This window comes from Solanum tuberosum, unplaced genomic scaffold, assembly GCF_000226075.1.
Source record: "Solanum tuberosum cultivar DM 1-3 516 R44 unplaced genomic scaffold, SolTub_3.0 scf00004, whole genome shotgun sequence".
NCBI classification, from domain to species: Eukaryota; Viridiplantae; Streptophyta; class Magnoliopsida; order Solanales; family Solanaceae; genus Solanum; species Solanum tuberosum.
Genome location: NW_006238930.1, coordinates 2,108,250 through 2,172,583, shown reverse-complemented (window position 1 = coordinate 2,172,583; position 64,334 = coordinate 2,108,250). Strand labels below are relative to the sequence as shown.

At 32.9% G+C, this 64,334-nt stretch overlaps 8 protein-coding genes, 1 long non-coding RNA gene and 1 other non-coding gene across 13 annotated transcripts; 5 read left to right on the top strand and 5 right to left on the bottom strand.

Annotated features, from left to right (window-relative positions):
- Window positions 1-6,811: 6,811 nt before the first annotated feature.
- LOC102587959 (ABC transporter B family member 19) lies at window positions 6,812-14,621 on the bottom strand. The gene is made up of 10 exons (XM_006338400.2): window positions 14,073-14,621; window positions 13,937-13,991; window positions 13,458-13,633; window positions 12,800-13,000; window positions 11,900-12,159; window positions 11,485-11,801; window positions 11,175-11,398; window positions 10,245-11,064; window positions 9,915-10,156; window positions 6,812-8,361 (listed from the first exon to the last, which is right to left on the bottom strand). The coding sequence occupies exons 1-10, from the start codon at window positions 14,316-14,318 to the stop codon at window positions 7,153-7,155; spliced, it is 3,750 nt and encodes a 1,249-aa protein (XP_006338462.1). The 5' UTR covers window positions 14,319-14,621; the 3' UTR covers window positions 6,812-7,152.
- Window positions 14,622-22,343: 7,722 nt separating this feature from the next.
- Window positions 22,344-24,226, top strand: LOC102587420 (tubulin alpha chain-like). Its single transcript, XM_006338398.2, has 4 exons — window positions 22,344-22,545; window positions 22,633-22,867; window positions 22,964-23,334; window positions 23,424-24,226. The coding sequence occupies exons 1-4, from the start codon at window positions 22,453-22,455 to the stop codon at window positions 24,075-24,077; spliced, it is 1,353 nt and encodes a 450-aa protein (XP_006338460.1). The 5' UTR covers window positions 22,344-22,452; the 3' UTR covers window positions 24,078-24,226.
- Window positions 24,227-24,337: 111 nt separating this feature from the next.
- Window positions 24,338-25,370, bottom strand: LOC102587091 (uncharacterized). The gene is made up of 2 exons (XR_366569.2): window positions 24,914-25,370; window positions 24,338-24,590 (listed from the first exon to the last, which is right to left on the bottom strand). It is a non-coding gene; the product is annotated as an uncharacterized lncRNA (long non-coding RNA).
- A 4,584-nt stretch (window positions 25,371-29,954) lies between these two features.
- On the top strand, window positions 29,955-34,158 carry LOC102586525 (cullin-3A-like). 2 transcript variants are annotated; one of them, XM_006338396.2, is made up of 3 exons: window positions 29,955-30,065; window positions 30,205-30,488; window positions 31,964-34,158. In XM_006338396.2, the coding sequence occupies exons 2-3, from the start codon at window positions 30,328-30,330 to the stop codon at window positions 34,002-34,004; spliced, it is 2,202 nt and encodes a 733-aa protein (XP_006338458.1). In that variant the 5' UTR covers window positions 29,955-30,065; window positions 30,205-30,327; the 3' UTR covers window positions 34,005-34,158. The 2 variants fall into 2 exon arrangements, with proteins under 2 accessions (XP_006338458.1, XP_015162505.1); XM_015307019.1 differs by lacking the exon at window positions 29,955-30,065 and adding an exon at window positions 30,976-31,163 and having other exon boundaries at window positions 30,403-30,488.
- Window positions 34,159-35,848: 1,690 nt separating this feature from the next.
- Window positions 35,849-36,421, top strand: LOC102586194 (non-specific lipid-transfer protein A-like). The gene is made up of 2 exons (XM_006338395.2): window positions 35,849-36,176; window positions 36,267-36,421. The coding sequence occupies exons 1-2, from the start codon at window positions 35,851-35,853 to the stop codon at window positions 36,274-36,276; spliced, it is 336 nt and encodes a 111-aa protein (XP_006338457.1). The 5' UTR covers window positions 35,849-35,850; the 3' UTR covers window positions 36,277-36,421.
- A 3,879-nt stretch (window positions 36,422-40,300) lies between these two features.
- On the top strand, window positions 40,301-42,367 carry LOC102585859 (putative NAC domain-containing protein 94). Its single transcript, XM_006338394.2, has 3 exons — window positions 40,301-40,959; window positions 41,230-41,534; window positions 41,631-42,367. The coding sequence occupies exons 1-3, from the start codon at window positions 40,779-40,781 to the stop codon at window positions 42,333-42,335; spliced, it is 1,191 nt and encodes a 396-aa protein (XP_006338456.1). The 5' UTR covers window positions 40,301-40,778; the 3' UTR covers window positions 42,336-42,367.
- A 681-nt stretch (window positions 42,368-43,048) lies between these two features.
- On the bottom strand, window positions 43,049-43,132 carry TRNAL-CAA (transfer RNA leucine (anticodon CAA)). The gene has a single exon. It is a non-coding gene; the product is annotated as a tRNA-Leu (tRNA).
- Window positions 43,133-43,911: 779 nt separating this feature from the next.
- On the bottom strand, window positions 43,912-46,641 carry LOC102585523 (60S ribosomal protein L34-like). The gene is made up of 4 exons (XM_006338393.2): window positions 46,495-46,641; window positions 46,106-46,185; window positions 44,346-44,455; window positions 43,912-44,240 (listed from the first exon to the last, which is right to left on the bottom strand). The coding sequence occupies exons 1-4, from the start codon at window positions 46,571-46,573 to the stop codon at window positions 44,147-44,149; spliced, it is 363 nt and encodes a 120-aa protein (XP_006338455.1). The 5' UTR covers window positions 46,574-46,641; the 3' UTR covers window positions 43,912-44,146.
- Window positions 46,642-48,466: 1,825 nt separating this feature from the next.
- Window positions 48,467-52,227, top strand: LOC102584984 (coiled-coil domain-containing protein 115). 2 transcript variants are annotated; one of them, XM_006338392.2, is made up of 7 exons: window positions 48,467-48,642; window positions 48,955-49,072; window positions 49,508-49,669; window positions 50,091-50,152; window positions 51,149-51,236; window positions 51,472-51,572; window positions 51,763-52,227. In XM_006338392.2, exons 1-6 carry the CDS (start codon window positions 48,514-48,516, stop codon window positions 51,564-51,566), a joined length of 654 nt encoding a protein of 217 aa, XP_006338454.1. In that variant the 5' UTR covers window positions 48,467-48,513; the 3' UTR covers window positions 51,567-51,572; window positions 51,763-52,227. The 2 variants fall into 2 exon arrangements, with proteins under 2 accessions (XP_006338454.1, XP_006338453.1); XM_006338391.2 differs by having other exon boundaries at window positions 50,088-50,152.
- Window positions 52,228-52,973: 746 nt separating this feature from the next.
- Window positions 52,974-56,789, bottom strand: LOC102584441 (uncharacterized). 2 transcript variants are annotated; one of them, XM_006338390.2, is made up of 6 exons: window positions 56,236-56,789; window positions 54,979-56,162; window positions 54,124-54,186; window positions 53,764-54,033; window positions 53,448-53,683; window positions 52,974-53,277 (listed from the first exon to the last, which is right to left on the bottom strand). In XM_006338390.2, the coding sequence occupies exons 1-6, from the start codon at window positions 56,352-56,354 to the stop codon at window positions 53,023-53,025; spliced, it is 2,127 nt and encodes a 708-aa protein (XP_006338452.1). In that variant the 5' UTR covers window positions 56,355-56,789; the 3' UTR covers window positions 52,974-53,022. The 2 variants fall into 2 exon arrangements, with proteins under 2 accessions (XP_006338452.1, XP_006338451.1); XM_006338389.2 differs by having other exon boundaries at window positions 53,764-54,186.
- Window positions 56,790-64,334: the final 7,545 nt, after the last annotated feature.

The following is a 64,334-nucleotide window of genomic DNA, read 5'->3' as shown; positions in this document are numbered from 1 at the left end:
ATGAATGAATCGTGTATAAATTAAGACAAATGTGAAAACACAATTCATAACATTTGTATATAAAAATCATACCACGATTAAATACAATTCATAACATTTGTATATAAAATTCATATCATGATTAAATACAATGTCCAAACATTTAATATTAAAGTCATAGTAATAGATTTCATACACGTGTCAACTAATGAGTAATCATATAGAAACACACTCATACACTGTTCATTCAGTAATCATATAGAATGCATATTGATACAAATTTATTGTTAGATGTAGTATTTATTATTTATACACTATTCATTCATTAATGACACAGCTTGCATATCGTTAATGATAAAATTTGTTCCATATTAAAGATATTGTATATATTAGTGACTAATTTAAGTTGTTGTCGGACATATATAAATCATATTTAATTCAAACGAAAATAAGACAAAATACAACTATAAAAATTATACCATGACTAAATACAAATATCCAACATTTAATATTGAAGTCATAGACATATGCATATAAAATGTATTTCATACACGTTTCACCCATTCGTTATACAAATTAAAAACACAGTGCTACTTTAAAAAATAGTGTATCAGAACTGTATGAAGTCTGTATAATGTTTTTGTCCTGAACTTATAATATCCAAACATAATAGGTTAGTGCATGTCAGTCACCATGTGTACAATTAACAACACAGTGTTACAATTTTTAGAACATTCAAAAGAGAATCAAAAGGTGCAATCAACTATTTTGATAACATATTGTAGTATATATCATCAAATACTTAAACAAAAAAGAATTATCCAAAAGTTAAACAGAAAAAAATTATCCAAAAGTTTTAAAAAATAATATGTAATTCTTAACCAGTGAAATTTGTCACTAATATTGACAGGAATAATTACATCGTCAACAGTGTCCCATGGAATGTTGGCAAGCAATTTGAAGCCTCTAATGCATTGTCCAACATTGTGGTTGGGGGAGATGGATCTCATGCCGCAATTTGACTCTCTCCACTGTTTCTCAATGTTATTGACCCACGACATAAACCAACAATCAGTAGTGTTGTATGATAATGGACTTGAAGAGTAATTAGCCTTCTTTCGCAGATAATACATAATGCTATTGACATGCTGTTACCAACAAAATTCGAATTTGAGTCGGAATCAGACTTTGAAGGAGTTTCAACAAGTTTTTTCCCCTTCCTCTGAGGATTGCTCAAGGGATCCCAGTCTGTTGTAGTCCGAGGATTTGATGAAAGATGAGCCTTTTCACTGGAATAGGCTTGTTGAGATACTAGTTCAACATCTTCTTTAATCTGTAAGAGAACATGAGAAATTAGAAATCCATCATGAATTTGAAAGTAAATTCCTTCCAACATATAATGTCATTTAACATTAGACTTGCCCCAGCAGACTGGGTAATCAATTTTGATGTTGGACTAGATGAGAAAAGAATGGAGAAAGTTTGATAGTGGGTTGTGGGTTGAGTCGTGTGGGAGTGAAGAAACGTGTGGGATGGTGGTGTGATCAATGATTGGGGATGGTAACGATAAACAAGGAAAGGAAATCCCTAAAATTAGGTAACTGAAAATTTTAGTTTTTTAAAAAAGGAAGTAAAATAAAATTAATGATCTATTATTAATTAATAATAAAAAACTATACATAGATTAATAATTTATTAAATAAATATAATTTAATTTAAAATTAAATTAAATTTAACTGATATGTCATAGCCCGTAAATAATCTGTTATAAGCAAGAAATTTTTAAAAGTAGGTTTAAAATCCGTAGTATTTACTCTTAAATGTGTATATGGGGTGATTTTTCCTATAGTATTTATTATAATCTAAATGTTTGCTATTTTACATAAAAAAATAAAATAATTCATTTTTGTATTGTTTCAAATTGCTAGACGTACTACATAACTCTTAGAAGCCCGATTCATGAAGTAACTCGGTAAAGCCCAATAACAAGCACTAATTAACCTGATCCAGTAGTAACTCTTACAAAGCCCAGTAAAGAAGGTGGGCCATTGGCCCATAACTTTATGTAAGTCAACAAAGAGGAATTGACACAAAGGTACAATCCGCATATAGTATTGGCACTAAGTAGTCAAAAAATAATTAGCAACCAAAAGGCCTCAATTAATTGGTACTACTTAGCCACTAATAAAAAGATGCGTCTCTTTTTAAGTAAAGAAATATTTTTGTCAAACAACATTAATTAATTAATCAATTGAAAAGAATGCGGTTATTTTATAGAATGAAAATATTTTTATCCCTTTATTAACGTGTATTGAATAGTCATATATTTTTTCCATAAAAAAATTGTTTTGTTCATATTTCTTTCTCTTACAATACAACACAAAATTGACATCACTTTGTTAATCTCATTGAAATGTAAAAGAAAAAAAAGTAGATAATAATATGAAACATATTCATATGTACACACTGTTAATTTGAAATTTGTACAATTCTGATATGTATACATCATTACATTATATTTGTACAATTCTGACATGTATACATCATTAAATTATATTTGTATAATTCTGATATGTATACATCTTTAAGTTATATTTGTGTAGTTCTAATAGATATATACATCATTACTTTGTATTTGTACAGTTCAAAAATGTATACACTTCTGGTATGTATACGCCACTAAATTGTAATTTATATAGTTCAGATATGTATACACTCATGTATGTATACACCATTAAACTATATTCTGAAATGTATACACTTTTGATATATATAGTCTATCAAATTAAAAGTTAATATGTATACACATCTTATATATGTCTCAATAATACATTGAAATAGGGTATACATTTTCTTCCACTTTCTTCTTCGTGGTACTTCCACTTTTTTATTTGAAGTTTGAAATACGTGGAGAAAGAGGAAATTAAGAAATAGAATAGAAATTTTTAGGAGTGAAGTAAAGGGAAACTATCGTAAGAAAGAATTTTAGATAGAAAAAAAAGAGACAAAAAAGAGAGAATTTTGCTTTAAAATAGTTGACAAATAATAAGAAGAGAGAAAATAGGAACAATAAAATAATGAACTTTTTATTTTCAAAATATATATGATAGATTAAATATAGTCAAGAACAATGAAAAAAATGATTTAGCATATCATCATACACAGGTTGAATGTAGATGCAGAGGAGAAAAATTAGGCAATTTTTTTTTTAAAGAGATAAACAAAAAAGTTTTTTTAAAAAAAAGTTGGAAGAGTTGTTATTACCAAAGAACTGTTTAAAATAAGAAGAGAGATGAAGAAAGGATAAAAAATAATTTTACTTTTTCAATAAATAAAGGAATGAAAGAAAAAACGTTTCTTAAAAAGGCTTAGAAAAAAAGAAGTTTTCAAAGAAAAAAATAACGAGTAAAAGAGAACATGGCTAATAAATGACAAATAGATTTTAAAAAATCTTTGTTTTGCTAAAAAATTATAAGTGACTATTTATTGCCAATTTTAACTATAACATGTCATGCTGTGCCATTTTTTCGTCAAAATTGCTGATGAAAAAATGATGAATTGGAACTTAATATTTTTGGGCTATAAATGTAAGGACCCATAGGCATGATCTCCTAACCAAAACCCAGTCCAGCCCAAATATATTCTTTTGAAAATGAAGAGGGACGCAAGATTTAAACTAGTGCACTAATCAGTTTCAATGTTCTTTGTCCTGCCTATTGAAATATATCTCATATCTCAAGTTATATATACACGTATATACATTATTTTTTCCAAAGTTAATATGTGCACCCTCATACATACACATGGGTTTGCCTCTGCTTATAGCATAACTTGTTTAATTGAATTTGTGTCTTGTGATTTATTATTTTCATTGTCGAGAGCATTTTCAGCATTTCTGTTAAATTGACGAACAACAAAAATTAAAGATCACAAATTTGAATGAGAAATTAAAAACTACCCAAAATAGAAGTAATCCATGCAAAAACTTGTAATATATTGTAGTAGGACTAGAACACACAATCTCAAAAAATTTGCAACGCCTTAACTACTAGACTAAATCTCCAATTTTTGTCAAGAGGTGTCAATGCTTGTATATATAGTTATTATCCAAAAATTTAACCTCTATATACAATATAATTTTCATGGGAGGGGCCTTGGTTAAGGGTGGGTCCATCCCTGCCCAAAATCCTTTTAAATTTCTGAAATTTTATCTAATATCTAAGCTCATCCATAATTAACATTAAGTAAACAACCTAGTACATGAAGAAAACTACAGGTTAGCTACCATGTTGGGAAAAATGTACGACTATAATAAATCCTAGATTGTCCATTTCATTAGATATTATTTGCGCTTCTCTTTTTATTAATATTCTAAATGTTGTATTGACTTGGCTACTAAATTATTTTACTAATTGTATAATTTATTTACAAAAAAACAACTGATTTAACAAAATTTATTCACTTACCTATACATAGTTAAGTAATTACTAAAATTTATGTAGAGGTAAATATATTTTGTTGAAAATGATGAATTAATGAAGCTATGTAGTAGTCTCTAGTGTGTATGTTAGGTAGGTGTTAAGCAGAAGAAGAGAACAAAAGAATACGGACGTCGAAAAGGAGTGGAGAAGCCATTGGGCCCTTTTTTTTCTGATTCTGAACGAAAGTGATGCAACCTTTCTTATAGACCAACAGTCAAATATTGCAGAGGCTATTTAACTCTATCTCCGATCTCCATATTCTACCAAGACCCATAATAGTAATAGTGTAGAGTCTTTCAAAATTTGTACCCCACTCTCACTTCATTATTTATGCTTCATACTACCATCCATCGATTCACCACTCTTCTTAGAGAAACCTCTCAAATTTTACTATCTCGTACATGTTTTTTTTTTAACTAGAGCCGTCAAAATGAATTTGTCCAACTTAACGATTTTTCAGCCGAGCCCAAGTCAGCTTCTGGCCTCATGGTCACGGGACTAGATACATCGGGCTGGTCCATCAACTAATTCAACAAAAAGAAAAAATAAAACAGAGGAACTCTTAAATTAACTAAAGGAAGTAAGGAACACAAAATACTTTCTTCACTTGGACTTCTCAAAATTGGTTGCTTCTTCTTCTAAAACAAAAAACTAAAGGAAATAAGAAGAAAAAAAATATCATAATATTTGTAATTGGTGATTGTGAACCCATGCTCCCCTCCTCAAACCATATATAGTAGTGTTATATTTTTTTTAAAAATATTTAAACATAGATGTGTAAATACACACTTGAAGTATCAGCATATAATGTCGTGCAATAATGATTAGGTGTACCTTTTTAAGTGAGGCTATAAATTTGAATCTTTTGTATTCCTTTCTAAAATTGGGTAACGCCTTTCTAAGTAGTTTGGATAGATAAAAATAATTTCGGACCTATAATTTTTAATTTTTAATGGTTTTCAGTGATAAGAACCTAAATGATTAAATTTATATCTTAGATCCGTATTTTCGTTATAGTGGACCCATCTTCTCAAAATCCTGGATACTCCTATGTTATTTTTTGTACTTCAATCATATAATTCTGCAACTGTTTCTTGTTTTTTCCTTACTTCTTTTATCTTGATTGTTTTGGTTATATTGTTCTCCCCAGATTGGTATACTCTACTACTCTAATGTAATTTTGGAGATTACAAGTTAAAGTTTGTAAATGATGGAGGTGAATAGACATTATTAAGTTAGGAATTATGCGGAAAATGATGTTAGAAAAGAAGGTGAAGTGTGCAAATTACTTCAGTCGATGTATTTAATAATCCATGGACCATGTTGGATGGGTCCAAATAATTTAAACCTCTACTCTCATTACTGCTCTGCCATCCATCAAACCCCATAAGTCGTATGCTTTCTTCTTTTGAAATATCTAGTATGTATAGTAACATTTTGCAGAGTAATCAGAAATTGAAGCCATTCACTGATTGAAAAGCCTTTTTAAGTTAACGCATATGGGTTGTCCTTGCAAAGTTATGCAATTATCACTTTCATGCCGACCGTATCCCACTGATCTTTTTTTCTTTTCTTTTCTTTTCAAACTTTAGCCACTCTGTAGGCAGAGTCCTTATTGCAGACACTGTTGATCTAAACATGGTAGGGTCACAATGTGAGAAACAGACTTCTTCTATACAATTTCATTAATATTTGATTGATGTACTCGTGCTTTTTAAACAATAATTCAGTCCATCAACTCCAAATGAATATGTCTCAACTTCATACCTAAAAAGAATGTTAGTTATTACTAGTAAGTATCTCAAAACATTTTGAGATCAATATTTTAAGATATTCTGTTTAACACCACAAGATTCAAAAGTTTCTTTTTGACTTTTTAAAATTATGGTCAAATCAAAACTAGAAAAACTTGAAATGCAGAAAGTATTTTTTTTCACCCATTCAATTGGTGAGTAAAGAGAAGGGGTTAGGTTCACACACTAGAAATGGCTTGAAAAGCAAATGTGGTAGATTTGTCCTCAATATTTTCCTGGTTTTACTCCAAAAAGGTCCAAGTGTGGGTTTTACTTATCAAATTCTGTTGTTCCTATTCCGGGTGAAATATCCTTAAGAACAATGTTCCTAAACACGATTGAGCTTCAAGGTTTATTGTGAATTATTATGATTATCCAGTGTGTATCTAGAGGCCCCAATTGTTTTTCTTGATCTTATTATAACAAAAGGTGCAAATATAACACCAGAGCAAACACATGCTGGAGAAAAAGTACTGGAAAGCAATATTTTAGGTGAGCTGGAAAAGGTGTGTGTCTTTTGCTTTTTCCAGAGTTTGAAAAACTTACAAAAGATGAAAGAAAGGGAAACCAAGCTGTATAATGAAATAATTCAAAGCATATACAGAAAAGTTGAATGCTCCATGGATGATAGGAGTAATATTTTAACATATACTTCTTCTTCTCCATAGGGAATAGAGTTGTAAACTTTCCCAATGATATAATATTTGATCGTGACAATCAATCCCATATCTACAACTATCAGCATCATAATCAATAAAGCATATGAAAGCAACAGTTACTAGGACCCAAACATTGTTACTCCCCCCCAACCATCCCAAAGGCCAAAAACACTAGGCCATGTTGCTTACTTCCATAAAAATTAAAAGTTAAAAAGTAAAAAAAGATTCTTGTAATTTTCATCATATGCGGTGGTGTTGTAGTTGCAGTAGTCTAGAATATGCACCTTCTGGCCTGCTGATTAACTCAGAATGGCTTCCTTGTTCAACGATTCGTCCGTCTTGCACAACTCCAATAGTATCCACATTTCGAATTGTTGATAATCGGTGAGCCACCAAAACGGTGGTTCGACCTCTCATCAACCTCTCGAGTGCTTCTTGTAACACACATTCGGATTCAGCATCCAGTGCACTTGTAGCCTCATCAAGTAGTAGAATCGATGGATCTTTAAGAACGGCCCTTGCTATTGCAATCCTTTGTTTTTGTCCTCCAGAGAGTTGAACACCTCTCTCACCAACAGGGGTTTTGTAACCTTCAGGCAAACCACTTACGAAAGTGTGTACATTTGCTGCGCGAGCTGCTTCAATGACTTCGGCTTCTGTTGCACCCTCTTTACCATAGGCAATATTTTCAAAAATGCTAGCTGCAAACAGAGCTGGCTCTTGTTGCACCAAACCAATTTTAAGCCTTAGAGACTTCAAGTTTAATCTCCTTATGTCTTTCCCATCGATCATAACTTTTCCACCGGTTGGGTCATAGAACCTTTCGATTAAGGCTATAACGGAGCTCTTTCCCGACCCACTTGCCCCAACAAGAGCTTGGCTTTGGCCAGCGCGAATCCTTAGATTGAGGTCCTTGAACACAGAGACATCCGGTCGTGAAGGGTATGCAAAATCAACATGACGGAGTTCAATATCCCCTCTAATTGATTCAACTGGATCGGCTTCAGGGTCATCAGGATCGACCCTGGTAGAGCGATCAAGAATAGAAAATACTGAACCAACAGCTTCACCACCCCTAATAATCTCGGGTGCTAGGCTGACGGTTTCAGCGACTGAATTAGCTGTGATCACAAGGACTACAAAGACCTTAATCACCTTAGAGAAAGTCGAGACCCCGTTGTTAACAAGGTGTGCACCATACCAAAGAATCAAAGCTTCAGAACCATAAAGAGCAAGCTGTGATATACCAAATAAGAGTCCTGACATTTGGCTTCGTCGAAGACTCTGCATTTGTGGAACTCGAAGCTCTTGGGAGAACAAAGAGATAATCTTCTCTTGGGCATTGAAGGCTGCTACAGTTCTAATATTGCTTACTCCTTCTCCAGCAATCATGCTAGTCTTCGCATGCGCCTTGGCCGTGTCTCCAGCAAATCCTTTCAGTGAGAGTTGCTGTATCATGCATGCAAATTAAATTTATGAGTTCTAGATTTTACGATACGGTCTCAAGTGCTAGTAATTTGGTTAAAAATTTAACTTTTGTATATATATATATAGTGATTTTTTAAATATAAATACAGAATTTAGACCAAAGTTACTGGATTATGCTGAACCGACATATTATATGCTACCTCCGCTCCCAGAGGTAAATCACTATTTTCTCTAATTAGGGAATAATTAAAAACCAAAAAGGAATAAGCACCATGTATAAGGACAAAAATAATTGTTGATCTCTTCTACATGTTGCTCACTATTTAAGTTATTGAGCTGTATTAGATCTGTGATATTCAAGCACTCTGCTAGGCACATGACTGGCATTTCTGACAATTCTCCCATCAATAACTTACTCACATAATACAGTAAAAAGATAAAAAAAAAAATTGAACAGAAAAAAGTTAAGTCCAGTTTGTCATATACACAAGATGATCACGGGTAAAGAATCTCTGCTACTTCTGAGACTCTGGCATGAATATCTAGGAGCTAAAAAAGAGACTAACAAAGTCAAAAAAACAATCTAACCCTCTGCACCTCCTATTCAACCCCATTTCCTCTTGTCCTTTTCACTGTCTTTGGATGTGTTTTTATCTTACACCCCACAAATGGAGTCTGGAGAAGGTAGAATATACATAGATATTACCCCCTACCTTTATGGGTAAAGAGGTTTTTCCGGTAAACCATTAGCTCAAAAGAAGTGTGATAAAAAAGCAATGGTTAAAGTTATCCAGAACTTATATAGGTGGAAGATAGTAGGTATCTAGTGGAATAGTCCCGCACATCACCATTAAAAAAGGGAAAAAAGCGGAATAGTAATTTGAGAAGTGGACAACCTTAGGAAATACTACTTCTTTTGTTTCAATTTGTTTGTTAGTTTTAACTTGACACAAAATTTAAAGATAAGTAGAATATATCAAAATGTAGTTTATTCTAGTAGTCTTAAGCATGACATGTGAAAAGTTAGGATTAAAAAATTTGACATTATTTATTTTGAAACGGAGGGGAGGGAGTAATAAGAAAGAAAAAGGGAAAGGGCTGCTGCTCAGTAACATTAGTACTGATGGGTGATGGGAAGTAATAGAATCTTTACAGTTTTTACTGTCATGGCTAGTAAAATAGGTATGCTTGAATATGAATATTTTTTTTTAAAAAGTTGGTCAGATGTGAGTATCGAAGAACTAAAGCAGCTGAATTGGAGGAAACACATGCAAGGCACCAGTATGGTACCACTTTCTACTTACTCTCTTGTCCTATGCTTTTAAAGGCACCAGATTCCAAGCAAACCATTTCAAATTTTTTAATAGAGTATTTTAAACAATTTATCATCAATTCAATTTCAAAAGCTCACAGCTCAATGTTTAATTATTTTATGTTCCTTCTTCCCGTTTTCGTGTTTTCTTTATATTTAAAATGTTAAATAAAGAATGAAACCTGACATGCTTGTTTTAGTGGAGTACTACTTCACTTCTAATTGAGTGGAATGCATGGGTTCTGCAAAAAAAAAAAATTACCTGAGCGAAATTGGCCAAGACGAGAAGCGGAAATGTGGCGAGGATGAGCAGTGAGACCCGCCATTCGACTATAAATGCAACTATGAATGAAGTGAGAAGAGATGTCATATTCTGCAGTATAACGGAGATCCTCTCCGCTATAGCAGATTTAACATCTGCAGCATCTGTAGCTAAACGAGCTGCTAGTAGACTTGAATTGTTCTCCTCCTCGTCGAACCAACCGACTTCATTCCTTAAAATTGCTGAACAAGTTAAAACAAACAATTAGCTCAACATAAGAACTAATTACAAGATCTTAGTAATACTAAATGATTTGGCACGGGAAAATACCTGACAACATCATCCTCCGAACCCTGGTAGTGAGGTTTTCTCCCATAATACTGAAGAAGTAATGCTGTATTAAATATGCTACAACGGCATAAAGACCCGCTCCAATGTAGATGAAGACATATTCCTTCGTCTTTCTTTCCATGGTTGCGGGATTTGTATAGTAGAATACCTCAATCATGTTGCTCATCACAATAGCAAAAGTTGGACCAATGAAACCGGAGAGGACAGACCCTACGGCCCCCATGATTGAATAAGGCCACTCAGGCGCATTCAGTTTGAGAAGCCGGCAGAAATAATTCTGTGGAGCAGGATTTTTCCTATCTGTTTCAGCATTAGAGATCATTTCTATACGCCCATCTGCACCGGTACTGTATGAATAGCTCAAATTCCTTAAACTTCCAGAGCGAAGGCTTAGAGACTTTGTTGATAATGAATGACTTAACCGAGTTGAACGAGTACGGCGAGTAGATGGATTTGAAAAGTCTCTGTTCCCAACCATTTCCTGGAATCTGATTAAAGAAGCATAAGCCCCAGCTTTGGAAATCAGTTCTTCATGTGTTCCAGTCTCAACCACCTGCCCTTGCTGTATAACTGCAATTGAATCGACATTTCTAATTGTGGAGAGACGGTGAGCTACAACCACAGTAGTACGGCCAACCATGAGACGGTCTAGAGCTTCCTGGACAATGCTTTCGGAACCAGCATCAAGAGCACTGGTGGCCTCATCAAGCAGGAGGATCTTCGGGTTCTTTAACATAGCTCTTGCAATTGCAATTCTCTGTTTCTGTCCACCAGAGAGTTGTACACCACGCTCTCCCACCTGGATATAGAATCAGTATTAACTTCTCAGGAAGTGCAAATCATCTTAGTCGACCCAATCAAGTTCAATGCTCTAGGAAATTGAATGATAAGGCTTAAACAAACTATAACCTGGGTGTTGTATCCGTTAGGAAGCAAGGTAATAAAGCTATGTGCATTGGAAGCGCAGGTAGCCGCCTCAACTTCAGCCATGGTTGCATCAGGCTTTCCGTACAGAATGTTCTCGAGTATGGTAGTAGCAAATAACGCAGGCTCTTGATTTACAAGGCCAATCTGATCACGCAACCATCTAAGTTGTAACGTCTTTATGTCCACATTGTCAAGCAAAACTTGACCTGCATGATCAACCATATTTTTAAATGGGATAATTGGTAATTAACATTATAAAACTCAAACATAAGTCGCGGAAGTGTTAAATTACCATCATTAGGATCATAAAATCTTTCTATCAATGAGACGACTGTGCTTTTTCCTGAGCCACTGCCACCAACCACGGCAACTGTTTTTCCAGCAGGGAAGAAAATGTTGAAATCTCTGAAGATAATCACATCAGGTCTTGACGGATAGCTGAAGGTCACATTTTTGAATTCAATGTTCCCGCTGACCTCAGACAGGCATTTCCCATCTAGAGTATCTTGCACAATGGTCGGTTTCTGCCTAATAATTTCCATTAACTTGTATCCAGCTGCTTTTCCTTTGCTGAATGCCCCAAGATTGGAAAATGACTGACCTAAACTCCTGCAAAACCAAGGTTTCAACAACCAATAACAGGTTACATGCACAGACTTAACAAGATAAAGGAAGTGATCATAAATAATGTACTTCCAAGGTCTTACATGCCACCAACAATGGCTGAGAAAATAGCAGTAAATGCCTTTCCACCATCACTCTGTCCATTCCTAATGAAAACCCCAGCATACCAAAAAACAAGGGCCCATGACATGCATGCTATTCCGTAGGTACATCCCAAACCCAATCCTTTAGCCATGCCAGCCTTGTATCCGAGCTTCAATGTGTTCTGAATTGCATCGGAATATGAATTAAGGGCTTTAGTCTCGCCCACATATGAGTAAACTGTTCTGACTTGTGCAATTGCCTGCATTGACAATGTAAACATCATAAACCAGAAGAACTGGAAATCTGAAGAGAACGGCCATTACATTTTGTGCAACTTATAGAACAAATAATCAAAGCAAAGGCCCAATAAAAAAGCTCTCACTTCTGAAAATTTTATACATCAAAAACTTTCAAGATAGTGATATAGATAAGGAATTCCTGTTTTGTGTAACATGCGACAATACTCAGTAAATCTTGTATATTATTCCTAAAACAACTTCGACATCATTTTTAAAATTTTGATAAACCAGTTCAAATCAATTGTTAGCTTCTTTATGCAAAGAATCCAGGAAAAAAAAACACAAATATCAGACTTGTAATTTTACAAAAACATTTTGATTAGTCAAAGTATAAAGATAACTTTCATAATTAGATCATATCAGAAAGATAACTTTCATAAAGTCACATTTAGGAAGATTTAACTTTGATAACTGGAACAGCATGCTAAAAAGGGATAATTAGAGGCTAAAGTACTCAAAAACCGATAAAGGAACAGTGAAATTTTATCATGGCTGCACATGTAGAAGGATCATTTCATCCGGACTAATTCATATTGTTTTAAAGTACTTCATAAGTAACCAAAAGGAAATTAGCTGACAGACAGGATGATCGTGAATTACCTGCTCAGCAATAATTCCAGCATTGGCATAGGATTCTCTGCTTTTTGAGGTGAGACCGGTGAGAGTATAAGCATAAAGACCCCCAGCAAAAGCAATTCCAGGAATAACCGCCACACTTAGGAGAGCTAACCGCCACGCTGACACGAAACCAACCACCAAACCCGCCAAGAACGTCGAAAGGTAGTGAATGAAATTGCCCACCTGAAGTTTTTACGTCAAAAAGTCGTTTCATCAATTAAAGTAGATTTAAAAAAATAAAAGGATACAGTTTAACTAGTTTGGCTTTATCACCGGAAAATAAGGAAAAAGATGAAAACAAGACAAGCATTCCAAACAAAACAAGCCAAGAAATGGCGTGTGATAGCAAGCAATCTTTTGCTAACATGTGCCATTCTGGGACCAGGGGGGCGTAACTAGAGAGTATTATTAGTCGAAAAATTACACTATATATCTTCATTCCGCCACTGTATGGGACCCGCTCTGAATGAAGACTGAACACACATCATTATTCAAAAGTATGTGTAACGTATTTCCTTGTTTATCCTTACAGTTATGAATGCTACTAGATTTCACCGTTGGCCTTGTGAATATTTTGACTTAAATGGATTGCAACAGTGTTGGCAATAAATTCGAAATAATTAATGAAGAGAGGGCGGACCTTCTCACTTATGGCGTCTTGGACCAGTAGAGTATCCGTTGAAACACTGAAAACAATATCCCCTGTTCTTGCATCTGTATCAAAAAACCCAACGTCCTGTTTCAACACTGCCTCTAAATATTTCTTCCTTAGTGTACTTACTTGCCTTTCTCCAGTATACATCCAACAACCAATCTCTGTAAAACAAAATTTTATATTACAGATCCATGATAGGGACGTGTGATTGGGATAATATTGTATAACAATTATTAAGTGTATAAAATAGAGCTAAAAGACAGGAAGACGGTCCACGGACCACGTGCAACCATGAGACCTAATCTTGATCCAGTGTGAACTGGCTAACTAGCATAAATACAAACATTTTTTTAATATCGATACTATTTGCATCGAAACAAAATGTCTCTACTCGAGGCAAGGTTTGTTTCAAGATACCCATAAAAGTTTTTAAAAAAGAAAAGCAAGTAGATCACTGAGCTCACCTGCATAGGATGATGCACAAACTATCAACCCAAGGTACACGAAATACAGAGCATACTGCAAATTTTGTAATCAAGAAAAAAAATCAGATCCGTGTAAAAGAAATTTATAAATATATTCAAAAGAAAGAAAATTAACCTTTGATACTTCATGGGTCATTTTGTGTAAATCCATTTGATTTTTTCCGAAACCATTTACCATTTCACCAAAAAGTAGAAAGAAAACAGGCATAGAAGAGCCATGTAAAATAGCTCCAATACTTCCACAAGTCATAAGAAGATAATCATACTTATCAGCAAAAGAGAAAAGCTGATAAAAAGGAAGACTTTGTTCTTTCTTTTTCTCTGCCTCTGGCATTGATTTCCCTTCAGTAGTCTCCGCCATTGAACTTCAAGAACCCCCAAGAAACAAAAAGAAAAAACAAATTTTGTTGACAACCCAGTTCAAGAATATTAATTGGGGTCAAGAAAGTTCATTTCTTGAAAGAAACAAGAAACATCATTGAATGATGGGATCAGAGAGATCTGTTGAAGAAAACAGTGTATTTTTTTGATTGAGCTTAAGAGAAAATGGAGAAAGAGAAGAGAGAAAGGTGGGGGAAGTAATAAGACCAGTAGTCAAAGGAATGAGAGAAAAATAAACGTAAAAGTGTGTGCAAGTGAGAGTGAGACATCGTTCACTTCACTAAACTATACTTATATATAGATTCAGAGAGGGACTTTATTTGGGGGTATGGGGGGGTGTCTTGTTGGTAAATTGATTTTCTTTTTTCTGTTACTCAGTTCTTTCTTTTTTATTCTTGTCCACGGTACTGTTTTAAGATGTCTAATAATATTTATAAAATTTATTCATTCATGTTATGTCTATTTTATTCATTCATTTCATTATTTAGATGATTTATATTTAATAAGAATAATTTGGTAAAATTATCCCTATCATTTACTATTTGAAGTGAACGATAGTACTTCTTGTATCCAAATTTATGTGACTTACTTTTCTTTTTATTCAGTCCAAAAAAAATAACACATTTCTATATTAAGTAACAATTTAACTATAAAATGTCTATTTTACCATTAATGAAATGATTTACAGCAACACAAATTTTTTGGACCACATGTTTTAAAAGTCTTTCTTACTTTCTTAAATTCCATGTCGAGATAAACTACCTCACATAAAATGGAACGGAGGGAGTATTTAATAGTAAGTAGTCCACTTCCTAATTCTTGTGTCAAGTTAACAGTAAATAACTATTATTGGACAGAGAATATGTTTGTATCCGTCTCTTCTTTTTTAATAGTAAAATGAAATGAATTTGACTGTTTAACTTATCATTATTTCCTTTTCAAGAGTCAATAAAATATAAATTTTGACTGACATTTTGAAATGTATTTTCTTATTATATAAAGTTGCAACTTATAATATTTTCATATAGTTTAAAAATTTTATTTTAAAATATTAGTAATTTCATTTAATTATTAATGTTGGTTAAATTCGGAAAACGTAACAAATAAAAAAGAAAGTATATAAAATAGAAAAATAGGTACGGTTTTTAAAATTTATTTGTTTGTTTAAACTTGGTTTCATATTTTTTACTGAGTTCAACGGAATCTAGTGATCTTTTTCCCTCTGCTCTGCAACTTCGACTTCTGTGCTTTCCTTATGGCAAAACTGTGACACTGAGCCATTAATTTCTCATGTTTATTTCCATATATATTTTAAATAAATACCTTACAAGTTTCACTCTCTTATAAATAAAATAAAATAAAATAAAGAGGAAAAGTATTAAGTTGTTGAAAAAAGTATTACGTCTCTTTGGATAAATCATAAATGAGCATGATTATGACTTGTGTTAATTAAAGTCAAACAATTTTATTTTCTAATAAAATAAATCGTAGAATGTTCATTCTACTATTGTGACAGTCTTTCTAATGACTAATAATGAGGACTATTCTTTATTCTATATTTTAATTCTTTATTTGATTTTAATTTAGTAAATACAAACTCAATTAGAAAAGGATTTATTGGACGGTATAAAATTCATTTTATGAACTAATGGTTATTATTATTATTAATTTACCATATAATCTTGTGATAATTTTTGTCCAATTTATTTACTTTTTAGTGGTTCAGATGGTAAACATCGTTTACTTTACAAAAATTTAGTTACTCCCGTGTTCATCATATAGTAAGCAATTGTGACAGATTTATTTTCGAATTGTAAAGATAACACAATCTGAATGAACATAAAAGTTTCCTTTATAATATGCCGTAGAAATGTATTCTATCACAATAAGTATTGTATATGGTTGGAACCTCAAATATTGTATTTTAAGGTGTAAATAAGAGTGTTGGGGGCACGTTGGTCGTAGTTGTTGTTTTCCATACTTGTGACTTGAAATTGACACGCAAATGTTAATTTAAAATAAGGAAAAATTACACAAATCCCACTTTTTAGTTTACTTATTACTATTATCCCTTATAAGTTTTATAAATCTCTCATTTTCGCGCATCAGATTAGTGTATCTCGCGCATCAGATTAATGTATCATGTATAAAATGTAATGTATTTTACTTAACAATTAATGTATCTCGCGCATCACATTAATGTATCAGCGTTTATATTATTGTATCGGTTTGAGGGATTTCTGTAATTATAAACTTTTAAGTGATAGATTGTAATTTTGCCTTAAAAGTATGTGATTTCTGTAATTTATAATTCTAATAGCTCAATTAATTGACTATCCGGAGACTCTTCATCCAAGAGGTTAAATTATATATTTTTTTCCTATAATTATATTGTGCAAGTACCATATAATAACACATGGTCCTAACTTAAGCGAAAGATTTTATAAATCAACGATAACCTTCTGTTTTTACCCTTTTATTTCTAAGAGAAAGGCAATGGTCTTCTCATAATTCAGGAAATATATTTTGAAATTCGTATATATTTGGAAGGTATACGAGGAATTCAAACCAGGGATCATTAGGTAGTTGATTAAAGTTATGCGGATATTAGTAATGTATGAATTAATTATGAGAAAATTTATGTATTATTTTATGCAACTTTTAGTTATTCAAGTATTGTATATTTGTATTAGGTATTCTGTCTTCTATCATGCATAAAATAATACTACATAAATTCATCATAACCTATACAATATTAGTTATGTGGATTGTTTTAAAATTGCAAATCAAATAATAATACTACATTGTTTTGTACCTGAATAATATGACATAACTTATATAAAATTTAATACATGCATAACTCACTTTCAGATCAGCTACCAAGCGACTCAATGTTTGATGCGGAGAAGTAAGAAAAAACTTGCTAATAAAGTCAAGAGAGACATGCTACAAAATTGATGATACAACTTTGCCATGCTTGGAATAGGTGAGGGGCCATTTTCAATCAAACAAACCAGTTTCGTTATACATGTGACTTGATACTATATATTATTTATAATTTGATTTTATATATTTCGTTCAATTATTAATATTTCTACAATATCCTCCCAAAAAATATCACATACATCAATGAATTTGTACTAGTTCTTTTATTTTTAATGTCTAAAGTTTTGGAGTCCATTAAAAACTAAATATTAATATGAATTGTTTCACCGTTCCTATCTGATTAGAATGCTAATTTGAATTTGTGCTATATATAACCTATTAAAAATAAAACTCTTTATTAAGATTAAAACCCAAAATTTAGATAATATTTATTTTAATTTCTCATGTCAAATCAATTCAAAGGTTATCTGGTTATTTCCTGATTCACTCAATTCCAATCATAAGATTTAACAAATGCATGTGCTTACAAAGACATTCCACTAAAGCTTTGTCACATCCAAGTGTAGATGAAAAAATGAGGTTATTTCCATTTTTGCCCCTATTTTTTTCTTATCTTAATTTTTTCCCCTTGGTAACAAACAGTCATTTTGGAGGGCATAAGTTTATATTCCTATTTCATAATATTTCACGAGTTATATTACTGAAATTATACTTCTTTAGGCATAAGTTTCAGTTTCTAAATAGCTTATGCTTCTTTAGGCATAAGTTTGACTACTAAAGAATAAAAATTAAAGACCAACTATTTAAAGGGTAAAAATCAAAGACCAAATGATTTGAAGGACAAAACGTATAATTTTATGGAAAATGAAGGATATCAATAATATCTTTCTTTTGCACTGTTTTGCTGTGCCAGAAATTTCTCTTTCTGGGCTACTGTTGAGATAAAAAAGCACTCCAGCCTGCTAAGATCCAGCCCAAATTAAATAGCCCAATTGGTTATGTTGATAAACAATATAGATTCCTTTTCCAACAAAATAAAACTTACATTGAATTACTAATAATTTGATGGATTGACCCTAAAAGTGTTGTCTCCAAGAAACAAAGCATAAAAATTACAAGCATTGAATAACTTACACAGAACAGATTGATGGTACTTTTTGGAATTGCTAGGCTAATTAGAAAATGAACGATCAAATGTAGTAGTGATGTCTTGATAAAACGAATCTATGAGAGGAACTTTTGGAATTAGATTAGACAAATTTAAAATGGAATTGAACTTAGAATTTAAAGTTTTTTTTAGCAAAATCCTACAATAATCTTAAGTTACCACTCTTATAATAGCTAGATTTATAATCAGATATTCTATTTCTTAATATATATATAAAAGTTATCGAGTTTCCAACAAAGTAACTAGATTGAAGGATCACAATTGAAATGAATGAAAACTTAATAGATTTATTAGGTAAATATAACCTCATGATCTTTCAACTCTCCCAAGAGGGAATAAAATGCACCTTTAATTAAAGTTTTCTTAAGTAGTATGAAAGATCAATAATGATCAAGTAATATATAACAAAGGGAGTATGACTAGAAAAAATTGTGTCAGACATTGCTACACATACAATTCTAAAATGTAAAAATTATATTTTGAGCTTGGTGGTCTTAAAAAAAGAATCTTTGATTCCATTCCCCACATGAACAACCCCAAAAGGTTCTATTTTTAGATATTAAAGATTAGATAATCTTGAAAACACACTAGTATTATTTATATATCCATCACACGTTTCAAAAGTTCATTGATGTCTCAAACCAACCTCCGCCAGGCCACTTAAAAAAAAAAGAGGTGACCTTTTGCTCTGTTATTCTTGAATAATGATTACAATTTCTCCAAAAAAAAAAAAAACATTACCCCATAACCCAATTAGAAGAAAGAATGAGGGTGTCCACCATCTAGCCCTTGCTTCACTGTTGAATGTTGATAGACCATTTAGGTCATTTGTATCACCTTTACAAACTTCAAACGCACAAATCCTGGCTTTAAAGATCTGGCTGTTGCTTTACCAAAAAGTCCCATCTTTCTATAATACTGAATGGTCATATTTTTTAGAACAGTGGTGTCTAAGTCCCATTTATATATTAGTCAATTATTCTACTATGTTATCTTTCACTAGCATAGGCATTGAATAATTTTATCCAACAAAGTTTACTTATACAGACCATCATTGATAACCATGTCACATTCTTAGTTGCCTTGATTCTCATTCTTAAAGGAATCAATAACTCTAGTACAAAAGGGTTAATATATTATAATGTTTTTATAGTATAAACTATGAGTTAAACTATCAAATCATGAGAAATATGATCTGTTCTTCATCACAGTAATACATTAAACTATATAGTAGCTAGTGTGAAAAGAAAAGTAGGGCGCCAACAAATGGTGGCTGTTGTTCAAGTAATTTTTTATAATTAAATGTTTGTTCAATAATAAAATTTAACAACATGAAATTAATTAACAGATGAAAGAGAGAAATGGTATGCTAATTTATAATCCTAAATGTAGTTGGGTGCTCTAGAAAAGATGTGATTATTGACTATAAGGGTCAAGATTAGAATGATAGTAAATAAAGATATATTATTATAAGGAACAAAAAACCATTTTGTATTTGAGTAAAAGGATTTATTAATCAAATGAAGTGGCTTTTGTTGTGTTGTAGTCACTTTTGGAGACATAAGATCCGTTTCGGTGAAATAATTTATACTAATTTAAGCTTCTTCTAATTAGCTAGCATGCCCACCAGAGTACTACCCATGTGCTATTTTTGTGGATATTATCCTCCTTTCTCCATGCAAAGATTTCCACTTATCCCTCATCTCTTCAAAATTCTCATCCTAATGTTTTTGTTTTTGTTTCTAGAGAACACTAGAGGTACCTGATATTTGTTGTTGGTGGGAGGGGTGAGATGACTGATATTCCTTGAAATAAGTTGAGGTATGTGAAAGATGGCCCGAACACCATGATCATATAAAAAGAATTTAAAAAATAATAGGTATATAGCTCATTTATGCTAATAACATTTTTGCTTCGTCAGTTAGAGATTAATTAATAAATACTAATTTAAGTTCTTTGTAATATTTGATCAAGAACAATCAAATTTCAATTACTTAAAATATGCACTTTTGATTCACTTTCTTGTGAATAATCAAAAATTTCCTAGAGATTTATGGTACGTTGCACCATTTAATTATTGAGTGTATGTTAAGTTTATATTGTCACTCCATGTTTGAAGATAGTAATTTATTTCTAAAAAATAGTCTAAACAGAACATAAGGGACCAAAAACACAGATTTTTGATTAAATAAATTTGAATCATACATCATAATAAGAATCAAAATTAGAATTTATTCATATTTGAGGAACCAAAAGTGCTATAGCATCTCTTTTGTGTTTCAAATTAAAAAGAAGTTTTTGCCAATATTAGAACAACAAGTTGTATTTTGTCAAAGTTCAAAAAGATCTTATAGGAAAAAGCTATTTTATTTAGCATCTTCTTTTACTATATATGTATTCCAAGTATTTATTTTTTCCTAAAAAATCTTCCTAAGACACCTTAACACTCTAAACCTATATTTATTTTTTAATTAAAACAAATCCTTTTTAAATTTCAAAAAACTTTACCAAACAGGATATATGTCACTTCTTAATTTTTGCATGCAATCTTATGAAGTGATTTGGTTGATGAGGTTAATTACATTAATAATGATTCGGTTGATCATTCAATTCATTCCCTTTACTCCCTGCTGAAATCTAGGCTAATAATTAAGCTAGGAAAAACTATACAACAAAAAAAAACAAATGAAATTAAAAGGGACTTTGATAGTAATCATATAAATGATTATAAGAGCAATGAAAATAAGAAGGTGAGAGTAATAATGAAGAACAATGATGTATAAAAGTATGAGTTTGCAATGGGATTATTAGAGACAGACATAAAGACATTTGGACCACAAACATAGATAGTGAAGCTAAATTCATTTTGTGTTGGACCACAACTGCCTTTTCTTCTAATGAGGCCTATATGGATACATTAAATTAATTCTGGTAAACTTTCCAACCTAATCCACATATAATGAACATGATGGATACTGGATTTTGAAATCCCTCAATAAAACATCTCAAAGTTAACATGGAACAATCATGTCAAAATAGTTTTAGGCCTTATTTGTTGATGAATGGTCACTGAATTACGAGAAATTGTGTTGTATTTTATTAGTATAGTCCATAGGGCTAAATTTACTAGTAAACCAAAACTACATTTAACTTCATTAGGACAAATTTAGTCTTTTCACTGGAGCTCAACAACAATATCATATGCAGAGAAATTCTACAAGTGAGGTTTGAGGAGAATCAAACCTAGACCTTATCCTTATTTTGTGGGGTAGAAAAACTATTTCCGACATGCCTTACCACGGCATATCCTTGTTCCAAACCTATTTTTTTGCCGTTTATAGTTGTTATTCATTTAGATTAAGCTTCTCATATAAGGTGAAACAATTAAAATTTGAACAAATCATTTAAATTGAATGATAAGAGATGATGAGACAATGACACATCAATTGTATCATAATTTTAAGCATGTTAAATGCACAATCTTATGTCTCTTCACTTTTTGCTCACCAATAATAATTAATAAGTAAAGAGAGAAATACATTGTCTAATCTCTTTTTTTTTACCCTCCCTCCCTACGAGCGCCCACCCCTTTTTGCTCCCTTGGTGACTCGAACTCGCAACCTTCGGGTTGAAAGTGAGGGGGTCTAATCACTAATGTGTGTGAGAGAGAAAAAGATAGCTCTCCAGTTATTGGTTTAGGCCTATATAGAAGGTTTGGGCTGAGATCTCTGGCTAAATCCACAAGATTTGGCCCAATAGAGAAAACTAACGAGCCCATTTCTTATAGTTTGATGAGCTCGGTCCAGTATCGTAAGGCCCAACGAAACCAAAAATTCAAATTTTCCAGAAAACGTAAAGGAGCGGCAACGGTCACAAACAGCTGGAAAGAAAGCATTTCAAATTTCAAATTCCACCGGCTATAGTTCCTCTTTCCCTCTCCTATATAAACAACCCATTTCTTACAAACCCTAGCTCCTTATTCAATTCACTCTTGTCATTAATTTTCATCCATCTTCACTACTTTTCTAGTTCGATTTTCTGCAATTTCTTACATAATAAAATGAGAGAGTGCATCTCCATCCACATTGGTCAGGCCGGAATCCAGGTCGGAAACGCCTGTTGGGAGCTTTACTGCCTCGAACACGGTATCAAGGTTTGTCCCCTTATCTCCCTACTTCAATAGATGTAGTTCTATTTGGAATTTTTGTATTGACCGACTTGTGTTTGATAATTTGTCTAGCCTGATGGACAAATGCCCGGAGACGTCACTGTTGGAGGAGGAGATGATGCTTTCAACACTTTTTTCAGTGAAACGGGTGCTGGAAAGCATGTACCTCGTGCTGTCTTTGTAGATCTGGAACCTACTGTTATTGATGAGGTGAGGACCGGAACTTACCGTCAATTGTTCCACCCTGAACAGCTCATCAGCGGCAAAGAAGATGCTGCTAACAACTTTGCCAGAGGACATTATACAAGTAAGACTCGAAACCCTAACTTTCATGAAGAGGAAGTTTCATTTGTTCATTTCGTTTTTGTTTTATATGTTGTTTATTGGTTAATTTTGGTGACAGTTGGAAAGGAGATTGTGGATCTGTGTCTTGATAGAATAAGGAAGTTAGCTGACAACTGCACTGGGCTTCAGGGATTTTTGGTGTTCCATGCTGTTGGTGGAGGGACTGGTTCAGGGCTTGGTTCTCTACTTCTTGAGAGGCTTTCTGTTGACTACGGAAAGAAATCCAAGCTTGGATTCACCATTTACCCTTCACCTCAGGTCTCTACTGCTGTAGTTGAGCCTTACAACTCTGTGCTCTCAACACACTCGCTTCTTGAGCACACTGATGTTGCTATCCTTTTGGATAATGAAGCCATTTATGACATTTGCCGTAAATCTCTCGACATTGAAAGACCTACTTACACCAATCTTAACAGGCTTATTTCTCAGGTATTGTATTTTTAGCATCTCACTGTTTCCTATTTTGAAATGTTTTGTTTGATTTAAGAGATGGGCTAATCAATTGTTCGATTCTGTAGGTTATCTCATCGCTGACAGCTTCTCTGCGTTTCGATGGTGCTTTGAATGTGGATGTAAATGAGTTCCAAACTAACTTGGTTCCATACCCAAGGATTCATTTCATGCTTTCTTCATATGCGCCTGTGATCTCTGCTGAGAAGGCCTACCATGAACAACTTTCTGTTGCTGAAATTACTAACACTGCTTTTGAGCCATCGTCTATGATGGTCAAGTGTGACCCACGCCATGGGAAATACATGGCCTGCTGTTTGATGTACAGAGGTGATGTTGTGCCCAAGGATGTGAACGCTGCTGTAGCCACAATTAAGACTAAGAGGACCATTCAGTTTGTGGACTGGTGCCCAACTGGGTTCAAATGTGGTATCAATTACCAGCCACCAACTGTTGTCCCTGGTGGAGACTTAGCCAAGGTGCAGAGAGCTGTTTGTATGATTTCAAATTCCACTAGTGTTGCTGAGGTCTTCTCAAGAATTGACCACAAGTTCGATTTGATGTACGCAAAGAGGGCTTTTGTTCACTGGTATGTGGGTGAAGGTATGGAGGAAGGAGAGTTCTCTGAGGCTAGAGAAGATTTGGCTGCGCTTGAGAAGGACTATGAGGAAGTTGGATGTGAGTCTGGTGATGGTGAAGATGATGAAAATGAAGAGTATTAGGTTTATTTCTCCATGTTTTGCTTGGATGATTATGTAGCCAATGGTCTCATTGGTACCTAAAATTAGAAGTGGTTCATATTCAGTATTTGATTTAACTTTCTTCTGAATATGTAGTTTTCTATTTTCAACTTCTTAATCTCTCTGTCTTATCAACTATCTCGACTAATTTATGGACAAGTCATCAATTCTTTCCAAACTCATTGATGTTGATATATTCGATTGATACGTTGAAATTATCATTTCACAATCCCACATACGTGTTCATTAACTTTTTTTTCATTCACCATACTATTCTCAAGACTTTGCTTCTCAACTACGTTTTTGGTATTTCAATATTTTAATATACATAGTGGAGTTGGAGATTTCGTCTATTTTCTTCCTACGTATTATACTGTACATCAAAATATACATAACGGAAGTGTTGAGAATTGAACTTCATCTCCATCTCTATTCCCTTTTCCTGTATCCCCAGCGTAGAGAAAATCTTCCTGTTCCAATCAAGCAGAATTATACCTGTTAATTTACAAGATTTATCAGTCTACAAAGCGAAGAAACATTCTACAGTAAAAAATTATACTACTACTAATCCTTCTTTTGATATATCAAGAAGTGGTATATTTCTTTTTCTCCTAAAGGATCCAATACCAGTGCAATATGAAAGAGCCTTACCAGCTCCGAAGGGAATTCAATTGAATTTCAAAACAAGAGAAAAAAAGTCCATTAAAACCCCGTCGGACGCTATGTTAGAAGTTCAAAAACCACGTCATCACAGATTTAATTTCAAATTTTGAATCTGTGACCAGAGAAAAAATGGAAAATAAACAAGTCAAACGCACCTAATTGGTGGGCGTTTTCCCACCAAGTGGTGAAGCAGGCAACATAGGCTTAGACAACATAAAAACAGAAGCAACATCCTGATCAACAACTCTCTGCCTAAGCTTCTTAGCTATATCTTCCCCAAGCTGTGAATCCTCTGCTCTAATTCTCATAATTTGGCTATGAATATATGCATTCATTTTCCTAGCACGACAATACTCAATCTCTCTTTCTTGATTACTCTCCATCTCTAAGTGTTGATATATCATTATGGATCCAAATATATATTGAGGAAAAAAGGATAGATGAATATTTGAGGCAAGCAAGTGATGATAAAGAAAACAAAAGTATGCCGCTTTGGTTTGTCATGGTTATATTGGTAGTATTTATAGTAGTTATACATGTGTCCTCTCTTAATTACAAATGATAAATCATAAAATTTGTGCTGCATCGGTGGGCCGGTGGGAAGCTGACTTACCTGCTCAGTTACGCATTTTAGGTGGAGCTAAAATTAAGCCTTTTTTTAACTCGTTGACACATGTATAGCCCCTTGCCTAATTTTTTTAATTTACACATATACTTCATTTGTTGACTAGTCATATATGCTATTGGTAGAGTTCATTATTAACATTTAATCGGTTCGTCTCATTTTAATTTTGATTTGATAAATTTTTTAAATAAGTAAGATTTTTTAAATTAAAAAGATATTAAAATATTCTTTAATCTTATGATCGCAAAATTAATTTATTTCAAACTCATTTTATAAACTAACAAAAGCATTATTTAATCTATTCATGTTTCAATGAATATATTTGACCAATGACAATAACAATCTATTTATTGAAAGGTTATATGTATTACTCTTCATAAGGACTAAGGTTAAAGCAGATATTGATTGAATTGAACAGAGAGTATCTTGATTTCACATATACATACTCTTTTTTAATTAATGGAACGTCTATTCATGAAGTTAGTCGATACAATTGAGTATTAAAAAACATGTGAGGATCTTGAATATAGCCTAAGTGGGCTAAAAATATTGGATGGGAGGTCTCTATCAAATCTGCACAGTCCCAACAGAGTTGCCAAACAATCAAGAAACTGATGAAAGACAAATATTTTTACAATAATTCAACTACTAGTGGTGTCCAAATGGCAGGGGAATTGCAATTATGGGTGGGTCAATGGTCATACAGGGATTTCTACGTGAGAGGAAATTGGAAACAAGTGGCATCTTTTTTAGCTATTAAATCAAAGATTATAATATGATAGATATTTCAGAATTAGGCTTTAAATTTTGACAGTCGCTATCGATAATATATCAACATATTTGGATTACCAGACACGTGGAATTGTTGAAAGGTTTAAAAAAGTTCTGTTCTTAGGCAATTGCGTATTAACCTAATATTGGTGAATCAAGCCATTTGTTACCGTTTGATGTTTCTTATACTTCGATTATGGTATATTTTGTTATAGTTATTGTTCACTGTTTGATAAATTTTTGTGATGACTTCACTTCTGTATGTTCTTTTTCTTGACTGTTTTAATTGTTTTGACTTAGAAATAAGGCCTGTATATATTCTATCTCAAAACTCCATTTCACAAAATTATACTCAATATGATATTATTGTTATTGTAAAGCACATGAAGACGGGCCAAACCCAATAGATAGATAAAATGATTTTGTGTCAAACTCAAAAATGTTCTGTACTCTTCATCCTCTTTCTCAATGTTCATTGAAATGACAAGCAGCAGCCACCTTACAAGTAGACTTTAGGATTCTATTGGTTGATGACTTATTCAATAATACATCTAAAAAGAGACTCATCTTTTGATGAATATGAATATATTTATTTATTGTACCTAGTAAATCAAAGTTATGTAGTAGACAAATGTTGCAGCTACTGAAGTCACTTACCAAAATATTATATATTTTATATATGGATCGCATGTTTATGTCTCTTTCAATGTATCGTAGGAAATTAAGTTAGCAGAGCAAGAGATAAACGGTCATGAGATTGCCACATAATATACCTGCAAGTATGGGATATTAGGCACTTTACCAGCACAAATTAATTAAGGCTGAAAATCCATTTATTTGCTTTACTGAATGTTGGGTTACCGTGTTATATTCATCATGCTTTAAAAATATCGAATTAGTGGGGGTGCATATGCACCCGTTAAATTCGGAAAATATCATGTGTATATATGTATATCTATATTTAGAAACTGGAAGAAACTAGAATATAATTAACAATGCACCCCATGAGGATCATAGGCGTGTTCTTGTACTGTTAGTATAAGGCAAAAGAACCACCTATGAGACTAGGATCCGAATCTAGGTAGACACTATTTATTATTTTTATTTAAAATTTAGCTTGGAGATCATATTTGGTGCACCCGAAGTCTTTAAATCCTGAGTTGCGCTGAGATATTGAGTTTGTATAATTCAGAATTTGTATAACTTTTGTATAATGTAATTTTATATAATATAATAATTGTTTAAAGTTCAAGTGTTTGTTTTTGTATAAATTCGTTATTTCGAGTTTATACAAAAATAGTTCAATAAGACAAACTCACCCGCAAATTATACGAGGCAGCTTAAACTGTAACTACAACCTGTAAATATGCAAACTATAGCTATGAATCATAATTAAATTTAGGGGAAATTGTATGAAATAGCAAACTATTAATTCAAATCAAATGCTATAGCCATAGCTTATTTTATTTGTAATTTGCAGCAAACATCCCATTTTTTTGCCATTTGGTTTGGTATACAATTAGTCATTCGGTAAACAAATATATAAAATGCGTTTGTATTTGCACAAAGCGAGAGAAAAGTGTATACACAAATACAAATACATTATTTTCATCTTATACACTTATAATTATACAAATACATATCTTATTATACAAATTACAATGTATAAATAAATTTATACAAAATTGAACAATTTGTATAAAATTGGATGTATCTAGCGAATTATACAAATCAAAAGCTCCATAGCAAACATAAAATTTGCTATGGAGCCAATTATACAAAATATAACTATAACATACAAATATGATTTTTATATTTGTTATGTGTAAGTTACTCATACGTGTATTTCAATAATTTATCCTAAATTTATTATATTGACTATTTGCGAAAATCCTCCCATTGTAAAATGGAATAGCAAAAGTCCATTATCCACATGATATTGTACCTGCCCAATAATTGGTGTGGGCCTACGACAGGATAATTGGATTATGATCCACAACATTTCAGTGGGAGGGAAAAATAACCCATCTGTCTTCTGTTCTTTCTTGTTACCCATATACATTTCTAGTTTTTATCTATTTGTTTTGATCAAATCTTAATTCTCCTTATGTTTTATAATCTTAATTAGTAAATTTTAATTAAAATTTCACTGAGAATGAAATTATATTCTGTAATTTTTTAGGCAATTTTCATTCACTTCACCGTCATTTTCATTTCAATTTATGTTCTTTCTTAAATCTCTTGTCGGTATTCCTCTATTAGCACAAAATATTCTAAATATTGTGTAAATCCTTCGAGATTGAAATAAATTTATTGCGTTTGATTCTTTGTTATCAATATCTTATATATGATAAAGAAATTGTATATCATAATCACCCTGTGTAATCTTTTGATCAACGTTCATTCACTTCATAGCCTCTCCCGTTACAATCTAGGTTCTTCCTAAAATTTTTGTTTCAATATTTTCCTGCTAGAACCAAATATCTCAAATAAAGTGTACATCATTTGAGATTGAAAAAAATTTATTGCGTTTCATTTCCTATATCAAATATCTCAGATATGAGAAAGAAATTGTATATCATAATCACCCTCTGTAATTTTTTGATCAACTTTCATTCACTTCATAGTCTCTCCCATTGCAATCTAGGTTCTTCCTTGAATTTTTGTGTCAATATTTTCTTATTAGCACAAAATATCTCAAATAAATTGTAAATCTTTTGAGATTGAAAATAATTTTATTGTGTTTGATTTTCTGTAGCAATATCTCATATATGAGAAAGAAAATGTATATCGTAATCACCTTGTGTAATATTTTGATCAACTTTCATGCACTTCAAAGCCTCCCCAATTGGAATCTAGGGTTTTCCTTGATTTTTTGTGTTAATATTTCCCTATCTGCACCAACTATCTCGAATGAAGTGTAACTCCTTCAAAATTGGAAATAAAATTGTTGTGTTTGATTCCCTATAAATATCTAACATATGAGAATTAAATTGTATATCGTATCATTATTTGTATTTTTCAGATAACTTTGTCAGTGTGTTTGATTCTCTGCATATATCTCATAGATAATTAAAAAAATTTGTATATCGTATCACCCTCTGTATTCTTTCAGGCAATTTCCGTTCACTTCATCGATTCATCCATTGCAATCTTTGTTCTTCCTTAAATCTCTACGTCGATTTTCCCCTGTTAGCGTCAAATATTTGGAATGCATTGTAATTCCGTGGAAATAAATTTGTTTCCCTTGATTCCCTGTATAAATATCTCACATATGAGAAGGAGATTGTATTTTGTATCACCCTCTGTATTTTCTCACGCAACTTTCATCAACTTCATTGCCTTTTCCATTGCAATTGACACTCCTGTTAGCGCAAAATATTTCGAATGAACTATAACTCCTTCGAAATTGAAAATAAACTTATTGCATTTGATTTCTTGTATCAATATTTCACATAGAAGAAATAAATCATATAACATATCACTCTATGTAATCTTTCTGACAATATTTAATGAAAGATTTTGATTTATGTGAAAGTAACAGATTACGTATCATCGCATTTGAGTAAAATCGTGTAATTAGATCACTGTCGATATATATGCACCAAGTTTAGCATAACAATGTAAAAAATCTCCAATTAGACTGTACAAAAATTGAAATTCTCAAGGAAGTTGATGATGCTCTTGCACTTCTCGTGGGCCATTTAGCCGGGCTTTAAAGTCCCAAATATCGACTCAAAAACCCAAAGAATAGAGGCTCCAAAACAGGAAAAACGAGACTCGAGGGGCTGGTAAGTGGTAAAGGAACAACTTAGAAATTAAAAAATGATTAAAATAAATAATAAAGACAGATAGGAAGGAAGCATAGAAGAAAACGCTCAAAGTTTCAACCGACCGAAAATGGCTGTCTGGTTAGCCATCTTTACTTGTTAATTCATCAAGTTTCTTTTATAACCCATCAATCCTCTTCGTCTGTTAATTTCAAAGTTCAATTCCATTTCTACTTTCTTAATCGCTAAGGTATCTTTCCCCAATTTTTTTTATTTGCAGAGAAACCCTAAATCCCTAATTATTAGATCGGTGATTTAAAACCTGATCGGTCGAAGTCGGATTGTATTCGGGTTTAGGAAGTTGGAATATTCAGGCGGCGTGTGACTTCGGGAATTGAGAAAAATGAGTGCACCGAAGAAAAAAAATTTCCAGATAGAGGCATTTAAGCATCGGGTTGTTGTGGATCCGAAGTATGCTGAAAAAACTTGGAAGATCCTTGAACATGCGATTCATGAGATTTACAATCATAACGCCAGTGGTCTAAGTTTTGAAGAGCTCTATAGGTTTGCTTCTTCTTTTTTTTTGTTTAAGATTTTCTTTTGGCGATGTTGCTACTTGTTATAAGTTGTTTGATTAGCGCAGAAGTAATTGATTGTATTCTGCTGTTTGAGGAAGAATTAATAGCTGTTAAATTACTCAACACATAGGCACCCCAGGATGCGGTATAGTGGTCAATGTAGTAAGTCGAGAATCGTGAGTTCTCAGGTTCAAAACCCAGCAGAAGTGAAAACACTAGGTGATTTCTTTCCATCTGTCCTAGTTTTGTGGACAGAGTAACTTGGTACTTGTTGCTGGTGCAAGGTTAATTTTGTTCTAATAACTGTATTAGAGACTTGAAACTATAGGATAAATACTAGTATATGGATTTTAACTAGTTAATTGGTATTAGTCCATTTAGTCTATTTGTAGGCTGGTATATTAGAGAACCCTAAATAATTGTTTTTTTGAATGTGCTTTTCTATTTAATACCTCTTTGTTCCACCCGATCAGGCTCCTTTCCATGCTGATGGTTGCAAGAGGAGGATTTGTGGTCACAATTTTGACCATAATTTATTACAATGTGAGTCAAGGTTAGGTTGACTTTGATGCAACATAAAAAGCTGATTACTTCACGCTGGTTTGTCAAATGTAGATGTTCTTATTTTATCAAGAGGAAAAAGTTACCTCATTCCACCTAAGTAAGTTTAATCGTTGCAGTTAATTTTGCGCGAATATTTTCATTTGAGGGGAAGGAAATGCAATTTGATATAGAGATACTATTCTGTCGTTTAGGGGGACACATACACAGTGTTTGTAGATTCACACAAAAAATCCCGCACATAACGTTTCTTGTTGAAGATTGAGCTGAGAGGTTTTACTTCTAATAAGTGGAGTATATATCTCTGTAAAAGGTCTCTCTTCCTGTTAGACTTCTAAATAGCAATGTGATAATTTATATGGAAGTGTGCTCCTCCTTTAAGTACACACTGTTAGCTGTGTCTATGTCTTTTAAGTGCAAAGTGCAAGTTTATCCTTGCCCTTTTAAGTCCAAACTATTCCTGCTTATTCTGTTAGGTATAATGTAGGTGGTTTAGCACTTATTGTCAAAAGAAAAATAATATGCCAGTAGTTTAGTAACAGATGTAGTAGATATCTATTGAAAACTTGATGTAGTTTGATTGCATCATTATAGATATTGACTGAAATCCTAGAACTTGTTAACTTTTTTGCCAAATGTTTTGGTGCATAAACCATACAGCTTCCCAGTTGACATGAACAGATAGTTTCAATATATCACTTCACATACCATTTATTGGGGAGTGGGGGTTTAGATATTTATAAAATTACTTGCTTTAATCTTTTTCTTCTGTAATTGAGCTTAGTGACAAGTTCTATTTCTTGTATTTAAGGAGGCGATCTGCCACCTTTATTTTGATAATTTTTTCTTCTTGAATAGCCGTCTTGTTACTTTGATGTTCTTATTATCTGACATCTGCAGAAATGCATATAACATGGTACTACACAAATTTGGGGAGAAGCTCTATTCAGGACTTGTGTCAACTATGACAGCACATTTGAAGGAAATTGCAAAACATATTGAATCTACTCAGGGAGGGCTGTTTCTTGAAGAACTGAATCGGATATGGGCAGAGCATAACAAGGCACTGCAAATGATTCGAGATATATTGATGTATATGGATAGAACTTTCATTCCCAGTACACATAAAACACCTGTTCATGAGCTTGGTTTGAATTTATGGAGAGACAACATCATCCACTCTAGCAAAATACACAAAAGGCTTCAGGACACACTTCTTGAACTAGTTCAGCATGAGAGGACCGGTGAAGTGATAAACAGGGGTTTGATGAGGAATGTAATACAAATGCTAATGGATTTAGGTTCTTCAGTATACCAAGAAGACTTTGAAAAGCCGTTTCTTGATGTCTCGGCTGATTTCTATCGGCTTGAGTCTCAGCAATACATTGAGTGCTGTGATTGTGGGGATTATCTGAAGAAAGCTGAGAAACGTCTTATCGAAGAGATTGAAAGAGTGTCCCACTATCTAGATACAAAAAGTGAACCCAAACTTACTAATGTCGTGGAGAAAGAGATGATTGAAAGCCATATGCACAGGCTGGTTCATATGGAGAACTCGGGATTAGTGAATATGATCGTAAATGACAAGTACGAAGATTTAGGAAGGATGTACAACTTGTTCCGAAGAGTGTCAACTGGGCTCGCACTGATTAGAGATGTCATGACTTCTCATATTAGAGAAATTGGTAAGCAGCTTGTCACTGATCCAGAAAAGTTGAAGGATCCTGTAGACTTTGTGCAGAGGCTTTTGGATGAGAAGGATAAGCATGATAAGATCATTAGTTCAGCATTTAACAATGACAAAACATTCCAGAATGCTCTCAATTCCTCATTTGAGTTCTTCATTAATCTGAATCCACGATCACCAGAGTTCATCTCTTTGTTTGTGGATGACAAACTTCGGAAAGGGCTGAAAGGGGTTACTGAGGAGGATGTAGAGATCATATTAGACAAAGTGATGATGCTCTTCCGCTACCTTCAGGAGAAAGATGTGTTTGAGAAGTACTACAAGCAGCACTTGGCAAAGAGGCTACTCTCAGGGAAGACGGTATCTGATGACGCAGAGAGAAGTTTGATAGTTAAGCTTAAAACAGAATGCGGGTACCAGTTCACCTCAAAACTGGAAGGCATGTTTACTGATATGAAGACCTCACAGGATACAATGCAGGGTTTTCATGCTGCTGCGGGTGCTGATCTTGCAGAGGGTCCTTCACTTACTGTCCAGGTTCTTACTACTGGGTCCTGGCCAACACAATCTGTTAATACTTGCAATCTTCCTTCGGAAATCTTAGGGGTCTGTGATAGGTTCAAGACATACTATCTGGGGACCCATACGGGTAGGAGGTTGTCATGGCAGACAAATATGGGGACTGCTGATCTGAAAGCTACATTTGGAAAGGGACAGAAGCATGAGCTTAATGTTTCCACTTATCAGATGTGCATCCTTATGTTGTTTAACAAAGCGGATCGAATGAGTTACAAAGAAATTGAACAGGCTACAGAAATACCAGCTTCAGACTTAAAGAGGTGCTTACAATCTCTCGCTTGTGTCAAGGGGAAGAATGTTTTGAGGAAGGAGCCAATGAGCAAGGATATTGCTGAAGATGATGCCTTTTACTTCAATGATAAATTTTCGAGCAAGTTCTACAAGGTGAAGATAGGTACTGTTGTTGCACAAAAGGAGTCAGAGCCTGAGAAACAGGAGACTAGGCAGAGAGTGGAGGAGGACCGAAAACCTCAGATTGAGGCAGCAATTGTCAGAATCATGAAATCTCGGAGGGTGCTAGATCACAACAATATAGTTGCCGAAGTAACAAAGCAGCTACAGTCTCGATTCCTGCCAAACCCTGTTGTCATAAAGAAACGAATTGAGTCTTTGATTGAGCGTGAATTCTTGGAGAGGGATAAAACCGATAGGAAGTTGTATCGTTATCTGGCTTGAAGAAGCCACAGGCACTGAACCTGTGATTTTTTCGGGATTTGTTGGGCCCTGAACTTGTCGCTATGTAAGTTTGAATGTTTATCAAGTCACTTGGTGCCCAGGCGGGTTTTAATGACAGTTGTTTGTTGGTACAACGCATCCATTTTATTTTTAATTTTTCCTTCTGAACTAGATAAGCTTATAAGTCTCAAAGAGAATACAGGGCAACTTGAACTGGAAAATGGGTTCAATATTACTATATTAAGTAGCCAACTGTAGAATGGTAATTCCAGATTTGTTTTGACAAACTTAAAGGTTCCACCAGAAATGATTTTAAATTTATTTATGGACTCGGACTGAGTGATTTGGATGTCCACAATTTTTCAACTCCTTATTATGCAGCAATTTTTGTAATAATCATGTAGTTCTGGTGAAGGCCAATTAAGGGCGATGACGATATCCCATCATCGAAAGTAAACTTGGCATGGGCCTCAATCTCTCAATTTATGTAGCTGGCAAATTTTAATCTTTTAACGAACTATAACAATGTAGAAATGCGTTATTAAGTCAGGGATCTATTGGAAACGGTCTTTCTATTTCTATGAGGTAGGGTGAAGTATGTATACACTATACCTTTTTCAGACTCTACTTATGAATATACATTAGGTATATTACTTTTGTGACAGAACTATAAGAATATGATAGAGATAGTGTTGAGTAGTGGAGAACATGTAAATAATCTTATCAAACGTCTTCTCTCGAAAGCAAAGAACATGAATAATATATTGAGGTATATATTAATATTAGAGAACACAAATATATGAAGATGTGGTTGATAAATTTAATACGATGTGAGAAAAGAACTATACGTGTAATGGAACTAGTGTACGCACGAGCAAAGTGTTTAGAAAAAAAAAATTTGATTTGGTGTATTTGGGATAACGCATAATGTTTTTCTTTGAAAAATTATTTTCGAGGTAGGTTTTCTTTTTGTGTTTGATTGGATGTTCAGGTAATTAATTTAACTTATATATAAGGTGGAAATTGTAAATAATCCAAAAGAAACATGACTTATGCCTATTAGTGACGGAAATCAGTTTTCTTCATTTTTGATGCAATAATTTTACATAATCAAGTAATAGAAAATAATTTAATCAAGCATACCAAACACATTCGAGTAAAACAAATAAAACTTAGATTTTATGAGACTTTAGTAGTACTAGTTACGACGTAATAACATCAACAATATTTTGGCATTGGTCTTCACTATAAAACTCACATATATATATAAGTAATAAACGGTTGAAATTAGTAGTACCATTTTATGTATTGACGATTTAAAATATTCACTTTATATAATTGTCGGTGAATCTATTTAATTAATAGCACCTATTGATAATGTTAAATTACAAAGTAGTACTCCGTATTCACGTGAATAATTCTTCACAAAGAGCTCGACCGGTTCTTTCCCTGAAATCCTTCCTTCAACATGCACGCAACCTACAAAGTTCCAAAATGTGGAAGGAAATGAAAAAGTTATGTCCAATTTGCTAAAATTAGTAACAAAACGACACCCTAAAAAGGAATTAAAAGACCAAATTTCCGCAAGCGTTACTATATCCCCAACACGCTTTTCATGTTCCACCTATAATATAATGGATCTTGTCGCTTGCAAACGCGGATCCAGAATTTAAATTTATGGGCTCAAACTTATTATTTATTGCAATTTTAATGAATTTTTACATATAAATTTAGATTTTGCATCAAAAATACGATAAAGCTATCTGTCCCCGCCGCAACTAGTATAAATACTCTGCTCCATCTCCTCAACATAGACCTACAATTGAATTATAAAACAAATAAAAAAATGAAGGGAGCTGCAGTTTTAGTGAGTTTGTTTATGTTGGTAGTGCAACTAGGAGAAGCGATAAATTGTGGTGAAGTTGGTGGAGCAGTAGCTCCTTGTGTGCCTTATTTGACACAAGGTGGAGATCCATCAGGTTCATGTTGTGATGGTGTGAAAAAAGTTGTACAACTAACGCCAACACAACAAGACAGGCAAGATGCTTGTGAATGTATGAAAGCTGCTGCAGCTCGTTACTCTAATCTTAAACCAGATGCTGCATCTAATCTCCCTTCACGCTGTGGTATTACTACTGCTATACCAATCTCTCCTACTACTAACTGCAAAAGGTAATTCTGAATTTAACTTATATACAATGACAGACGAATTAATTAGTTTCTCTCTTTACTTGGAATTATTTATTTATTTATTTATTGCAGCGTTCCTTGAGATCATGGGTGGACAATAAATAGTATGGAAGGAAGCGTTTGCAAATGCAATATTAACCTAAGTGTAATAACGAGTGCAAAATATATACTTCTAATTGTACTCCCAATTGTGAGTTGTGTGTATGTATTAAATATTAACAATGTTATAAAAGTAAATATGTCTACCTAGCTAGCTCTTTTGTTTATCTCTCTAGTACTCTTATTATCATCATACACATTAATTCACAGAATATGATCTGCCCAATTCGTCCAAACTTAGAGTAAATTAATAATTCACACATTTAATAACTCAAGTCATTTTAATGCGCTCAAATTGGACAAACTCATTCATTTGAGTACTAATTATTTTCCTTCGTCATCATCTAAAATTGCAAGTTCAATTATTTGGTATGTTATGTGTTGTAAAGTTCCATCTTATTTATTCACACAATAAGGAAAAATTAATGAAGTCGTACTATATGTGGATCCACTATGAAGAGCTAACCACACTTATTAAATCCAAATTAATACAAGGGTAAATGAATAAATTCATAAAATCAGAAGGCTCATACTATATACAAACAACAATAACACGTTCAATGTAATTCCATAAGTGAGGCGTACTATAAAGGATAGAACGTTATGTACGAAAACATTATCCCCAGAAAGTGTATAAATCGCAATCCCTTCAACCTTAATGCAAAATACGCTAACAGTTAAACAATCAGATCACTTATGAAATATTTATATACAAACAACTTTCATGCAAACGCCAAAAAGGAAGTTAAATAATCTGTGTGGCGCCTCATGTTGCGGCTAACTATTGGGTGGATGAATGTGAATAGAGGTTATAATCTTGGTGATGCTGTTCAAGTTAACATCAACATATGTTTTTTTTTTCTACAATTATTTGGTGTGTTATATCCTGTTATTTTCACAGATGAAACCATAAATTTAATAAACAATGGATGGGTCCTCTAGTAACTGTAATTTTGTATTATTATGTAACAAAATAGCAGTCATTATTAACTAAACCAAAATTTGATATAATTAAGTCTAAAATGTCTTGTTACTTGAAGATTGATGTTCGATGATGTAACCATAAGACAACGAATACTACACAAGGAATAGAATGACACTGTTTGCAGCGAATTTTACAGTGATGAAAAATTAATTGCAATCACACAAAATATGAAAAAACATATATTTTATTCATGAATATTTGTAAGTATAATAATTATATTCCTTTGAGTCTCTCTCACAATTTTCTCTTTACCTTGAGGGTCGTTAGAAACGTATTTCTCAAGTGGGATAATTTATTGGAGGTTGTATTTGATCGCTTAAAATTAACGTCGGGTTGATCTTGAGGAATGTCCCCTTTTAATTACTTCAAATTTGAGAAAGACAATTATTTGATATTTTGATCTTTTTTATCATGAATACTCAATTTGCGATATTTGAAATGCATTTTCAAGCAAAATACATGTTCTTTTTTGTAGGCGTTAGCTAGCCTCTAAGGAACCCAAACGAACCTTAGAAGTTGAAGATGCATTGAACTCATGCTGTAAAGTTTCGTTTTAAATCCATTAAAAATTCAATCTTTTTGCTCTAAAGATTCAGACATGGTGTCAAAATCACATATGTTGGTTCTATTTTTCTCCAACAAAAATGATCCTGTTAGTGCTGGCAGAGTAGGATTGATCTGTAATATGAAACTTCTAAATTAAGTACAATTATTCTATCTAAAAATAAATAATATATTAAACCAAATATTCTTAATTAAATCTTAACCTTACTATATATATTTATGTAACGTCTCACAACGAGAGTATTAGTTTATTCGTGAAAACCGTCTCTTAACTTTAGAAGCAAATTAAAATAATTTCTCCCCCTCAAGATTCCATCAATATATTTATGTCTAATATTATTTTTTCTTTTGGTGATGTTAATTGATTTGCCAACGATGTATAATGACAAAACCAATCAACTAGTCTTTGTGGGCTATCTCAATCTAGAGTAATGTACAAAATCTTTAAATCAAACAACATTATCACTTTCTAAAATTACAATCCAAAAAGACGTGTTAAGGTTGTGTTTTTTCAGCCGACTCACACATCATCGTCATTCAGTATAATCTCATAAGGTGCATAGAGTCTCGAAATAGTAGAGTGTACAGAGATCTTACCTCTATCTCAAAGGTAGAGTTATTTCCGATAAACATAATATTAATGGTTAAACTCATTAAACTTAAATTCTCGCAAGGCTATACCTTTTTGTTTATTTTACAAAGTAAAACACTATCCCTACGTTCCTGGGCAATAATTACAATTTTACTACTACTCAATCCTCTTAACACATCGTTTATAATAATGTAATTGACACAGAGAAAGAGTGTGGTTAGCTCAGGTTACAAGATGAACTTTGACTTGCTCCTTAAATTGGAAATTGAAATTAACCAACCAAAACCAGAAACGTTAAAAGAGTTGGTATTGAAGAACTTCAATTCCCCCATTAATTATTAATTATGGATTGCTTATTTCTTAATTATATGCTCTTCAGCCAGCAGACATGGGGTTAGCAATCTTATGCAAGGTTTCCACTTAACATTGTCTATATAAGGCTTATGTGTATTGATGATAAATGATTGCAACTATGGGAAAGCTTCAATTCATTTTCAGTACTAATTGGAGTACTATTTTTATGTAATGAAGATCGATATGATGTAATTTAGCTTAAATATTTCCTTTTCAATGTAATTTTGAGTTTTAAAATTCTTTTGTTGTTGGATGACGCCTAGCTAATTAGCTAGTAAATATGTTTTTTTTCCAATAATAGAAATAATGATGAAAAGATTAGAGAAGCAGTCAACGATATAGTATATATCTAGTAGGTGAGCTGCTCGTTGCTTAATGTTTGGTGAACTGCAATAAGTAGTATTTACCTTGGTATATATATAGTTTGCACATGCGCACCACTTAATTAGACACTGGTAATTAAATCTATATCATATGTGGTTAACCTAGTCTTGAAATATACTCAACCCTTGTACAAATTCCAACCTAAAACAATGCACTCATGACGTAAATTTCCAGATCCACCAATCTTCTCATTCAACTTTATTAATTTCCCATTTCTTTAAATAAAATACATTCTCAGACCATTTTTACTCGTACAGTTTAAAATAAAATTGAGAAATCCATTTTTACTTGTTCGTGTTTGATTTGGAACACCCCTAGCTCTAAAACTAATTGTTAAATGGATAAGTTTAATATAATATCCTTTGAATATACTTAATTCAATGTTTCGAGAAATTATTGTAGGTAATAATAAGAGAAAATTAGGAACGAAGTGATAATTTATGTTTGGGTTTTTCAAATTGGACAAGTAAAAAATGAACATTTAATTTTAGTATAGTGGACAAGTAAAAGTGAACGGAGAAAATACTATTCATTTCCTAATGCATTTTTCAAAACAGTGGATTTATTACTAGTATATTCAAAAGATGGTATAGTAAACTTATCATTTTTATTTACTTTTTACAAGGTATGTCATGTCAAACTTGAACAAGTAAAAATAGCCAGAAAATATATTTATTTGTATCATCTTAACCTCTTCTACGTACAGAGCTTCAAAGTAATACAGATACTTCATGGTAAACCAAGTATTGGAGAATTCTAATTTTTATCTTCTGTAACATTATCTCACATATAGAACATGAATTCCATAATTCTATATATGTTTTAGCAACCAAGTTGGAATAAGAAGTAATTAGAATTCGACTGCATAAATGGATTTTTTGAAAAGACAAATGTTACAAGACAAACACTTAAGACAACATTTTATGACGAGTATTGCCTTATCCAACTTTAGCCTTTTATCAGTCCAAACAACCAGGACCAGGTTAAATATACTTATATGTATCAAGTGTTTTTACCATACCAAACAATTTAATTAAAGTGAGATTAAAATAAAACTTAATCATGATTAAATATATGACAAGTAAAAATGGACGGACGAGTAGTAGTATTTTCAAATTTTTTGTTTAATGAATCTCTAGCTATCGAAGATATTAAATGGGGAAGGGTCACGTGGTCGTAGGTGACAGAAAGAATAGAAATTTTTTATATCAGAGAATAGAAACTGCTATTTTTAGATCCAATGACCTAAAAAATCATAATTTAATCAGAGGATGTACACAAAACATTGGCAATGCATGATAAACAAAAAACTATTCAAACTCCCAACATATTATATATAATATTAGCATGCACTAATTTCATTAGAAGATTGACTTGTCATTTTGTTTAGATTTCCAGAACTCAGAAGAATATAAAGGATTAGCCAACAATAAGCACATCATGGAAGGTGTGAAAACATATCTCCATACACACTAACTTTGTAGTCTTTTCGAGATCATAAATTTGGTCCCTTGCTATCATTTTTAAGGGACAATATTGCCTGTCAATTTGCTCTAAACTACAATCACAATCTAATCTTTGCCTTGAGACTTTTACTAGTGAAATTATGGATGACAAAAGTGATGTGGAAAAGCTTGATGAAGTGATGCTGCCTGGTTTTCGATTTCATCCGACTGATGAAGAGCTGGTTGGGTTCTACCTAAAGAGAAAGATTCAGCAGAGATCTCTTCCTATTGAGCTCATCAAGCAAGTCGATATATATAAATATGATCCATGGGACCTTCCAAGTAAGAAACTCTGCATTTCATACACTTTAGGTTCATTTTTCATTTCTAATTTCTTAGTAGCAACTAAATTGTTTTACTTTTCATGTTACTGATTATCTAACTTTTATGGATGTTAAATATAGTGAGCTAGAGTTTGTCCATCAGATTTTGAAAATTTTATCTTCAAATATTTGTTTGGTCATGAAATTTGATTTGATTTTGAGCCAGGTTCATTCGTAACAATTATGAACCATAGTCTAATATTTCCTTGTCATACCATTTTTTGTCCAGAGCTAGCATCTACAGGGGAAAAAGAGTGGTACTTTTACTGTCCAAGGGACCGTAAGTACAGGAATAGTGCCCGTCCTAACCGTGTAACAGGAGCTGGTTTTTGGAAGGCTACTGGAACTGACAGGCCAATTTATTCATCTGATAGCACCAAATGCATTGGTCTTAAGAAGTCCCTAGTCTTCTACAGAGGCAGGGCTGCAAGAGGCATAAAAACTGACTGGATGATGCACGAATTTCGCCTTCCTACGACTAACAGTGAGTCAGGACCACCTAAGAAATTCTTGGATAAGAATTTTCCACCAAATGTAGGTTCACTATGTAATTTAATTAACCCCTTATTATCCATTGAAGACTTTGTATTATCTTAGTTTAAATCGATATATTCTCTTTGGTCCTTGCAGGATTCATGGGCCATCTGCAGAATATTCAAGAAAACCAGCTCAATGGCAAATCGAGCTCTATCTTACACATGGGTAAATCCGTTATCTGAAGTAGCATCTCCAGAGTTGTTCAATCAAAGTGCTAATACTCATTTCATCTCGGAGAATGTCTCTTCTATAACCGAAGCAGGATCAGTTCTCCACCTATCCAATAATAGTGACTTACTACAAGGAGTCTCAAATGTTCCTTCATATAAGGCCCTCAATACTATGGCTTCAAGACAATCTTATCTTTCAAGTCCTAGCACAGACATTTCCTATAACTTCATGTTTTCGTCTCCTGAGGTTTCAGGACAAAACAGCAGGTGTTTACTAGACGCGAATTCCATGTTTTTCAACACATCCCCTGGCTTAATCACTGATATCAGCAAGACTTCCGAGTCCATAGACTTTGACGGTCCAAATCAACAACTGAATAGCTTCTCAATTAGTTCATCACAAGAGATGCAAAGAAGTATAAGCATGGAAGATGGTGAAGAAGGATTAAGGAGTAATCAAACTTCAACAAATGACAACACTGAATGGGAAAACATGAGATCAGTTGGATTTCCTTTTAGTTTGACAGCTAGTTTGGCTGATGAATGGAAGCCTAGTTTGTCATGGGATTCTCCTCCCTGTCCTAGTGAGATATCCACCAGTTTCTCAACAAACAAATGCTACAACTAGTTCTACATTCAAATAGAGAACCTCCTGGCTTTGTGTACATCTAGTTTTTTCCCTTTTCGGCATCCAGTATCTGAAGTAGTCGACTCAATCAACTTCAGATACCGGATGCCTATGGGAAAAAAAAGAATCTAGCCATAGCACTAAAAAAAACAGCTATATTCTGTTAAAAGTTATTGTACAGCTTTATGATTTTCACTGTTTTAGCTTGCTCGAATTTAAACGTAATATGTTTGGATAAAAATTTTATGCTTCTTTCTTAGTATTTAAGTACTATTAAGTATGTTTTATTGCATGTTTACCCTTTCTGAAGTTGGACTTTTCTCTTTCTTTTTCCCCAAAAACCATTAGTATCAGATTAGATGCTGTTTAAAGCCTAACACTAGTTGAGATAATGACTGTCTGTGTACTCTCTAAAACCTAAAATTGCTGGGAGCAAACTTGACCCGTTTTATAACCCTAAAATGGCAGAAACTGAAATTGGATAAATAGCAAGTTAGATCAACTTCAAACTAGAATAAAATTGGATCAAACGGAAATCTGAACATAGACTTACCAAAATGAAAAATAAACTTTGTAGTGCTTTGTTAATTACCAGGGAGCGACACCATGTTTAAGGGCTGGCCTATAGAGATAAGCAATTAGTTGAATTAGAGTGATAAAAAAAATTATTTTTTTAGTAAAAATGGAAAAAACAAACAAAACAAAAAAAATATTGTCAGAAGTGGGATTTGAACCCACGCCCTCTCACGAGGACCAGAACTTGAGTCTGGCGCCTTAGACCACTCGGCCATCCTGACATATGTTCAATAATAAGCAAGTATTTTATATTTACAAAATTAAAGATTCCCATTTTTGACATGCAGCCTCCCATGAAATTGCATTTTGTGCTCTTTTACCATTTGACAATTAACCCATGTATTTTTTTTTTAGATTTAGGCTATGGCCTACTTGTCCTACAGTGTTCTTCACTAGGAGATTTCTCTCCTTGATTTGGCAAAGGTCTTGTTACATCACAGTGTTAATTGTTAAAGCCTTTTAACGTTTTAATAGTAGAAAAAAAAAAAAAAAGGAAAACTTAACACTTGGATCTCCAAAAACGTAATTTGAACCAGCTAATTCTGCCACAAGGTAAGTAGAACCAATCCTGAGTTTGAATGTCTTATGGCACTTATCAGGTAAGTAGAGCCAGGTTTGAATGAACCAACCTGGACAGGCTCCTTTAGAATATAAAACTCATCAAAAACATATTTTCAGCGGTTCTTTGGGTTTGGATCAACACAGTTACTCTTCCTTATGCATGTATGGCTCTTGTTTTTGCTTCAAATTTTACCAATTTCTTTTCTGATACCCTATAAGTTATACCTTCTCCAACGTAATTTTACTATCAACTGATTCAAGGGAAACGTAAAAACAATCCTAAATTTAATCTTCCGCATCATCACATACTGAGGCTTGCAAGGACAACCAACCCTGGCTCCTTCGCATTTCAAGGTAATACTAATTTTCTAATGACCGCAATTACTGTGTATCTCATCCGAAAAAGCTAACATTCTGGATTGAGTATTAATCACAACAGTAAAGTAAACTCGAGTTATCATGCAATAAGGTATCATTTAACTGGAAAGAGGAAACAACCTCCAGTCAGGAGGCAATAGTTCCAAAAAGGAGTTTGCAAAACCATACTAGAGCTTAAATTCTAATCGAATACTAGTAATTGCATTTCAACAAGTTCTTTCACACATATTCATCGTCATCAAAGCTAGTTATCTGAAAACATGATAGAATTGACAGAGACTTCAGGGTCTCTACACTCAGTTCTTTGAAGCTAGTTTTTCCTTTGCCTTCTGAATCTTCAACACCTTTTTCACAATTTTTTGTTCTTCAACCAAGAAAGCTCGGATGATTCTACATAGGTAAATCATGCATAGATTAATATACTTGTGTCGAGAAACTCTGAGTTTACATATATCAAAAGCAAATATGCAATTTTGCTGGACAAAAAAGGCATACCTCTCCCTTACAGCACTTCCAGATAGCACACCTCCATAAGCACGGTTCACAGTCCTGCGGTTTCTTGGCAATCTGGATCTCTTATATTCAGCAGGTCTCAAATGTGGAATCTAAACAAGATAGAGAAACACATCAATATATGCTGTTGCTTGAAGGACCCTTTTAGGACTCTGGGACAGAAAAAGAATAGGGAATAAAATAAGTTAATGTTTGGTGATTTAGAAGAATTCCCACTGTAGTAAAATTAAGAATGCTATAAGCCGACAAACATGAGTTCACCTAATCATGGAGGGATATGGATATCTAATGGGTATTTTTGACCCCTTTACTAATGTCCTCACTTCCTAACCAAACGTCCAGATTCCATCAACCATAATTTCTCTTTGGCTAGATTTTCTTGCTTAAAGATTGGGAACTTTATTGTCTAGCATAGTACATGAGAATTCAAATTTAATATACTTAAGAAGGCTTCATACTATTTTCTGTTGTATAGTAAATCGTACACATAAAAGAATCTAACACAGAGAGGCTATTTTATTTTTTTTATGACAAGGGAAACCCGCAGCCGCTACCCTTTTGGGTGCGCATAGGGTAAAACCCCCACTCCTATGCAATAGCTCGCAAACCACATAAGAGAGGTAGTCCGCACTAGGCAAGCCCGGTGCGACGAGCTCGACCCAGAAGGCAAACCCCTTGCTTTCGCTGGTAAGGGGTTTTGAACTTGAGACCTCCAACATGGAAGTCCCAAGCCCAAACCATTGGGCCACCCCGAAGGGTCTGACACAGAGAGGCTATAGGATCAAAAATAATTTTATTTCCATACACTAAAAGTGGAATAAAAGAGACATAGGCCAGCAATAGTACATTCACTATTAATCTGGAAAATGAAACTCTAAGATGACAACTTTTGTAAACCACTAGCTCAATAAGAGTCTTCACTGACTAAAGCTCCATTCTTTTTGTTAGCAGAATGCGAGGTCATGACTCTCTAGTTTATGACCGCTTTTCTATGGTGCCAGTTGTTGCTTCTATTTTGAAGACAGGCTTGAAGATGTGAAGAGGCTGGGGCAAGAAATGTTTGTCTATATACACTACATAAGGTCTTGCATTCTCAGTAATTGGTAACTATGTTCTTTAGCAGAACCAAGGTAATTCTCAGCTTGTTTATGGATAAATACCTTAAAACAATTATAAAGCGCTACTTAGTTTTTGCAAGCTTTACTCTATCCGTTAGCGAAGTTCTAAAGGGGAAAAGAGAAAACAATTAATTGCATAGACTTTAGGATTGTTAGCCAACCCACTCAATTACTTCAGAACAATTCCAGTTAATTTTATTTTTTTTGATGACTAGGGAAACCTGCCGCCGCTATCCTTTGGGTGCGCGCAGGGTAAAACCCCTGCTCCTATGCAATAGCTCGCAAACCACATAAGAGAGGTAATCCGCACTAGACAAGACCGGTGCGACAAGCTCGGCCAAGAAGGCAAACCCCTTGCTTACGCTAGCAAGGGGTTTTGAACTTGAGACCTCCAACATGGAAGTCCCAAGCCCAAACCATTGGGCCACCCCGAAGGATATTCCAGTTAATTATTTTCATAGATAAAAAGTACATTTACTTGTTTTAGTATCAAGTCAAGTAGGAATACTTCATTGTAAAATTGAGTCACAAATAAGGGAGGGCTAACACATAAGCCAGGGATCGCATACTGAAAAGAACTAAATCATAAGAAGATTAAACAATAAGGGAACAATGAAAATGTACCCCTTGGATTCTCTTCCCAGTAACTGGACATTTAGGGCCGCTGGCTCTCTTCTTGGTGGTCTGGTAAATTAGCTTTCCACCTAATTTACAAAAAAGATGAACATAACGGTATATTAGTGATCACATAACTAAGTTTTCTCAATACACTGTATATAAAAAACAAATTCCAGCGGCGGATGTACATATACACTACTAACCAAAACTAACTTCAGCTCGAACTATGTATATAGTCTAACACTTTTACAGGGTACTTATATATGATTAGGATAAGTAAGAACACTAATTTAAATTCAGGATCTGTGTTAGTACAAACAATAAGAACAATGTTGAGACAAATCCAAATCAATGAAAAGAGGGGGAAAATTAGGTTACAGTATGGAGCAATTTACCCGGAGTTTTGACAATCCTGTGTTGATTGGATTTGGTGGCATAACTGTGCCGCTTTCGATACGTAAGTCTCTGAACCATCTTCTAGGTTAAGTTTTACCGCTTCTCTACAAAGGAGACAAGAATGGACGAAAAGAGTGAAGACTTGAGAAGGAGATGCATATATATACTGGGGTATGTACTGTTGCAAACCCTAATTCAGGATGCCTCACTCTTTATTCCAAAAGTGCCCATCCGATTTTGAGAATATTACAAAAACACCTCTCGTTTGGGTAAAGAGATTGATCAACTCAATTCATTTTTTCTTTTTAAACTTAAAAAAATACTACTACTAAATAGAAATGTTAAATATTTTCACAAGTTATTTATGCATAAATGTATTAGGAGCCTAGGAGCAACAATAAATAATATCTAATCATATAAAAATAATATTTTATTTATGTGGCCCTTATTTGTTAGAAATTGATATAATTGTTTATCTCTTTTGATACTCTAGGCTTAAGTGATTTTACTTTAAATGTTATCTTTATTTTGATATTTTAATGCATAATACATAAATATGTCTTTTATATATCTATATCTTTTAATTTATTTTTTTTATTTTGATGACAAGGGAAACCCGCAGCCGCTACCCTTTGGATGCGCACAAGGTAAAACCTCAGCTCCTATGCAATAGCTCGCAAACCACATAGGAGAGGTAAACCGCACTAGGCAAGCCTGGTGCGACGAGCTCGACCCAGAAGGCAAACCCCTTGCTTTCGCTGGCAAGGGGTTCGAACTTGAGACCTCCAACATGGAAGTCCCAAGCTCAAACCACTGGGCCACCCCGAAGGGTTCTATACCTTTCAATTTTTTATGTGCACAAGTAGACATTTAGGGGTCGTTTGGTTGGGAACAAGTTATCTATGATTAATTATCCTGGGAATAGTTATCCTGAGATAACCCTTCGGGGTGGTCCAGTGGTTTGGGCTTGAGACTTCCATGTTGGAGGTCTCAAGTTCAAAACCCCTTGCCAGTGAAAACAAGGGGGTTTGTTTTATGGGTCGAGCTCGTCACATTGGGCTTGCCTAGTGCGGGTCACCTCTCCTATGTGGTTTGCGAGCTATTGCATAACGCGGGGGTTTTACCCTGTAGCGCACCCAAAGGGTAGCGGCTGCAGGTTTTCCTTGTCAAAAAAAAAAAATAGTTATCCTGGGATAACTTATCCATCACTACGGTATAAATGGTAGGATAAGTTATCCTAAACATGTCAACCAAACAAGACACCAAAATTTAATCCCAGAACAATTTTTTTTTATCCCATGACCATTTATTCATATCTCTCACATCAAACGACCCCTTAAATTTATATTAAATTGTACAAATATACATATACATTTTAATTTTTAGGTGACATAATACACATAAGATGTCAATTGGCCACATAAGACACCACATAGAATGTCACATATGTCTACAACTTTATGTAAGTTTGACTATTTATTTGTGTACACACAAAATTAGATGACATAAATACAAACTAAAGGCAAACTAAAAAGCATTTATATATTATGTATTCACTTTCTTTGTCATGTTTAAGAATTTTGCAAAAATAGCATCTCCCATTTGAATCTTTACATTCTCGTAGTATTCAATTTAGTCTTTGTTCACAAATACAAGTAGAAGACCAAATTAATATCCCAGACGTCGTTAAAGTTAATTTCTGAAAGAAATTTGTTCTACATGTGTAAACTTTCAGCATACTCTAATGTTATATGATTTTTTTTTTGACATCATGATCATATCATTCACTCAATTATTTTTCTAATAAATTTAAGTTTGAGCTATCCAATTTCAAAATTGGCTCCAACAATGCCTTACCGTTTCGCTGTCAAGAGAGGGTAAGTTGGTCAATTTAATATAGAAATGACGGGTTGATTTAATTGGATCGGGTCGGGGCATGCTATTAAAAATCAAGAAATCTAAAACAAATAAAGGATTTCTCGCTTTCTTTCGGAACAATACGCAGATTGTGATTCAACATGGTGAATGAAGAAAATTCAGAAATGCAGAGTTCCTACAACGAAAAAGATAAGATTGTTTTGGAATTGATGGATTCGACGGACAGCTATCTACTTCTTATGAATTCTCTGTCATCATCACTTCGCGAGGTTTCAACTTCTTTCTTTATCCCTCTTTTTTTCTTCAATCAAAAACATCTGAATATTACATTAGATAGGTACTGATTCCTCTGTAATCCTCACTATCCCTGAGTTGCATCTTCTCCTTGGTCATTAACAGAGGTGGATCCAGAATTTAGTTTAACAGACTTGTAATGATGCATATGTACATATAATGCTTTATTCAAGTGGATGAAAATTTAAGTTTGATTGCGAGTGGATGATATAATAATTTGTGCAAGTAACGTCTATGGATCCAAGAAGTTGTTATAGTATTGACCTTGAATTTGGCTTACATGTCAGGGATGGCTGGAGCTGGCGAGTGCTAGGCATTCCATGGGCGCTTCACGTATCAGTAGTGCATTGTTTGATCTCAAATCTCATTCTGCTGCCACTACATTGCAATTAAACCATCAGGATGGTAAATCCATACTCTCTGCAGCATTTCAGCCTTTGGGTTGATAGCAACAACTTACCCTGTGTAATCCTACGGTGGGGTTTAGGGAGGGTAGTGTGCCTTTTATTTGACGGCACACAATATTGCCTGTGATTCTTGGAGTTACTTTTCTGTTAGAAAATGCTTAATCTGTAGGACTCATGGGAGTTCCAATGCGGTTATGTAACCATCCATTACCCAAATTGTAAAGATGGAATTATCTATCTAGGGGATCATTTATAAGACATGCCTGATTTATCTTTTTCCTCATTTACATGTTTAGGACCCAGCGCTTCTTCCATTCTTCATGTAACTGATTATATGAATAAAGTGGGCTCATGGACCTGTATTTGATTATATTTTTTATCCTAGATTTTCTTTATAAGACTGGCTGTGATGTATACTGATTATGTTATGCAGCTGGGCCTAAATCGGAGGAATCACATTTCAGTTTGTGCAAGTGGGCATCATCTGAGAGTCCAAAAAGCTGTTCTGAGGAAGCAAAATTTGAGGAGGATAAGCTGTTACAGAAGAAATCCAATAGCCCAAAGGTTCTGAATCAGGATGGTTCGTCAAATTCTGGTACAGATGCATGTTCCTGGCTCTTTTAACACTTGTACTGTTTCTTAAAAAACAGTTTTAAGAAGAATAAGATATTATGCTGCTAATATAAAGTAAAACACCTTCTTGTTTCAAAATTCAAACATGATAATAGACCTGAATTTTCAGCTACTCTTACTGAGGTAGAAGCATCGAAGTATTTCTCTCTCAACTTCTGTAGTGCAGAGTGCATGACAATATCTCTAACCTTTTTCCTTCAGCACTTGATGTTTGTTAGTGCCATGTAAGTCCAGCTTAAGAAATGCTTCTTCTACACTTAAAGCAAAAAATAGTATAAGATATGTACTCAAATAAGTAAATAAAGGATGCATCATAAAATCCTTTACCTGAATTGAGCTTCTTTGATAAATAAAAGTTTTTTTCTTTTACTTTTGCAAAGAAGTTCTGGAAGAAGCGTCAGAAGTGCCGGAAGCTACCGAATCACCACGCACGGTGGAGGATCAAGTAAGTGACTCACCAATTTATATTCTCACAATGACTTCCAATCAAGCAGTGTTTTCCAGGCGGTATGATTTTATAAAGCGATGCTCACCTCTGGTACCTGTACATGCATTATTCAATTAATCTCCCCAGCCATGTAGTACCTCCCCTTAGAGAGAGAGAGAGAGAGAATGCGTGAAGAGTTATGGAATAGCCTTTGAGTACATAGATTATGCAGGCAGTGACAACATAAATAAATGCTTCATGCCCACTAAATTCATTTATCATTTGATAATTCCATTAAGAATCATTGAATCACCTTGCACGTCAGCTTTGCTACCAAATTTTATTTATGACGTGATTTAGAAGTGAGCATAAGTCAAGGTTAACCAAAAGGTTATGAACTTTAATCTTGTTTTCAGCTTACTTATCTCCTCAATTATATGATCCCCGCTCTTCATCCAAGTTTTCCTGGCAATTTTTCTCCGTGAATTGATAAATTGAAATGAAGAAATAATCTGTCTCTGCTTCTTCTTCTTCATTTACACCATTGATGTGACATTGTCTCATCATTCCGAAGCATCCTTCACCAACTTTGATGAAAAAGTCCTTCAAATCCCCCTTCTTTTCATCTCCGAGCTAGTTGCCAAAAATTGGATAGGTGGAGTGCAGATCTGCAATTTTTGAAGTTTACCTTTCCCAACCTTTTGGCTAATATCAAGTGTTAATAAATCTGCAAAAGTTCAGATTTTCGAACTTCACCTTGGATATATAATCAAAATAACTATTTGGATTTCATTATTCTTTGGCAATACCTTTTATATCTAACAATTACATAATCTTTTATGTTCAGAACTCATATCAATCTTACTGTTCTCTTCTTTTTTTTAATGAACATCAATCTTACTATATTCTTTTCTTGATTACCTCTCGTTTTATTAATTTGGCAGGGTTAGACTAGAATTAAATTGAGCATTATTGTGTACATTAAATTTAGTGGTACTGTTATTTCTTTTCTAGGCTCGAAAAGAGCGGCTCAAGTCATTATCCGTGTTTGGAGTGCTTGTCTGTCCAAAGCTTCGAGCTGCCCAATCGTCATTTGAGACAGGTAAATTACTTTCATCCCTCCAGCAACCATCAGAAGTATCTTTTCATATTGGTATACTGGAGATAAAAGTGCTTGGAGTAACAAAAAATCCCTGGTGAAATTGAACTTTTGAGAACTAAAAGTGCCAAAAATATGCCGTACTACTCTAGGACGTTTGGCAATCAATTCTGTGTATCTATTTTTGCAATCTTTCTGTGCCTCATCTTGATGGAATTAGTGGCTTTATATTTTGCAGCTCTTGAAACTCTAGTAGAAGTAGCAAATAAACGGGCTGACCTGCTTAATGCTTATGACCAAGTGCGAGAAAAGACGGAGAGCGCGACCAACTGACGAAAGGTTACACTTCTCTTGCTTTCTCTGGTTCCTTAATCCCTGGGTGTTTGTTTCTTTTTTCCTTGGGGTTCAGAAAAATAATGTGTTATGAGTAAATGTTAGGCTCAAGATAACATGTTAATGAACTTCAAGTAATATTTTTTTTTCTTTAAAAAGGTTCTGCATAACATGTTTTCTTGTGTGCCTTTACCAGAAGCCAAGCCCTGTGTCTGGAGATCTCACCTCCTTCTGACCTTCCCCAAGGGGAAATTGGGGAATAAATCAAATAAATGCAAATACAGCCCTACCTAAAAAAGGATAAACGAAAAGAAAAGAAGAGAACAGACTTGAAGGTCCGGAGATGATGGCATTGGTATAACAGACTAACAGAGAGATGATGGCTTTATTTGAACTGATCTATCTTTTGTATTTCTGCTTATCTGAAAGATTCTCTGGTGTAAGTTCTTGCACATTTCATATGGTTTTTTTTCCACAGGGGAGGTATTTAATTTGTGCAACTAACTCAAAACTTATGAGCTAAACTTTTTTGGGGGTTACAGGTTCCAATAGCCAATTTAGTGAATCAAGTCTTAATTATTATGTTAAACAGTGATATGTAGAAAGAATTTTATTGGTGACAGAATGTTCAATGATTTCATTTTGAGATATCATCTAAGCAGCATTCTTGCTGTATTAAGGTGACAAGTATTGCCATTCCATGTTTAAGATGTTTCCATACCAGCAACTACTGAATCTGATGCTGCTTCGTGATCTTATGACAATCCACTTGCAGTTGCAGCTCTTTCTTTTGGAAGCTTTGTTAAGAAGTTGGACGTAGAGAAAGAAATGAACATCTCTCAGCAGGGACGTCATATGTCAAGCGTAAGACACATGAAAACAGAATGATTTTTTTTTGAAGTAGCAAGTGCCCGTTATTCTTCTCTGTGCATGTTTGATTACAGTTTACACAAAGTTTCTGTATACAAATTACGCGTAGCCTATAATCATATCACATCTTACTTTAATTTCATGAGAACTCGTCATAACTACTGGTACTACTTCTAGTTACACGAAGTATACATAGCCGTCTGAAATTCTAGGAATTGGTTGATTTACTGTCAGAAATCCAATTCAGTCCTTAATAGAAGGAATTTATGCATTATTTCTCTTTCTTTTTCACCTTTAAATTACTCGTGCAAGAAACAGACTTTCCCAACATGTCACTTCATGTTCATCAGAAGTTACCTTCAGATTTGCCAAGTCAATCTTTGGAGTTGGGGAAACTTCCTATAATAAAAGATAAATAGACAAGCTACCAATTTATACGGCCGAAAGATATATAGTACCACCTACTTCTATGTTTCCACTCGTTCATATTTACTTGTCGATGACTAACAATCTAGAGTATATAAAATGACAACAATACGAAAGAAAACTTGTTGGCTTGATTTGATACTAAAAACAATGACTAGTATTAACAAGGGAAGAGCAAAAAAGAGGGCTCTACATGTATTTTCCTATGTACAAAACTAATCCTGCTTAATTTATTGTGACACCACACTAGTTGATCTTTGGTTAGCCTTGACATGTTGAGGACCCTAGCCACTAATTTCACATCTACTTGAGAGAAAAAATAGAGTACATGATCTGAATCATCTTCTCTGTTCTTCCTGAACTTCCTCAATATGCAATTTCCACTTCTCAAAACTTCCTGCAGCTTCTTCTCCTTCTGCATTCCGTAAAAAAAAACGTTCAGGCAATCATGTCATTGTAGATTCTAGATATTGTTGAGACATAACATAATTAAGTAAATAAAAATGTGCTTTGTCCAACAACTTAAACTTTAGATAATTTAGTCACATAGTTCAATAGATATAGCTGCTACAAAAAGAAACTAACCTTTTCAAGATTTTTTCTGATCTCCAGTAAAAGCTCCACGTCCTCTTGTTCTTGAACCTCTGGATGAATTCCCTTTTGACCTTTCGCCATCACGCTATAACAATCTTTATCGGCTTTGACAAAGCGCCAAAATATTCGTATAGATTCTTCCAGTATCTCCACTAGCATGTCACTTGTAATTGAAAAAACAGCTTTCTCTTTTGTTCTTGCCTTGTTTCTGTCCTTCACTCTGTCATCTGTACGTCACTTTTGAGTTTAAATACACTAGACTTTACCTCTAACAATAACCAGCAACAAAAGTAAAAAATGTACTAACCTCTAATAACAGGAACTTGAAGAAGATTACGAAGATCATATCGACTCTTGATAAAATATTGAACTCTAGGCCCTTGAAAAGGTTCATTTTCAATAAATCTTTGCATGAGCACCTGAAACTGTTGAAACTCTCCAGCTACTTCATTATATTTTCGGATCCCACGTGGGTCAGAATCCCACAAATTTAAAGCCTTCATATATTGCCAGTGCAAAAATTCCCAAGAAAGGCACATCTGGCCAACGTATACCACTTCCAAATCACTCTGCATTTCTTTAATAAACCTTACCATTGGGTCAATATCATGACTTTTATGTTTGAATAGCCTAATATTTTGAGAGAGAAGGGATTTTAGTGTTGGACCTGAAGATTTCTGGTTGAACAGTAATTGCAGTGGATCTTTTAGCAGATCTTTCTGCAGATAACCTATAAAACATTTGAGATTAGAGAAGCTGAATATCAAAAAAGGATTTAATAATTAGAAAGTATTTCGCGAGACAAGTAGGTGGAACATTTAGGGAAGAGAACTATGATCCGCTACGTAATCAGTCAATCCTACAAGATTATCTTAAGCAAATTGTCTGTTGTTGGCCAACAAACTTATAGGTATGCATTATGAAAGTTTAAAAAGTTCAACTTTCCAGATATGATCTTACACAAAAGGTCAGTATACACATTATTCTATTCTTTTACTTGTGTCATGTGTGTTCTGTTTAGACAGCTACATAAGAAAGAAACAAGAACATACTTCTAGCAAGTACAGTATTACTATATAATATGGACATCTTGTTGTGTAATCTTCCTCTTGTTCATATGAATAAACATTAAAAACAACATTTTGACTTATTCAAATGGAAACAAGCGTGTAACGTGTATTGAGTGTTATCATTATCTAACCTTTTCTTTTTTCATATGGACGACAACATAAAATAAGAGAAAAGGTTGTTAACCTTTTCACTGGGGCCTATTCTGTTACTTACATCATGGATCCAATGCATTGAATTTCATGTTATTATGAGTTTCAGGAGCCCAAGCTAACAAGATCTTGTGGGTCCTGAATAATTAAAGGTTAGCCACTTTATTCTCTTTTAACTTAATTTCTAATTATGATGATAACCATGGACACTAATCTTGGAGCGCCTACTATTGAAAAAGACTAACTTTTATACGTTGACAGTTAATGAAAAGAAATTATGTAGTTTAGAGTTGTCAACTGACCTATTGCATACATCTTCTGATACGTCAAGATGTCGAATTTTCGCATTTTCTCTCTGTAACTCTTGTAGAATTTGTGAAGTTCGCTCATAGAATCTTCACGATGAAGCATTTCATCAATCTTCCACGGTTGTAATTCGTCCATTGTTGGAGACTCAGACTCTTCCAAAATAGTAGGCAGACCCGTGGCTCTGACTTTTCGAATTTCCATCTTTAATTGTTCAATCAACTCTTGATGTTCCCACAGGGATTCTAATTTGTTTGCATCCCCAGAAGTGTCAACAATAGCTGTGTTTATTGACTTGGGATTTTCAGACTCTTGTGGACCATAAATTAACTTGTCATCTTCTGTAACAAATTCTAAGCTTTCAACCATGCCCAAATCTTCATGAATATCATTCTGGGATAAAAATTCTGAGTCATTTTGCTGGTCTTCTTGTTCTAATCCCCTTAACTCTTCCATTATATCACTATCACTGTCCTCAAAATCCTCAGATTCATGATTTTCTTCAGACAAATCAAGATTTTTTAAATTTAAAGGATCAAGCTCAAATTCACCACCAAAATCTTCATCTGACAAGAAGCCATCACTGTAGGAATTTACTAACCTGCTCATAAGCGAACGCATATGCTCAAAACCAACTGATACAGTATCTGAATCAGTACCTGAAGAATCTTTCTCTGATTGAAACAAAAATTCATCAGGGAAATCTGAATCACCCAATAATTGTTTGCAGACAGAATCTGATTCTCCCTTGAGGAATTCCATTCCTTCAATTTCCTTTTGATAACCGTGGTGTTCAGGCGCGCCTGTGTGCTCCTCTTCCTCCTGAATGCCTTCCATTTTATGATGTGGTACTTCTTTCCTGTCTTCTTCATCCAAATCAAACACATCTTTCATATTACAACCAATTTCTTCAGCATTCAGGTTCACAATCTCAGGTTCTTGAATTAAACTGCTAAAACTCTTTTCTGGTACAAACTCAGACGCGATAAGTTCACCAGTTTCTGTCTTGTCTTTCCTAAATTCCTCATAGGTTGGGAATTTAAACTTAAAACAAAACTCAGTTTTCTCCTTATCGTCATTCTTGTCCGAATCAACTTTCTCATTGTCGAATTGTTTTTCTTCAGGCAGAACTTCAAAAAATTCCGAATTGTCGTTTAAAGTAGCGTGACCCCTTCTTAATCTACAAAGTGAAAATTAGTGATGATATAATCACAAACAACATAAAAATTACTGAAAAGAATGAAATTTGATACCTGAGGAACAATGTAGGGATGAAAGTGAACAGAGGAACCAAATAGAAGAAAACAGAGATGAATAGGATAGCAAGAAACAAGAACAGATTTTGAAAGAATAAGCGATAATAGAAATCCATATTCAGAGAAACCAAGAGGGTTGGGAGAAAGAAAGAGTTTCTGAATCTGCCATGGATTTTAACACCCAGTGGTGAAAAATTCAGTTTGAAGGAAAGAAAGAGAGGAAATCTGAAGGAAAACTCATGGCAATTTTGAATTTTGCAGAGCAAGAAATCGACACAGCACCTGTAAACAAATACAAAAGTTGAATTTTTGAAATTGAAACGTGACCTAACTGGAGAATTTCACAGATTTATGAGAGCTACCAGTCACCATCTTGGCCTAATTCTGGTTTATTAATTTTAAAAAATAAAAGTAGAGAGAGAAGAATTGAGTTTGTTATATAAAAATTCGTCTACAGAATCGGAAATTATCAGTTGGACAAGTCCTGTTCTTCCTGCTTATTCTTTGCAGACGAAAATATTGGAGAGTGGGCGTGGGGTTTGGGGGTAAATAAACAAATATATATATAGGGGTAAATTGGGGTTAAAACGGAATTTACATTTCTTTCTTTTATGAAGTTGCAGTCGGCTGCAAATTTCATTTATTTTATTCAATAGAAAAATGTTGTTAAAAAGTATGCAAATTATTTTAATTTTATTATGGGTTGTACGTTGAGAATATTAGGTTAAAATAGTTTTTAAATATGTGGCAAAATAATATTTCCTAAAAAAGCTTCAAGTATGTGGCAATTTATTAAGTAATACTCCTTTGTCCCTAATTACTTATCCACTTTTGAATTGACACACTTATTAAGAAAACAATTATTGATATAGTGAGTTTATCATTTTACCCCTATTAATTATGAAGTAGAGGCATTAAAAATTTAAGATTTTCAAGAAGTCTACCTTTTTAAAAATAATTAATTGAGGGTATAATAGGTAAAAAAAATTAGTCTTTTCTTGATTTGTCAAAATGGACAAGTAATTAGGGACATCTAAAAAAGAAAAAGTGGACAAGTAATTAGGGACAGAGGGAGTAGTAAATACATAATCAATCCCAATATAATACTACCTTTTCCTTAAATGAAGTTTGATATTTAAGGACAATAGTGGAAAGTATGGTTAAATTACGTCTTTTTTACTTAATAAGTTTGCATTAAATTTGGTATTCTTTACAAAATTTTAAGTACTTAGAAAAGGAAAAAATAACTACATACGTATTGGCCTTTGGTCATTTTAAAACATTTCTAAAAGAAATTAAAAACCATGTGTATGAAAGTTAAAAAAAATAATATGAAAATTAGTCAATTTCCCATGTATTGGAAAGCTTTCTCTTTTATTGAAACATAATTAATAAATAAATTAAAAAAATATAAATTTGACAAAGAAAGATATAATTATCAAAAAGAAAATCAATTTATAGTGTGAATATGTATTTGGGTCATTATAGTCAAATTCTGGCCAAAATGATGTTTCCATAAAGAAAGTACATAAATTAAGGTCAATTACATGAATTGGCTATTCTATTTAAGTTCAATTCATTTCATTACATAAAAGGTGTAAAATTCAACCATTTTAGGATCATCTTCCTAAGTACGTATTGTGTTTGCACGTGCAATACGTATGTGCATTAAGCTGTCTATACTTTCTTGTTTAAGTTGTAATTTTTGCATATGCAACGGACTTTGTCAAAATATTTTTGTGATGTCCCAATTGAACCAAAAAAAGTAAACTGAATGGACATATTTTGGAATTGAGCAATAAGCGTGTCTGCTGGTGTAATTGTGCTATAAAGGAAATTTCTCTGCTTTTGCTTACGCGTTGATTATAGCATGGTAAAACTAACGGTACTAAATTATGAATGAAATTTAATTTTCTTAGGTGGCTTTGGCATCCGCGTAATCTAATAATAATTACACAAAATAAATGAGGTATCTATCCCCTACCAATAAATGAATAATCAATCTCTTACTAATAACCAAAAAAATAATTACCAATAAATTTTGCTACCTACTTGACTACTTAACAATCTATCAATACATCATAGCTAAATTGACCAAGCTAAATAAATTTGAAAAGATTGCTTCTTCGATTTCAATTCCTGTGAAATATTATATACGTCTTGTTTTAATTTAGTTGGATCGACAAATTTTACGAATTAAATTGAATATAAATAACCTATAAATTGCAATTCTAATACAAATGGGGGAAACAATAAGAATTTGAAATACTAGTTAAATTAAACATTTTAGTATGAGAGAAAAGTGCGAAAAGGGGTAAATCTTTGTAGTCTTTTTTTTTTGGGGGGCAAATCTTTGTAGTCATAGTTCTTTAATGACTTCTTTTTTCTGGAAATATTTTTTGAACTTATTCGTGAGTTCATAAAATGTGACATATTAACTATATGTCGGCTTAATTTTATGATGCTTTTGACTATAAGGTTGAAGAGAAAACATAGTGCTTGGGAACCACTTTCTCATGGAACAAATATGTGGAAATTATCAACATAGTGATATAAATTGCTACTCTCTGTCCCTAATTACTTGTCTATTTTTTTTTTTAAAGTGCTATATGGTCAGAAAATTAAAAAAATTATAATATTATTTTTATTTTAAAACAAACTGATCTTTTTTCCATTTTTTAGTTAAAATGTATTTAAGTTAAAAGGGTAAAATATTTAAAAAGCTAAAATAACATAGAAAAACTATCATTCTGGCCAAAAAGATTTTTCCTTTTCCTTTTATAGTTGTCCCTAATTACTTGTCCATTTTGACAAATCAAGAAAGGACAAAATAATTCTACCTATTATACCCTCAATTAATTACTTTGAAAAATGTAGAATTTCTTGAAAATCTTAAATTTTTAATCCATCCACTTCATAATTAATAGGGTGGAATGGTAAACCCACTATGTCAACTTTTTTAATAGGTCTGTTAATTCAAAAGTGGACAAGTAATTAGGGACAGAGGGAGTATGTCGTTATATTGCTACTCCACGCGGGCATAATAATAGAGTAATAAATATGCATATTAAAGAAATCAAACTTATTTTTCAGTTTATTATATTAAAAAGAAAAATCTTTTTGGCCAGAAAATTTGGCCAGAATGATATTTATCTATATTATTTTACCTTTTTAAACATTTTTACCCTTTTAACTTTAATTCATTTTAATTAAAAAATGGAGAAAAAGATCAGTTTATTTTAAAATAAAAAAATATTATAATTTTTTTAATTTTCTGGCCAAATTTTTTGGTCATTTAGCACTTTCCATCTATTAACTATTATAGTAAATTAAGAGAATTTTATTATTTTTTTCTCATGCTGCACTTAATATTAAATAACTAAATAAAGTAACAATAGTCAAATTTAGATTCCCAACTCCCAAGACATTATTAATAAGATTATTTAGTATATGTCTCTAATAAAAGCGTTTTTAATGGCTAATGGTAGGAAAATCGGTAAGCCTTTCAATATACTTTTCAAAGCACGAATGGAGGTTGCTTTCTTAATAATTTAAATAGATAGTTATGTCAAGTCAACTTGACCAAATAAAATGGAGCAGACCGAGTATTTTTCCAGTTTGAAAAATGAAAACATATTTCCTCTACTCTATACTAATTGAATTTTTTGAAATTTTTTTATTATTCAAAATAATTGAATAGTTCAAAGTTCAAGATAAATATTACTCTAGAATTTTTTTTCATATTTATCCTTTCCTTTAATAAAGTGATATTTTCTAAGAGATAAATTTCACTACTTACAAGTTACAAAATTATTTCTAATTTCACATATACGACAATAGTGGAAAGTATAATTTGCATTATGTTTTTGAATATTTTTCTTAATAAGTATGCATTGCCTCATAAGTTTGATTAATATGGAATAGCGGGAGTATTTTCCAAAAGATTTTCCAGAGTACTAAATTTATTATATTCAAAGTGATATACAATAATAAATTTGTTATTTTATTTATTATTTTGGATTATGTAATATCAATACTAAACAAAGTAAAAACAGACCACTGGGGGTAACAATCATCACAGTTTACACTTTCTGAATTTCATTATCTTGTTTATCTTCTACATCTCCATTACTATTAGTTTTTGTTTAGCCACTTACATCTTGATTACTTTTCTCATTTTCAATTACTAGTTTCAATTCACTCAGAACTTTTTGCTGTCTTTATGAGCCCTTTTTAGCTTAATTGCAATTATTTTCACATTTATGCTAATAGTGTTTTGAGTGTGATATATATAGCTACTTTTCTATATCTTTTATAATTCTAACATTGGAAAAATCTTTTTGGCCAGAAAATTTAGCCAGAATGGTAAAAACTATTTTATTTTACCTTTTTGAACATTTTTACTCTTTTAACTTTAATACCTTTTAATTAAAAAATGAAAAAAAGATCAGTTTATTTTAAAATAAAAAGAATATTATAGACTTTTTAATTTTCTGACCAAATTCTGGTCAAATGTTATGGCCATTTAGCATCTTCTACATTTTATCGATCACATGAAAAAAATGATTAACATCACTAAGTGTATTAGATCTGATATGGCTCATCATATTCATTTGGCTTAAGATAAGTATTATGATTATGTAAGAGATTTCCACTTGATATGTCTTTCCTTTTTAAGATCTCAATCTTAGACACAGATCTACTAGGCTGAACTTTTTCTTATTAATTATGGCCACGTGATTAGTTACTAATTAACCTCAATTTATGAAAACGTTCTTAGATAGTATATAAGTGGACACACACACTCTAATTATGAATGAACACATCACTTCAGATTGTGACAATGAAGAGGTTAGAAAGATTTTCACAAATAGAAAAAATATTTTGTAAGTGCCCAAATTAATATTATAAATAAATGATTACGTGTTTGAATACAAGTGTTGAAATTGATACTAAATTGTTGATGTGATTAGTAAAAATAGTGATGATGATCATTATTAATAAAAAGATAAATGTCAAAAACACATCTAAACTTTTTTTTTTCCATATCTAAACTATCACTTATTAGTTTGAGAAACACACATCTCTCTATTATAACATTCTCACCATGGTGTTTGTAATACTCTCTTTTATTTTAAAAAATTGTCACATCACACTTCAGATGGACAAAACATTTCACCTTCACGAAAATTAAATAAATTATTAGCATTAGTAAAAATTAAAGATTAAAATATTATTATCCAAAAAAAAATATTTTTTTTATAAAATAAAATGTAAAATATGTTTCTTACCCCACCATCACTTCCTCTCGCCGTACACCCCCTCTCCCTCCCCCCCTATTTGTTTTATTTTTTTTTATAAAAGTATTTACATTTTTTTAGTTTCATCTCCCCCTCAAATACTAATTTAGATATTATTTTATTTTAAAAAAAATAATTAATTCAACCCACTCCACCTAGCTTTCCGCTTCCAATTTTTTTTTGTTTTCTGTTTAATATATACATATGGAAAACATTTTTTACTTGCCGCAAGACTTATTTAAAAATATTTTTTTATCTCTCGCAAATAAGATGATGAACGACTAATATGAAGTAAAGAGGAAGTTAAGGGTCTTGTTTTGGCAAAGTATCTCTAAAAAAAATGATTTTTGGCTGATTTTGACTCGTGTATTTTGAGTGTTTACCAAAAGCATAGATAAGCTTAAACGTGTTTATATGTTTGTCTCATCCCTTAGGTAGAAAATGCTAAATTAAAAGGGTCATGCCTTTTTAAATTTCTTTTCAGCACTTTTTGCTTATAAATAAGGTAAATAATCCCTGTTACTACCCTAGTATATTCATATTCAAGAAGTAAATAATTTCACACGCTAATTAGTTTTGCTTTTGGGCCGAAATTCATGGCTTTTGCTATATAACAGGGGCCACCACTTATGTTTTCACTTGCTTTTTTTCAAGAGTCCGAAGTCAAAAGGGTAAATTTTTTCTTTCAAAAAATTGAAATGGCATATCAAAAAAAAAATTAATCCAAAGGGTAAAAATTGCTCCGTCAGGAGTAATTTTCTTATGATAAAACTTGACGTTGTCCGTTAAAAAAAATAATCTTTTTTTCCTCAAAATAGCAGCGATTTTGGTTAAGAATTTTTTTTAAATTAAAAAAAAATATAATTTTTTTTTTGATGTGTTTAATCTTTTCCCTTTTGAAGTTTTTTTTTTTAATTCAATATTCTTTTATTATTATTTATGATATATAATTCAATTTTCCTCATGCTTCAACAATTTTATTGAGTATATTGTCCGTCTTTTTTATCATTTTTATATTATTAATAATTAACAATAGGCATGAAAAACGCTTCCCCTACAGCGATGTAAGGAAAAAAAAAATTCAACTTAAAATCGCTGCTGTGGCAGCAATTTTTAATAAAAAAAAAAGAAAAAAAGTTTTTGGACTAAATCGCTGCCAGGGCAGCGATTTTTAGTCATTGTGTCAGAGGGAAATCGCTTCATCAGGAGCGATTTTACCCTTTTGGTTTTAAAAAAATATGATGTGCCCTTTCGAAATTTTTGACAATTTTTTTGCCCTTTTGACACTCGTTTTTTTCAAACTGAAAGATTTATTTTGATTTTACTTTAAGTTAATAGTAGAATTAATAAGTAGTTTCAAGAAAGCTTTTTTTGTAATTTTTCTGCGAGTGTCAGTAAAATATTGAATACTACCATAAATCTCTAATAAATACTTTCTTATACTACTTAGAGGGCAAAAACCTCCAACTAACAAAATTTTAATTTGTGATCGTAGAAAAGAATAAAGAGATGAAAGTATTCGTTTTAAGCATAGATGGGATCACTCAATTTTTGTTTAGTTATATAATGAATATTAAACAAAAAAACATTCAATTTTTTATGTTGGAATACTATTTCAAAGTTGTAATAATACTAATTAAGTTGTTTAGGATTGATTATTTGGTATTTATTTGGAAAATAAGCTAGAGTTTAGTTATCCTAGTTAATTCTGAAATAGATATTCTAGTACTAATTTAATTTGATTTCTTACTATTATAAATATAGTTTCTTTTTCACATATTTTCTAATAGTGAGATACAAAGGTTTTTTTCACATATTTTCGAGGGCTATGCTATTGGTACTTTAAAGGAGCACCGTCCTCTTGTCGATCAAATTCGAAAGAGATACGGTCAACAAATTCGTAAATCCTATGGTTTTGATTTTTATGATTATCCCGGTGGGGAAGTTCTAATAGAACCAATTTTAAATGTCAAGGAGGACGCTGACTTTGGGATAATGATGAAATTTGCTAACCGTGCCATTCAAAAACACAATGAGAAAGAGCACAATGTTTTTTAAAAGTACAAGGTTTTGAAGATTGAGAAAGCGAATGTTATGATAGGGGGATACGAACAGTCATATTTCATGATTGTTAAAGTTTTAAATCTCACTCTTGGTACTTGTATTGAAACCTAGAAGAATTCCGGACCGTTTTGAAGAAATCCTTTCATGCAATCCAAAAGGAATGGAGCCGGAGTTTAGCATATTTGGCAAGAAAAAACGTTGAAATTTAATTTGAACGTTGTTCTAAATTTCAATAGCTTACTTTTGATATATGTTCTCTTTTAGTATTTTTGAGTTATTAAATAAAGTTTTCTACTTCTTCTAATTTAATAAACTTCTTCTATATAACTATTGTTGAGTTATTCACTTGTGCATATATTATTTCCACCATTAGTATCAAGAAACTCGCTAAACTAATTGTTGGTAATAGAGAAAAAATTCAACTTTTCCCAAGTATCAAGAAAGTCACTAAAATGAAACAAAAAAGAAGTTGAATGAATTTTTTACTACACAAATTGTTTATTGACTTGTTGTGATAATTAGGCAAAGACAGAGATTTTTTCTATTATAGAAAAATAGTTAAGTAGCTTTATGTGATATTTACTTGGCAAAATTAAGTAACTTCGAAATTTATATATAATAATGAGTATCAAGTAAACTTATACTCCCTCCGTCCACTTTTATTTGTCATGTTGCGTTTTTCGAAAGTCAATTTGACTTATTTTCAAAGTTAAATTAGATTACATTAATTTG

What these genes read in the sequence shown, in the direction of transcription:
- LOC102585859 (XM_006338394.2), top strand. Translation starts at nt 40,779, where the DNA reads ATGGATGACAAAAGTGATGTGGAAAAGCTTGATGAAGTGATGCTGCCT. An exon ending in TGATCCATGGGACCTTCCAA is followed by an intron (nt 40,960 to 41,229) that starts GTAAGAAACTCT and finishes TTTTTTGTCCAG; the next exon opens with AGCTAGCATCTACAGGGGAA. An exon ending in ATAAGAATTTTCCACCAAAT is followed by an intron (nt 41,535 to 41,630) that starts GTAGGTTCACTA and finishes TGGTCCTTGCAG; the next exon opens with GATTCATGGGCCATCTGCAG.
- LOC102587959 (XM_006338400.2), bottom strand. Translation starts at nt 14,318, where the DNA reads ATGGCGGAGACTACTGAAGGGAAATCAATGCCAGAGGCAGAGAAAAAG. An exon ending in TTGTGCATCATCCTATGCAG is followed by an intron (nt 13,634 to 13,936) that starts GTGAGCTCAGTG and finishes TTTGTTTTACAG; the next exon opens with AGATTGGTTGTTGGATGTAT. An exon ending in CTGGAATTATTGCTGAGCAG is followed by an intron (nt 12,160 to 12,799) that starts GTAATTCACGAT and finishes TTGTCAATGCAG; the next exon opens with GCAATTGCACAAGTCAGAAC.
- LOC102584441 (XM_006338389.2), bottom strand. Translation starts at nt 56,354, where the DNA reads ATGGATTTCTATTATCGCTTATTCTTTCAAAATCTGTTCTTGTTTCTT. An exon ending in TCAGAAGATGTATGCAATAG is followed by an intron (nt 54,187 to 54,978) that starts GTCAGTTGACAA and finishes AATGTTTTATAG; the next exon opens with GTTATCTGCAGAAAGATCTG. An exon ending in TCAGAAAAAATCTTGAAAAG is followed by an intron (nt 53,278 to 53,447) that starts GTTAGTTTCTTT and finishes TACGGAATGCAG; the next exon opens with AAGGAGAAGAAGCTGCAGGA.
- LOC102586194 (XM_006338395.2), top strand. Translation starts at nt 35,851, where the DNA reads ATGAAGGGAGCTGCAGTTTTAGTGAGTTTGTTTATGTTGGTAGTGCAA.
- LOC102586525 (XM_006338396.2), top strand. Translation starts at nt 30,328, where the DNA reads ATGAGTGCACCGAAGAAAAAAAATTTCCAGATAGAGGCATTTAAGCAT. An exon ending in AGTTTTGAAGAGCTCTATAG is followed by an intron (nt 30,489 to 31,963) that starts GTTTGCTTCTTC and finishes TGACATCTGCAG; the next exon opens with AAATGCATATAACATGGTAC.
- LOC102585523 (XM_006338393.2), bottom strand. Translation starts at nt 46,573, where the DNA reads ATGGTTCAGAGACTTACGTATCGAAAGCGGCACAGTTATGCCACCAAA. An exon ending in CAGGATTGTCAAAACTCCGG is followed by an intron (nt 46,186 to 46,494) that starts GTAAATTGCTCC and finishes TTTGTAAATTAG; the next exon opens with GTGGAAAGCTAATTTACCAG. An exon ending in CTGGGAAGAGAATCCAAGGG is followed by an intron (nt 44,456 to 46,105) that starts GTACATTTTCAT and finishes TATCTTGTTTAG; the next exon opens with ATTCCACATTTGAGACCTGC.
- LOC102584984 (XM_006338391.2), top strand. Translation starts at nt 48,514, where the DNA reads ATGGTGAATGAAGAAAATTCAGAAATGCAGAGTTCCTACAACGAAAAA. An exon ending in GCAATTAAACCATCAGGATG is followed by an intron (nt 49,073 to 49,507) that starts GTAAATCCATAC and finishes TATGTTATGCAG; the next exon opens with CTGGGCCTAAATCGGAGGAA. An exon ending in CACGCACGGTGGAGGATCAA is followed by an intron (nt 50,153 to 51,148) that starts GTAAGTGACTCA and finishes TTTCTTTTCTAG; the next exon opens with GCTCGAAAAGAGCGGCTCAA.
- LOC102587420 (XM_006338398.2), top strand. Translation starts at nt 22,453, where the DNA reads ATGAGAGAGTGCATCTCCATCCACATTGGTCAGGCCGGAATCCAGGTC. An exon ending in GCCTCGAACACGGTATCAAG is followed by an intron (nt 22,546 to 22,632) that starts GTTTGTCCCCTT and finishes TAATTTGTCTAG; the next exon opens with CCTGATGGACAAATGCCCGG. An exon ending in TGCCAGAGGACATTATACAA is followed by an intron (nt 22,868 to 22,963) that starts GTAAGACTCGAA and finishes TTTTGGTGACAG; the next exon opens with TTGGAAAGGAGATTGTGGAT.